This window comes from Vicugna pacos, chromosome 29 (genome assembly GCF_048564905.1).
Source record: "Vicugna pacos chromosome 29, VicPac4, whole genome shotgun sequence".
NCBI classification, from domain to species: Eukaryota; Metazoa; Chordata; class Mammalia; order Artiodactyla; family Camelidae; genus Vicugna; species Vicugna pacos.
Window position 1 is genome coordinate 7155728 of NC_133015.1, and position 71557 is coordinate 7227284.

A 71557-nucleotide genomic window follows, 5' to 3' on the forward strand; every position below is an offset into this window, starting at 1 on the left:
GAGGGAGGCCAGAGGGGTCAGAGCAAGAGAAGGAGATTTGTAGAAAGGTGGGGAGTGGAGAAGGATGGGAGAAGAGAGATATTTGAGGAGGACACATTGCTGGCCCTGAGAATGGAGGAAGGAATTGTGAGCCAAGGAATGCAGGCAGCCTCTAGAAGCCGAAAAAGACAACGGGAGAATTGGATTCTCCCCGAGAGCCTGCAGAAGGAACACAGCCATACCAACACATTGGTTTTAGGACTTCTGACCTCCAGGACTGTAAGATGATAAATTTGTGTTGTTTCGTGTAAAGTCATGCTATTTGTGGAGCTTGGTTATGTTGCCGAAAGATCGGCTCCTGTCCCTGACAAGCCAAGTAACAGAGAGGCAGGGTCTTAGAGTTTAGAAGAAAAGAGGCAGCTTTATTACTTTGCCAGGCAAAGGGGACTCACAGCGGGCTAGTGCCTTCAAAACTGTGAACCCGTCTTAGGGTTGGGGCTCAGTGATTATATAGTGAACAAACTGGGGAGTAAGACGGGATATCAATCAGCAAGGGTCGCTGGTGAAGCTTCTTCCTAAATCTTGGTGAGTCTGTCTGGCATCATGGGACCATCCGGTGGTCTGGAGGGTCATCAGCCCACGACCTTCTTTATCTGAGCAAACTTATTATGTGCCGGGAGGGACTTCAGAGGGTCTGGTCATTCTCCTGAGGTTGTCATCCGGTGACTCCCTTCCTAGGGGAATGACTCAGAATCCAAACAGGATTGTAAATTTCGGTTGGCAGCGTGAGGTAAAGCAAACAGGAAAATTACTAACTCTAACTCCAATTGCAACAATGGGCCTGGGGCTGGGGGCAGTGTCAGGTCAGTTAGATTTGCTGACCGTTTTGAAAGCAAATGGCAAATATGAGGCCAGGAATTAGTTAGCCTAAGCATGGCCATTTTATTATTTCTCCTTCAGTTATACCAACAATAGGAAACCAGTACATATAACAAAGGATCTGATCCAGATCTGGGGCAGGTCCTAGAACCTCTTTTGAGAGCAGAAAGATGAGGTGGAAGAAACCAAGTAAGTTTGAGGAAAGGGGAGAAAACATCCCAACTAAGAGGCTGATCCACGAGCCTGAGCAGGAGGACAGCTGGTAAGTACAATTATTTAAGAGATCAGTGGGGAGATGGGGAAGGAGAGTGATTTTCAATACTGGGGACAGGGATGTAGGGGCTAAGTAATTTTTATCAGCCATCCTGCGAAATGGGGATAATAATAGTATGTATGTTACTCCAAAAGGTAAAGACCCCTGAAAGTTAAGTTTACAGTCAGGAGACAGTGTGCTGTGTAGTGAAAGATTTAAAAGATTTATTTAGAAAAGGAAAAGTACACCTCCAAGAACGGGAGGCAGGCTGATCCAGAGGAAAACGTTGCATTGTGCATATATACGTCTTCTTTAACCATTCCTGTGGATGGACACGTAAGCTATTTCCCTGTGTTGGCTATTATAAATAGTGCTGCTGTGAAGTTGGGATTCATGTATCTTTCCAAATTAGAGCTTTTGTCTTTCCAGATGTATGCCCAAGAGTGGGATTGCTGGATTATATGCAACTCTGTTTTTAGACTTTTAAGGAACCTCCATACTGAAGCCATTGATTCTTAAATTCAAGAATACCAGAAGTCTTTGATAATTGGATTTTAGTCCTGGCTATTCCACTATTCGGGCAAATCATTTGACTTCTATGAACCGGTTTTCTTATCTTAAAAAGAGAGAGAGAGAGAGAGAGACAAAGAGGCTAGGATATAGTGAGATATCTTTACTTCCAGCTCTCAAATCTAAAGTTTCTCCAGAGACACAAGAAAAGTCTGAGATGAAATTTTTAAACAGATTTATTCAGGAGCAAATCTTGAAGTAATGATACCTGTTTCCCAATCCCACTTTTCCCCTTTTCTCAGTGAATACTGATTTGGAAATAGTCAAAGTTATACAGAGGGCACTGGATACTGTTACAGTTCCTATCATTAGCACAGCTTTGATCATCTCTCATCCACTCTGAGTCATGTCTGGTGTCACATTAGTGGAATGGCATCCATTTGCACACCACCTAGAATAGCCTCTCCTTTCTCAGTACCTTTGAAGTGGCTCATCAAGCACGTGAAACTCCCTACATCCCAGTGGAATCACCTCAAATAGTGTTTTAAATGAGTCAGGGTTTTCGGAACGGAGGAACCCTATGCGGCTCAGAACAGACTCGCGACCTCAAGAGCTAGAGACTTTTTTTCCTACCAGAATTAAAAAAAAAAAAAAGAAAGAAATCTTTACTTTTAAAAAAGCCTGACCGCCTTGCAAGGAGCATTTACTTTAAACTAGACAATCAAGTAACACTGGTGTAGGACGAGTCAGGAATTGAACCAGTGTCGTTCTCCTTCACTTGATTCTTGCCAATACTTGTGCCAAACTGTGTTGTTTCCTAGAATTATGGAGTTACATTAATTAAAAAAAAAAAATCCTTGTGAGGCCGTCAGGATTCCGTTTGCGGCACAGAGGGATCCTAAGCACTCAATCTTCCAGAAAGGCAGTTGGGTATTTTCCTAAAGACTGAGCAACAGCATTTCTGCCCGGGACGAAAAAAGAACAAACCAACAGCCCATTCTTCCGGCAGCCTCACCACGCGGCCAGATCGCGCCTATTCAGCGCTCCCTACTCGCAAAGCAGCCAGACCGCTTTAACCCCACGCCCCGCCTCCACCTGCAGGCCCCGCCCCGGCTCCGCCCCACTTCCGGCAGGCGTCGCGCGCGTCCTCGCCCCCGCCCTCCGGCCCCGCCCTCCGGCCGCTCGAGGCGCAGAGAGATGGCGGAGTTGGACATTGGGCAGCACTGCCAGGTGGAGCACTGCCGGCAGCGAGGTGACGCCGGGGCCCTTAGCCCGCGCCGCGGGAGACCCGGGTCTCGCTCTGCCTCCACGGTAGCGCGAGGAGGGAAGGCCTTGGGGCGAGGCGGAGTGCGAGGAGGCGGGGCGGGCGTGTCCCTCGTGGCTAGACAGTGGGCTGTATTGGTGCTTTTTTTTGTTGCCCTTGAGGCTTTGCAAGAGGCTTATGGTCTCCTTGAAAGGGACATGCGTTTCCTGAAAACATACCTTGCAGTGTTAACTTTGGTTTTCGAGGGCTCCTTGCCAAGAACTCGCTCACTCCTTTCTGATCAGCGCGGGGAGGGAGGACGCTTTGGTCTGGGAGTCGGGAGAGTTCCCCTCTGGTCCTGCCACTGCGACCTTGGGCAAGCCACTTGTCTTTACCAAACTTTTTGTTTCCTTAGCGGTTACTTAGCTGTTACGGAGTTGGGTGAGATCAGTTTTTAACCTGGTTTTCGCGGGCTGCTCAGGAGAGGAGCTTCTAGCGAGAAGGCCCTTAGCTTTTCCTCCAGTTGGATCATTAGGCTCACTCAGCCCTGTCATCCTTTGATTCTGATTATCAACGATTCAGCGAACATTTATTGGGCGCCTCTTGTGATGCTGGGGCCATAAAAGTGTATAAAATAAAGCTTTTTCCACAGAAAAGCTTACAGGATAGTTAACTGCATTTTAGACCATCAGTAAGGTGATGTTTTCTCTCCGCTGCACGAGAGACCTTGTGATACACGTAACGCAGTCTAATTGCCATCGTCGTGTGGCACAGGTCTTAGGAACGTCTGGAACAGGCAGGTTCCGGAAGCACTAGAATGTGTGTGTATGTGTGTGTGTAGGTATATATTATGTATATGTGTGTGTATCTATCTATCTATCTGTCTACAAAGCTCTACTGTTAAGTAACTTGCCTAGCATTGCTAAATTAGTAAACAAGGGAAGCAAAATTGAAACCCAGGATTGTCCCTTCAAATGCAGAATTATTGCAATATACAGCCTTGAGATACAACACCTAGTAAATATAGGAAACAAACAAACAAGCAAAACCCCTACAGGACTACTTTTTTTTTTTTTTTTTTTTTTTTAGCATCCTGCTACAAGTAACGTCTATCTCCTGATAATCTAGTTACTTTCAGAGTGTTTGAGATTGTGATGGCTTTTGTTTTAACCACGGCTGGCTACACTAGGATATTGTTCAAAAGGGAAAGTTCTCCTATAGACATGGTTCAGTACTTTTAAGATTCTTTTTACGTAAGGAAACTGTATCAGAATCAGATACTGACCAGAACATATAACATTTTCCCTCAATTTTAGATTTTCTTCCATTTGTATGTGATGGTTGTTCAGGAATATTTTGGTAAGTTAAGTTTTTATACAGAATTTGGGATTAATTTTAGTGTTTATGAGATTTATTTCTGAAAAATAGAATGATTTTTAAATGGTTTTTACTTTAGTCATTGATACTCGATATTTGTTACAGTAATCATTTGGGGGGAAAAAACCAAAGAGACTAGTCATAGGCTCTGATTACTTGTGCACATATGTGGTTCGTCTTTAAACTTCCAGAAATGGGATTATGTGTGTGATTTTTATATAAAAGTTGTATTTATGTCTTTTAATCACAAGGAGAGAACATATCCACAATATAAAGAATATGGTAAAAAAAAAAAATCCAGTTTTCCCAACCTATACATTTCTTAAATTGGATATCACATGTCTTTTGCAGATAAATCACATGCAAAGTAAAACCTAGGACCAAACAAGAACTTTGGAAAATGTATTTTCAAGTAAACTTTCAAGTATCAGGCAGTTAACTTATTAAATAAAGCACTGAAAGAATAAATTCTTTTCAGGAGGTGGTTCAGAAAGGTTTATTAGAAATAAATAAAAATAGTGCATATTTTAAAATCATTGAGAAGTAGAGCACCCCTTTGACATTTTAGTACTGATTATTTTCGAGAAATAAAAGAAATCAAAAGATTCTTTGTATTTTTACACACCTTCAAGCACTCAAAGTAAAGGTAACTGAGAGTGGTGAATTGTTTTTACTCATATTGAAGTTAAATAATTGGGTTTTAAAACTTGAGACTATTGATGCTCTCTCATATATCATTTCAATTTATTCTTACACGCAGAGTTGTTACTGTAGCGTGAGTATAATTACTCTTAAGAATACTAACCATTAAAATATCTCAAATTACTTCAATTATTTTAAGTTTATTATTTGATTGCTTTTAAATAAACACTGTTTTAAAATTATTTAAGCCTTGAACACAGGAGCAGGGAGTCACATGGCTGTCCTGAGGTATGTCAATAGTTCTTCTGATAAAACATGTTTATATTTATGTATTTTTGCTCAGAATTTGATTCAATTTAAAACCAGTGTACCACAGAGTAAAATAGAGCATACTAAACTGATTATGTATAGAGGATCTTACTTTATATTGTTTTTCTCAGTTTGTTTTCAAGATAAATAGGTCTACTTATATTTATAAATTGTTATTCTTATCATTCTTATTCCTTTATAGTTCAGTTCTATTTAAGTAGCCGACTTAGAGCTTGAGGCTCTGTATTTGTAAATGTATCATGAAATTAGCATCCTGGTCATCTGCTCCTTCCAATTTTGCTTCACTGTTGTGTTCATTTTCACTGGTACCTGGTGTTAGGATTCTGTGGTAATAAATTGTTCTGACTCAGCTAGCCCTAGATCCCCAGGAACAAATCTGTAGTCCAACAAAATCCTCACCTTAATTCTGACCAAATCAAGAGATTAAAAAGGGCTGTTGGAGAGAAGCCAAAATGTCATCTTTACTGCTGATAAAGGGTCAACCAAGTGAAGAAGCTTAGTGTAGAGCCAAGTAAGTGGGTCTGCAAAGGAAATCCTGAACTGTTCACCAGTCACAGCAGTGCTGCACCAGTTTAGCTTCCTCTCTGAGGGCAGTTCATTCAGTTCCAAGAGAAGAAAAAGGGAAAGCTGAGCCCACTGTGCCTAATGGGATTTTTTCAAATTTGTTCTCAGAGAAGTTGCTCCACCTCCCTGGGGTCAGAGATCAGCAGGATAAATAAATAAATTCACTCCATTTGAAAAGAAGCATTTGCCTCATGTTTTTCAGTTGATATTTATTCCTGTTCCCCATTTATCAGACACTGTACCAAGGATTTTTATGTCTGTTCTCTCAGCTATAGAAAATTAAGGTTAAATGAGCTTCAGTCAAAATCTGACCCTTTGAAGTTTAGGTGATTTATTTGCGGGAAATAAAGATGAACATATTATGCAGGATTAATTGGAAAGAAATACTCCTATATAGTCACATAATAAACATATTGGTGTTTCTTACACAGCTGGTAAATCTTCCCTGTGCTTTCCTTTTTCTTATGATATCATTTGATTTTTTGTGAATGTCTCTCATAGAATGTTTCTCAATTAGATCTTCTTAATTAAGAAGTGAAATGAAAATCATCTACCTTTAGACCATTGGAACAAATTTGGAAAAATAGTTAAGAAGTTAATTCCAACAAGATGTAACTATCACTTATATAGAGGAATGCCCTTTGGTTATAGATTTCAAGCAATTACAGTTGACTCTTGAACAACATGGCTTTGAACTGTGTGGGTCCACTTATATGTGAATTTTTTTTCACCAAATATGTACTCCAGTACTATGCCATGCATTAAATCTGCAGATATGGAACTGTGGCTGTAAAGGGCTGACTGTGAAGTTATAGTTCAACTGCATGGAAGATTTGTACCCCAACCTCTGAGTTGTTCAAGGATCAACTGAGTTTATTCAACTCTAGAAACCTACTTACTTAATACTCCATAGCCTGAGTAATCTGGATTTTTTTTAATCGTATAAAATCTCTTTTTCCTCTGATGTAATATTTGCTGATAATACAATATTAAATACAGAATGAAGAATAGTATATCATTGTGAAAACTGTCTTTAACCTTCTGTATCATGGATAAACATAATTTTAAGTATTCTTTTACATATATTTAAGCCTCTAAGATTAGTGTAGAGAGTAGATATGACTTGTCATTTGAAGGGGTGATGAGCTGGTTACCTAGGCATATGATTATGGGGGCATCTTTGTGCAGTACATTCCAAAGTAGAAGACTAAAATTATGAAGAGTAACTGAACAGTCATTTTAACTTGACTTAGAAGATAAATACACCACAGCAGGAAAACTATGAAAATGTAGAGCAGTCAGCACAGTGGTCATTTCTCACACAAACATTTATTATAATCTGTGTAGGAATGTGTAAGTAACTCATAAGTTTAAGCAACGTTATGAATATTCAGAATAGATTTGTTGAGTTGCTTTAAACGTGATATACAGAGCCGTGTCCCCCTTTTTACGTTTTCAGGTGACTGTAATCAATGAGAGACTGAAGTCAGATACACACACATCTTACCCATGCTCCTTCAGGGACTGTGCTGGAAGAGAGCTCGTGCCAGTGGTGTGTCCTTTTTGTGAGAAGAATTTTTGCCTGAGGTGATCAATGAAATCATTCAAGCTGTCTGTTTAAGTCATATGCAAATACATGAACTAATGTCACTCTTCCGTTGCCCACAGACACCGTCATCAGTCAGATCATGAATGTGAAAAACTGGAAATCCCTAAGCCTCGCATGGCTGCCACTCAGAAACTTGTGAAAGACATTATTGGCAAGTATCTGGAAGGCTTGTTCTGTTTTTCCTCCCTGCTGTGTACTCTGAGTTCCAGAACTCCTGCCCCTTGTGGCAGCTTGCCCGTTGTGGAAGGTATTGTTAATGGTCCTGACACTTACAAATTGCTTTCGGTTTTGATGACATTCTTGTGGCAGTATTTCTCACAGGGCTTACCTAGCCAATAACAATTTGGAAATTCTATGGAAATACCCTAATAATGTTCTCTTGCTGGATCACATACCAGCTGGTTAACCATCATGGCAGGAAATAGTATTTATGGGGCTGAAGTGGCAGTTTACACTCTTCAGAGACTAGAGCTTAAGCTTAGTGAGCTGTCCCACGAATGCTGGTGGTAATCTGAGGTATGAGGAAAGAATGTATGACTTAGACCCGTCTCTCTGCCAACATGGTAGTTCAGCTACATTTTCACTGTATATGAAGGATAGTACTTTTATTAAAACCTCCTATAACCAAATCTTAAAGTTCTCTGTAGAAGTGTAAGTGATTGCTTTGGATTAAATAAGTTTAAGTTGGAAATAAGCACCTAACAATGAGTTTTTTGGTGTGGAAATTGCGTAGGGCCACTCAATGCTATGTTTCCATTGATCGTGTGAATATAATGCCTACAAACTGAGTGCAGTTTCTGTGTATCTCTATTATGTGTAGTTCATGTATGTTTAGGGCCATATTTTATAAAAAAACTCTGAAAAATAAAGTTCTTATGTGTGTATCTGCTTATACTTATTTCTTAGATTCCAAGACAGGAGAGACAGCAAGTAAACGGCGGAAAGGTGCAAAAAATAGTGAAACGGCTGCAAAGGTGGCATTGATGAAATTAAAGATGCATGCGGATGGAGATAAATCATTGCCACAGGTTGGTCTTAGAGATTTTGAAAAACAAAAAATTTCCAAATAGAATTGGAGCCCCTTTTTACTCTGCTCTCGCATCAAGTAACAGCTAACCTCAGCCTAATACGTATCATTCCTAACATTCCATGGGGTAAGTCTGCACAAAAATACATAGTTCTGTGAATTTTTCCCAACTTATAGAAGTGGCAGTGAACCATATGTATTCTTCTTCAACTTTTTTTTTTCACTTTTCTCTTTTTAACATCCATGTTGATATGTTTAGTCTATTTCATTCTTTTTGTTGGCTCACATTTTTCCATAGTAAAAATATATTGCAGTTTATTCTCTTAATGAACACAATTCAGATATTTTCCCAAGTTGTTTGCTGTTATAAACTGACAGTGAACATCCTTGTGTACATGTGGGAACATTTCCCTAGAGCAGTTTCATTAAAATTCCATATTATCAACTACATTTTATATAAGAACCCAGCACATGAATATATATACATACATTACTTAATACAGTTTTAGTAAGTGACACTTAGCCTTAAAAGTATATGTATATACTGATATGTTTTATTCTGTTGTTTTTAATTGTTGATTTTATAACCCCTGAAGGATTGAGACCCATCAGATTGAAAAATGCTACTCTCGGGAACATTCCTAGAAATAGAAAAACTGGATCATGGGGTTTGCCCATCTTCCGCTGTCCTGGATGTTGTCAGCTGCTTTTTTTTATTGCCAGTAGTGGTACTGATGTATCTCCTTCCTGTCGTGTCTGAGAGTTTCAGTGTTTCTGGCCAACGCTGGGTATTATTCATCGTTACCCGTCTGGTAGATGTGAAATGATACCTCACTGAGGTTTTAAAGTTGAATTTCCCCGTGATTAGTGAGGCTCAGCTCCTTTGCATGTATTTACTGGCTATTTGACTTTCTTTTGTGAATTGATTGTTCATATCTTTTGCCCATTTTTTTCTGTTGGAAGTTTTGGAACTTTTTAATAGGTTTTAAGAGTCTGTATATTCTGAATTCTAATCTTTTTTTTTTTTTTGATTAAATGTATCACACATACCTTCTCTCTGTCTTTACTTTGGTTTTGATCTTTTTAGTGATCCAGACTTTTAAAATTTTAATGCACTGAAGTTTATTAATGATTTCCTAAAGATTATACTTTAAAATATTTCACAAATAAGTTATTTTCTTACATTTTCCTTTAAAAGTTTAAAAGTTTTATTTTGCTTTGCATTTTGTTTTGCTCTTTATTTCCATCTCAAATTTAATTATAAGTAAGTAGTGGTCAAGATTTCTTTCTCCTTTACCTCCTAGCGGATTACCTATTATCATAACATAAGATATTGAAGGGCTCATCCTTGTAATGACACCTCGGTCTCACACCAGGTTGTCCTGTGCTTTTGGGGTCTGAGGATCTCAGTTCAGTTCCTTTGGTCTGTTCATTTCTCTTTGCATCAATATCAAACTGTCTTAATTATCTATCATAGCTTTATAAGAAGTAGGACAAGTCTGTCTGCCTCATTCTTTGGTTTCAATTCTGTCTATTCTTGGTCATTTATTCTTCTGTAAAAATTTTAGGATCATTTTGTCTTGTCCTGTGAAATAGCGATTTTCATAGGAATTGTGCTGAATTTTAAGCTCGAGACAGTTGACATCTTTAAAATATTAGTCTTCCCATTTATGTCTGTGGTCTATCTTTCCACTTTTATCTAGGTCTTCTTTTATGTCTTTAAGTAACATTCTGTAATGCTTACCACACATATTTATGTATCTTTCCTTAGGCTTCTTCTTAGGCTGTACATAATATCTGCTGCCATTGTAAATGACAATTTTTTTAATTAACATTTCCCTAAAAAAAAACATTTTCCTAATTGGTTATTGCTGGTAGTTGCATAATATCCTTCTGTCCAGTTTCCCATCGTTTATAGATTTTTCTGGAATATTTTCTGTGTAGTGACATCTTCTGTAAATGATGGTTTTGTGTTTTTTGTGTTTTTTTCAAATTTTCTTTTCTCTTACTCTTCTACCTTCTCATTATTATTATTTGTGTTGGTGCATTGGCTTAAATCTCCACAACAGTGTTGAGTAATCTGAGTGACTGCAGGCATCTTCATCATGTTTCTGACTTTTAATGCAAAAGATTCTAAAGTTTCTTCATTAAATCTTGTATTTGCTGAAGCTTCTTGATAGTAACCTTCATTGGGTTAACAGTATTTCTAGTTGTAATTTGTTAGGAATTTGTATCAAGAATGAGTATTAAATTTTGCTCCAAGTTTTTTTTTCCTCCATCAGGTATGATAATTATGTTGAATTTTTTTTCCTTATACTGTGATAAATTCCATTGATCAGTTTTTCTGTTGTTGAATCACCCACATATTCTGGGATAAACTACTTGACTCTGGTATATAATCCTTTTAAAATGTACTGCTAAACCGATTTACTAATATATTATTTTGTGTTTTTTCTTGTTATTAGTTAGCAAGATTATACTTATAAAATTAGTTGAGTAGCTTTCCCTCTTTTGTTCTTTGAAATGGATATTCTTTGTTCTTGGAAGTTTGGCAATAGTTGTTATAATCTTTGGACTTGTTGCCTTTTTTGAGGGGAGAATTTTGAATACTATGTCAGTGTGTTAAATAGTTCTTGTTTTATTTGGATGATGTATTTATTCTGAAATACATTTTGGTAAATAATATTTTTCTTAATTTTTGTTCAGTGTAGATTCTTTAGTTTATTCTTATAAAGTTGTTCCAGTCATTCTCTTACATTCCTAAATCTCTACTGTGTCTTTAGTAAATCTTTCTTAATATTTTTCATTTGTACTCTTCTTTGCGATAGTCTTGCTAGAGGTTTGTGTTTATTTTTTTAATTTATATTTTAGTTTTTTCAAAGAACTGTTTTGGTTTTATTGACCTCTCTATTATTTCCTTGCTTTCTGCTTCACTAACTTTGCTCTTATATTATTGTTTCCTTTTTTCTACTTTGTTTAGATTTTTTTTTTGCCCCAGCTTCTCACAGTGAATGAACTTACTTATTTCCAACCTACTTATTTGGTTGTAATTTTTTTAAACTTTACTTTGATACAGTTTCAAACACAGAAAAGTTACAAGAATAGTCAAAAATCTTTTTCATATCAATTACCCAAATGTACCAATGATTTATATTTTGTCCTATTTCTTTTATCATTTGCAAAGTCTGTGCTTGTGCGTGTGCGTGCACACTTAGTAATTTTGGGTCTGCTTGATCTATCAGTTTCTGAAAGATGATACTGAAATCTCCCACTGTAACTATAGTTTTGTCAGTTTTTTTCTTGTAATTGTAACAGTTTTGCTGAGTTATATATTATCAGTGCATTGAATTTCTTTATTGTTATATCTTCTTTATGAATTTTGCCTTAAATCCTATTTTGAATTATAATAATATTGTTTTACTAGCTTTCTTTTGGTGAATACTTAACTATTATGTCTTTTTTTATCCCTCTATCTTCAAGTTTTCTGTGTTGTTTTGTTTTAGGGTGTTTCTTATAAGCAGCAGATAGCTGGACTTTGTTTTTTTAATCCCATTTGATAGTATCTCTCTTTTATAGGTGAGTTGAACCCATTTCTGTTTATTATGATCACTGATGCATTTGAACATATTTCTTCCATCTCATGTTTTTTGTTATTATACATGTTTGATTATTTCTCTTCCATGTCATCTTTTGTACTGATTGAATTTTCTACATTTTTTTATTCTGCTGACTTAGAAACTATTGATTATAGTCTTCTTTTAGCGATTATCCTTAACATTTTTCCTTTTTGTAGTCTTATTCAATGTTTTTGAAATTGCAGATACTACCTACTTTTAACAAGGGTAACTTTTAAAAGCTGTGTAAAGGAAAAAATTAAACACCCTCCTGTGCCCGTGTCCATCCCACCAAAGCAGTGGTTCTCAACTGAGGGTGGTTTTACCCCCTAGGGGACATCTGACAATGTCTGGAGACACTTGGGTGTCACAGCTAGTCATGGGAGGGCTACTGGTGTCTAGTGGGAAGAGGCTAGAGATGCTGCTAGACATCCCACGGTGCACAGGACAGCACCCACAAAAAAGAATTTTATGGCCCCAAATGTTCATAGTGGCACAGTTGTGAAGGCCTGCCCTGAAGTGTCTAATAATATTATTTGCATTGCTTTGCAATTTTTTTATTACTTAAAACATAATAGTAAAAACTCCTATAGCACGTACTTTGTTCCAGGCCCTCTTCCAACACATTTAATCTTCACAACACACTTGTGAAATATGTACTGTTTTCTCTGCCTAATTATTGAGAAACTGAGGCACAAAACGGTGAAGTAACTTGCTGGTAACACCGAGCTAGTAAGTGGAGAACTGTGCATTGAAACCAGGCAGACAGGCTCAGAAACCAAGTTCTCAACACACTGAACACTTTTTCCCTTGCATCCCCTGCAGTAATATTGATGTGATTATACATATATATACTTGCATATTATATATATTTATATTTATATATGTGCACGCAGAGATGTGTGTGTATATGTGTGTTTAACTTTATATAAATAAAAGTGTCTTCTTGCATATGGATGAGAGGGCATAAAGAGTGTTTTGGGGTCATTCTTTTATAAAAATGGCATCGTATTCATTTAGCCTATCAACACTTTGTTTGAATACCTGCTATGTGTCAAGCCCTGGGGATACTGCAGTAAACAAAGTCCCTGCCCACATGGAGTTCATATCCCAGTGGGAGTGAGATAGCTATTAAACATAATACAATTAATGTTGGATAGTGATTAAGGCTATAAGTAAAAATAAAGCAGGTTTCAGGTAGATTGTATGTCCTTTTATCTCTATGCATTCTTCTCATTAGTGCCTAACAGATATCGCCCCAAGGGAGCTGGTATGGCTGTAAATCACTTTCTTTAAAAGGCCGACAACATTCCGTGATGTAGATCTGTTGTGACCGACGTCGCCATTTTCCTGCTGATGAACATTCACTTTGTTTCCAGTTTTGGCTACTGCGTTAAGTTGCCTGGGTCTGCTTTTCTGTTTCTGTGAAATAAATTCCCTGGAGTATGTCTGCTGGGTCAAAGGGTATGTGTCTTTTAAATCTTAATAGATGTTGCCAAGCTGCTTTACAAAGGAGTTGTAACAATTTACATTTCTACCATCAATAATTATAATAGCCAACTTTTATTGAATGATTATAGTATGCCAAGCAGAGTTGTGGCTCTGGATTTTTTTATCTCCCTTAATAGTCACAAGTCTCCTGTGATATATTATCATCCTCGTTTCACAGCTGGGTGATCTGAAGTGTCCTTAAGATCGCTCACATGGTCAGAGCCAGCCATCCTGTGCCTCTTGTGGCCGTACGTGAGAGTACCCCCCTTTCCCTGGTTTCCAGTAGCTGTTTATCATCTTTTTTAATGAATTCCAGCTTAATGTCTGTAAAAGGTTATCTCCTAATTGCTTTACTTTGCATTTCTTTGACCACTGTTCAGTTTGAGCATCTTTTAATATGTTCATTGGTCTTGTGTAATTGCTCTTCCCTGGATTGTCTATGCATATCCTTTGATCATATTTCTTTGGGGGTGTTATTTTCATTTTTATTTCATTTTTATTTTGTTTGGTCAGCTTGTGGAAACTCTAGGAGTAGAATAGATATTAATCCTTTATCATCAATCCGCTTTGGAAACTTTTTTTCAATATCTATCAAATATCTTGATTTTCCTTATGTATCTCCTTGACATGCCAGTGTTCTGAATTTTTCTCAGGTCTGTCTTTTCTTGCATTTCTGTTTTGGTTTTCTTAGGGTTTTAATTTTTTCATGTTTTTAATCGATCTGGAATTTGTTTTTAGCGTATCTTACCAAATACCACAGCCATGATAAATTTAAAGTTTATTTTTACTAGATCTGGTTTTGGATTTCCTATTTTATTCCACTCACCTATTTTTTTTTTTTACTCATATGTTAATACCAAATTGATTTGATGCAGTAATTTTATAGAATGTTCTAATATAGGATAATGTAAGTCCACTCATATTTTTCCTAATTTTTTCTTAGTTTTTTTTTCTTTATTCTTCCATATGAACCTTATGATTATTATATACAGATTTTTAAAAAATCTATCTTGGAATTTTCATGGTTCTCATAATGCGACAAGGTTGTAAGTGACAGACTCCAGCAGATACTGTTAAAGAATGTAGAAAGATACTGAAAGGTAACAATGGAGAAACTGAGACAAATCATTAGAAAAAGCAGGAGAGAACACAGCATGGTCGTAAACAGAAATGTGGCTTCTCCCGTCTTTCAGAGTTTCCCACAAGGACGTAAGCCGTGAAAAATAGTGCCTGTAGGGTGAGAATTCTGCCAGTCGTGAGAAGCCTGATTTACCATTCTCAGGAGGATTTTATACCCTGTTGGCCTCTTCCTCTTTGTCCTGGGGATTCTGGCTCCCTCCCTAACCACCAGGTGCCCCACAGTGATGCAAAAACGTCCTCAATACATTGTCAAGTGATTTTCTGTGAAGTTAGGTGAAGTAAAATTCAATTTCCCAGCAGCATCTATTAGCAAGTCCTGACTGAGGATCATTTCTAAAGGATTCTCTAAATTTGCATTATATGATATATATTAATTTTGAAAAAAATGATATTTTTATCATATCATCTTCCTATCTAAGAACTTTATATGTCTTTTGTTTAGATCATGTTTTATTGCCTTCTGTAACATTTTGTATTTTTCTTCATAGAAGTCTTATTCTTTGCTTATTTTCATCTTTTTTTGTGTCAACAAAATATTTCCCTTTACCTCTATTTCCAGATACTTACTGTTAATACTGAGGAAAAAGGTCTTGATTTCTGTATGTTCATCTTACTCAATCATGTCACCAAATTCTTTTATTTTAGAAGTTGATTTTTTTTGCCTTTGATTTCCTAAGTATACAGTCACATCCCACTGACAAACAGCTTTAGATTTTATTTTTCAGTAATTATACCAGTTATTCCATTTTCTTAGCTACATTATCTGTAATCTCCAATATAATGTTTTATAATAATGGTGCTAACAGGCATGTCCTTACATTTAACATTTTTACCATAAATAATTAAGTCCAGTTTTTCTCTCAAAATCTGAAATTACTTGAATAAAACAAGGAGGTTGACACACTTTCTGCAGTTGAATATCTCCTGTCTCATCATCTTTGTTCACACATGATTATTTTTAAGTCGACTGCTATTTAAGTTTACCAATATATATTTTTAAAATTATTATTTTTTAATGAAAATTACCTTTATTATTTATAGACTTTTGGGGAGGAGGTAATAAGGCTTACTTATTTTAATGGAGGTACTGGGGATTGAACCCAGGACCCTGTGTATGTTAGGCATACACTCTACCACTGCGCTATACCCTCCCCCCTACCAATATATTTTTTGAGTTTCTTTTTCCCTTAGGACTCACTTTTATTTTGGCTAAAGTACTTTCTTTAGTAGTTCATTCATTAAGAGTCTTTGTTGGTAAACTCTTTCAGTCTCTTTTATCTGATACTACCCTTATTTTCCTCACTTGAGCTAAATTTTCTATATTAGACTCTCTCAACTCTTTTAATATACTGTTTATTGGCCCTTTTTCATCTATTGTTGGAGAAACTTCTGTTGTCAGCCTTATTCTTGTTGCTTTATGGGTAACCTGTCTTTTTTTTTTTCCTATAGCTTTTAAGATTTTATCTATCATATTTTCCAGTTGCTGTACAATGTTTCTAGGTATGGATTCGTTTTAATTACCCAGTTTGGCCCTTGAGGTACATTTTATATTGTGATTTAGCTCTTACTTTTGGAAGATTTTTGTCATTTTCTTTCTGAATATTGCTTCCCTTCCTTCTCTTCTGAAACTCTTTTTGTTTACACATATTTTGGGGATTTATAATTTCTCTCTTTATGTCTGTGCTGCATTCTAGATGACGTCTTCAAATCCATCTTCCAATCAATTAAACCTTTTTGTTGAAGATTATAGAAATTGGTTGTGTTTGAATTTCTTATTTCAGAAACAGTATTTTAGAATTTTTGTATTTCTAGTTGGATCTTCATAGCTTGTCGTTTCATTTCAGCATGTTTTGGTTTTGTAACTTCTTGTTCCTTTTTTATGGATATTATTCTTTAATTCATCTCACTGTACACCCTAAATAACTTTTTAAAATGTCATTTTCAAGTTTGGTTAGTTTCATCTGTCCATAACAAGTTAACTTTGGATTTGTGTTGAAGTTTCGGTGTACAGATTCTGCATGTTCATCTGGAGCAGGAGGCGCTTTCTGTGTCTCTCTCGCTGTTCTCACTCCCCTCTCCCTGTCTAGCAGTCTCGCGTTTTCTTCCACAGGCCCACGTACCCACAACCTCCATTACAAATCCACGTTTGAGATTGGCAGTTTGTCCTTCTGCCCTACAGAGCTTTTTAGATGATTACAGCTCCGTTTATTGAGCTGGAAGGCTTTGGCTTTGTTCATTGTCAGAGGTTATATCTGTGCTTTTCTATATCTATTTCTATATCTGTGCTCCCTAAATAGTGTTTTCTATAAGCAATGGCCTGAGTCAACACTCAGCAGTACCTTCTTAAGCCTCCTTTCCTGGAGCGCATGTCGCATATCAGCCCCCGCTTCCAGGCAGTGGGTGGGACCCAGGTGCTCCACCACCTCGGGGCACTGTTACCTTCCCATCCACCCACAGGCTGAGCTCCGGACCACCGCTTCCTCGCCTGGAGCCCAGAGGCCTGTCGCTCAGCCTACCTGCTATCCCTTTGCGTTTGTTTCATTTTTGATCCTCAGACATTTTTACCTTTTTTATTTTTAGGTGCCTGTATATCTTTTAAATTTTTCCCATTTATGCTCTTGTTACTGTATTTTTGGAGCAGGGACTGTGAGGTTATAGAGTTGGCTCAAAGCTTGAATTTCCAATGGTTTCTTGTTTTCAATACTTGTTATCTGTAATAATGCACTCCACCGGTCTTTAACAAATCTAAACTCCTTAGTACTAAGATGAAAATTGTGTTGAATCTATTATTTCTTAAAATTATTGTGATCTTTCTCTACAACTTAGGGATGCTCCAGTTATGCCAAGATGTTTATTGTAGCAGGAATTGGTCTGTAAAGGCAGCATTTTTAAAAAACAATTTTAGGAAGCAGAGATCAGAAGCCAAACACCTTTGCTCCTTTTTTGTTTCCTACATTAGTCAATTTAGCAAGAAAATGCAATATAAAGGAAGCATATAGGATATAGAATCAGGAACCGTCTCTGAATCTTTCTCTTGTGTTGATATGGTCCTTGTCTAATTTTTTTTTTTAAGTTTCTTTGTTTTCAAAAACCTTGCTGCCTCTAAATATGTAGTAAGGTCTTTCAGGAGAAAAGAAGACATATGTATCAAGAATCTTTAAATTGCAAGTGACAGAAACTAACTTACTCAAAATAATTTTTTCCCTCATATAATGGGCAGTGATACACTCATCTGGTCTCAGGGGATCACTGAATTTCAGGACTTAAATGCTGCTGAAAGAGGCCATCTATTTCCTTGACTTCTCTGTGTGTTAGACTCATTCTTTTTCATTTGGGGACATTTTTCCGCATTGGTTCAGAAGTGGCTGAGACACATGAGGGATAGCTGCAGACAACTCCTGGTTTAATTCAGCAAGACTTAAAAAAAACTCTGAAAAGATATTGTTCCTCCCTGCCCCCAGCTTTTGAATGTAAAATCCCAGGAGAAGACCTTGATTGGCCTAATGTAGGTCACACGCCTGTTTTTGCCCAAATGATCCTGCAGGATCTTAGGTCCTCTGCACATGCATTTAGGTGGCCGTGACTGATCGGTCTTCCCACTAAATGCTGTATCATTAGAGGGTAGTCCTTCTCTGACCAGGAGAAGAGAGGAAGGTATGTCACCAGTTAAAAACAGATGTCTATTTCATGTACATCATCTGTACATTAACTTCTTATTTTTCCAGGCAGAAAGAATTTACTTTCAGGTTTTCTTCCCTAAGGGGAGTAAGGAGAAGAGCAGGCCAATGTTCTTTTGCCAGCGATGGAGCATCGGGAAGGTCATAGACGCCGCGGCCTCGTTAGCCAGCCTTAGAAATGACAATAACAAGTCAACGGCTCAGGTAACAACAGGTTGTAGCTTTCCCCTAGAAGTTTTAGAACACTCCATAAGCATGTGTATCTATTACAGTATCCGTTACTCCTCTCTTCACAGAAATTGAGGTTATGTCACGTTACCTCAGGAGAAGCCTTGCCCTTGGATCATATTTTGGAGACCTGGATCACTAAGGAGGATTGTCCTTTACATAATGGTGGAAATATCATCTTGGAATATCTTAATGATGAAGAACAGTTTTTAAAAAACGTTGATTCCTACTTGGAATAGTCGTTCAAGGATTTGAGCCAGGACTCATGAAGAAAATTCAATGTTAATTTCTTTTACTACAAATGCTATATATTTTTTATTTGTAAAAGTTGCTTTTTATTTCCATTATGTCATAATTTATCAGTGTTTTATTAAATTGAATTTGAGTGTTTTAAAGTTTAACTATGAACTGATGTTTAATTATTAGCAAATTCTTGTATCTAATTAGCCTCTTTTAGGTTATGCTGGAGTAACAGCAACAAAGGTGTGTTTCTCATTTGATTAATGTCAGCTGTTGACTGGCCATGACTCTGCTCCATGTCATCTTTACTCCAGAATGTAAGCTGAAGCCATGACCCCCTTTGGGGACATTGCCTTTCTCATGGCAAAGGAAGAAAGAGATGACTCTTAGAAGATACGGGTTTCACTTCTGTTTTAAACAAGTCACATGACCAAGCCTAGCATCCTAAGGCCAGGATGGATGGCCTTAGTATCTGCCTGCATCATGGTGTGTAAGTGATGTGTGTACATGATTCATAGAAACTTAGAGGTCGTCTCATAAACTCTTCTAAGTTTGTGAATGAGGAATCTCAGGCGTGGGAAGGGGAAACGATTTTCTTGTCATCTCAGCACTCTGGGGCACATCTCTGATAAAAACCCCCTCCAGTGGTATTCACCTTTTTTGTCTATGAATATTTTACAAATGAGAAGGAAAATGGGATAGCTCAATTTCATTACAGGCTCTTTGTAAATACCAAAGCAAAACACATGCCAAAAGGAATGACCTTTTACCAACCAACACATTAAAATGAGTGCTCCAGTCTGATGTATGCCATCTGTACTCAACAAAGTATTGCTATAGAGAAGGGACACAAATTATTTAATTGCTGTTTGTCCCTCTTCTGTTTTGTGATAGACAAGGATAGTGGCTTTAGGCTTAGTTAAAGGAATAAACTCAGAATGTTCATTTCATCTCTGATACTTTCTTCATATTTTCATACAAAGAATGGGGGTAACTTCTGACTTCTGTCAGTTACTTATGCATTCATTTATTAACCTACTTATGCAAGTAGCTAATAAATGGAAGGACTGGATTCTGACTGCCATGGTGGATACAGTGAAGAGCCATATACATGCTTAAAACTATAACGCAAAGCAGTGTGGCAACTGCCAAATGAGTAGATTCTAAGTGTAGCTATGTTCCAGTAGCTCTTACATCAGAAACTCTTAAGACCAGAAGTAGAAATAGTCCTTAAATATATTCCCAGAAATAAAAATAAAACCAGAAAGTTTTAATACCAACTAATACCCGAGCATCTGTCATAATAACTTGCACACAGATGAGTAACACACGTCTCATGAATTGAACTGAAGCTAAATATGCCAGAAAAAATACGAATGGGGGTTGAGAAGAGGGGAGGTCAGGATGGCAGAGACCGAGTACACCTAAGGAGAATGAACAAGAGTTTTGTGATTAGAGACGAAGCAGGGAAGGGCTTATGTCATCAGGCATCTGGTCCCAGACAGCGGAGCAGACTAGCCTGGAAGAGATATGGGTACCAGCCTTCTTGGGGGCTCTTGGGACCAGGGGCTCCAGCACGAGCAGTCACCAAAAGAACACTATCGCGGGCAAGAGGGGAAGTCCCTCTAGCGTCTGATTTCCAAATTACACTGAAATCAGACAACTTTCTCAGGCTTTTAGGGTCCTCAGTTGAGTCTACTTAATACAATTGTAGAGTTTGATGGAACCGCCCCACCTTAGTATCATTACACCTGCTTGCAGACAACTGAAATTGTAAATAGAAAACCCACAAAGAGAAAAAAGTTTTAAATTCAGACAAATAATTGTAACTACACCTGGATATAAATGAACTTCAGTTTAGTGTAATCAGCCAGTAAATACACACGAGTGATAGATTGTCAGATTTTTCCCAGATGTGTCAGGTTTTCAGGCAGTTTTCAGGAGAAAACTTGGAGAAACTGGAGAAGGTACGACTACAGACAGAGGAATCGGTGGAAAACCAAGTGTACATTCCTCACCTCTTTGACCTGGGTGACAAAAATTGTGAATTCAGATATCTGGTCACACAACTGTCAAGACAGCTTTGGTTTCAGAAAGTTCTTTTGTCCGTTTTGTTTTTCTCTTTTAAACTAGGGAATTTCCCTGTGGGAATTTAACTGAGAGAGCACAGAAACATTTATTCCTCGCCCTATTTTCAGCATTGTTGCAGTGCATCTTGTTTTCCTTAATATAATATATAGAGATAAAATTTATGGAATATGAAGTCTATTGCATTTAAAAAGTTAACCTACATAAATCAAATTTTTTAAAACTTACAAGAATGTCCAATAAAAATTGCTTGGCAATTTTTGAGGAACCAGTATTTTATGACCTAAAATGCTTAATATGTAACTGTCATTGTTGCATTTGACACAGATTGTGTCATGGCTACAGGAAGGAAAGGCTGAAATGGTTATAGATTCAGAGACCATTAGATCTGTGGACTCAGTATTAGATAATTACAGTGGATTTTTGTTTTGTTTTGTTTTGTTTTGTTTTGTTTTGTTTTGTGCTTAGCATCAGAACCACCTCCTCTTGTTCGGGAAATGAAAAGGGTTTGTGAGTCTGGGCAGAAGTGCAAAAGGCCTGATACTTTTCCTTGTTCCTGGCAGCTAAGCCACAGGCATATGACCTAAGTTGGGTCCATTGAATATCCTTGCCTCTAACTGTGAAGAGAAAATAATGTTACAAGAAAGGAATAAGAGATTAGAATTAGTCCCAGTGGCCTTCCATTGCCCCATTGTGTCAGGGGCCAAGTGTCTAGCAGCCGTGGCCCCTTAACTAGGCTGTATCTTTGGCCTTGGATCCAGCTATCTGCTTGCCCAAGGTTGCCAAGCTATCTGGTAACCACCCAGGAAGCTGTTTTTCTACCTAAGGACACCAAAAACAGTTTCAGATTTTGCCTTGCATATGCCATCACTGCTTAGAGTAGTGGGAAAACTCTTACTAGCCTAAGGATGCTGCGAGGCCAGTTCATGGGCTCTGCAGTTTCCTGATTAATGATAAGGGGCCACTCAACTGCGCTCCAAGAGGGACGAGACATCTGGCTAGATTACGGTGGTGTCCCCAGCTCCTGGCTCAGGGCCCCAGCACACGTGTTCACTAAGTTCGTATTTCCTTTTGACCCGAATGAGTAAAAGAGTTAACACCCACCTGCAGGTCTCCTCAGTATCTATTTAAAATTTTTGGATCCTATCTGCTTCGAATGCAGGTGTTCCTTAGGAAGAAAGACGTCAAAAAAGATGACACTCAGGCTTTTAATTAAGGTAAATAAGAGGCTATTTTTCCAGTAGCAGAAATGAGGAAGTCAAGGGGAAAGAGGTTAGGTTTCTGCTGTGATGAATTGAAGCTGCCATGGCTTTTACATTTCGTAACTGTGGGTTAGACCGGTTGTGTCACTTGGTAGATAGCTTTGTATTTGTTAGAAAAGTATGAGTCCCTCCTACTGGACTTTGCTTCCACAAAAACAGCTGTTACAAAACAACCTCAGACCGTCACCGGAACACCTGTACGAAGAACGTTCTTTAGTTTTTGGATTTTTTTTTTAATGTTTTGCATGGGTGATTTATTTAAGCTTTCAGAATGATCAGAGAACTTTTAATTGTCCTGCTTTTGTCGTTTGTGACTCTTGGAGAAGCAAGGAAATCATTTCTCAGTTTCCTGAACAGAGAAAAGACTGAAATATTTTTTTTTTCACAAAGACTGAAGAAACCATTGTTGTCAGGTCAAATTACAGAGAGAAACAGCCAAACTCCAGCTTCCTCTTTGTGCAACTCGAAGATCCCAAAACCCTGCAAGTGGTGAATGTGACCAGGACCTTCTCGGATGTTACAGACTTTACCATAAACCTGGTGACAGATGAAGACGGAGAGACAAATCTCACCGTTCAACTATGGGAATCTGAAGGTAGGCGGGAACGACTCATTGAAGTAAAGAATGTCAAAGTCAGAGTACTCAGACCAAGACCAGGCGGTCTTTTCCAGGCATCAAACCATATTGATAGGAATATCCTAATGCTTTTTCTACCAATGATACTGTTAAATAAATGTGCATTTGGTTGCAAGACTGAATTACAGGTGTTTCAAACAGTGTGGAAGAGACCTTTGCCAATAATTCTCGTGACAATTACACAGTTTTTTCTCATGCCGTTTTGTGGATTTCTTTTGACGCAGATTTCGGCATTGCCTGAGGCACAGGCTTTTGGATTTGTAATGACCTGCACGTGCCCAGGAGGGGGTGGGGGCTATCTCTTTGCTCTGCTACTAGAAGGAGATGTCACTTTGGCCATTTTGATGACTTGCATGTCAACGCTATTGGCCCTGATAATGATGCCTGCCAATTCGTACATGTACAGCGGGCTGTTAGGGTTATCAGGTTCCCTTCATAGTCCTGTCTTTAAAATTATGTCAACCCTCCTTTTCATACTCACGCCCATATCCGTGGGAATAGCCATCAAACGCAGGCTGCCTGAAAAAGCAGCCTTCCTGGAGAGAATGGTTAGGACTCGGAGTTTGATTTTAATGTTTCTAGGGGTTTACTTGACGTTCAGAACGGGACTGAGCTTTCTTAAGGCAGTTAACCTAGAAGTGCTTCTACTGAGTGTCTTCGTTCCTGTTTGGTTTGTTGTTTAGGTTCTTTTTTGCTAAAATCTCGATGCTGCCTCTTGCTGTTCGTAAAACTGTTGCGATCGAAAGCGGGGCAGTGGATGGTTTCTTAGCCCTTGCCATTGTTCAGCTTTCCTTCTCGCAGACCCAAGCCGACTTAGCTTCTGTGGCTCCCTTTACGGTGGCCATGTGTTCTGGATGTGAAATGTTACTGATCCTCTGTTCTACAAGGCTAAGAGAAGACGGATCCCTATCCTAGAAGAGAAAAGGCAAAAAAATCTCCCTGTCTAACAATCAAAGCTTTACTGAATTTTCCTACTCTGAATGAGGTACCATGCGAGATTCAAAGAATATTAAAATGATGCCTGTTCTCTTATGATATGATTGAAAACTTGACATTACGGGAGAAATAAATAAATATGTATATTTAGAATAAAATTGTATGTGTTAAACACCCAGTGAGTGATACAGAGAGTTAAATGTACAGGAATTCAGAAGAAGGAGCTCACTTTTCAACTGTGTTGGCTTGGAAATATTTTATAGAGTTAGATTTGAATATGATACTTTAGTATGGTCTCCTGAACAGGAGCGAGCAATTTAATAAAAAAGTCCTCCTGCAGTGATTACGATGTATCCCAAGGGTTTGTTGAAGGGACGTTGACGCAATAGGCATTCAGTAGATGCTCACACTATGAATGAATATGTAAATTTCTATCTGGGTCTCTTGTTGGCCCATCAGAATCAATGTGTCTTAAACTAAATGTAGCGTCTCTACTCTCATAACTGTACTTCTTGTCCTCCACAACTTCCACTGAAGACATTACCATTTACCTGAAGCACAGGTCATCTCTTCCCCCTCTTCTCCTCTCTTCCCTCTTTTTCCATTATAGTCAAGCTATTTCCTACAGACAATTTCCTATAGTATCTTTTTATCAGCCTCCTCTCCCTTCCCGGTACTACCACTCTGTTCTGCTCTGTAGAGGCTGCTTCCCTAGACCTTTCTTACCTGGCTTTTGGCCTCTCTGTTCACTCTTTAATCACTGTCAGATTATTCTTTCTAAAAATCTAATTTTGATCATGTGCTTTCCCTGCAACAAAGCCTTTTTGCCTCTTGAATGAAGTCTCTATTCCTTGGTGAGTCATTTACAACGCTCTCCTCTCTGACTTCATGCTAGCTTTCCAGTTTATCTCCTCTCCCACTTCTTTACACACAGTCTTTGCTCCAATCAACAGGATAACTTGGTTATTTATGGACATGCCTTTGTTCACGCTGTTCTTGCAACCTGAGGGACCCAGCTCAGCTCTGTCTAGATTTTGACCACTCTCACAGACCTGGTTCAAATACCACCCTTGCCATGAAGCTTTGACTAATCCCCCTTAGCTTCCAGGGACTGAAAATTTCTCTAAATTCTCATCACAATTTTTTATGCTCATAGAACTTAGCCCACCTGGCTTGCTTTACAGCTATCTGTGTTCCTATTGTATCATTTCTATTTTGCTAGGAACTCTTGAACATGAGAATTATAAACATAATAGAATATGTAAACAACATAATCATATAAATAATATAATCATATAAACAATAGAACATGATAATATAAACAATATTCATTTGGATGCTCCCCCTAATGTCTAGCATATTTCCTACATGCTTATTTAAATAAAACATTGAGCACAGGGCCTAAATGAGTAGTGTGCTCATTTTTATACCACTGTTGAGCTTTCAAAGGTAATTTTTAGCATCTACTTCCAGTTTCCAGTTCCCACAGTCTTCTCCAGAGAGAGTGTGAGCATCATGAATGAGAAATATCATTCTAAATGATTCTGCTTCCCAGGTTTCCCAGGCCTGTAGTTGGAGGCAATTTACTTAATGTCCCTATAGTCCCCTGTCCTCATCTACAAATTGGAGATAATAGTGTAAACTCCATCAAATTGTTGTGGGAATTAAATCAGGTCATATTTACTATGTCCTTAGAACATAATCCTGGCCCCATAGTACATGTTCTGTAAGTGTTCGCTGCTATAATTATTTTATCAGAGTTTAAACTTTGGACCCTGATCTATCTGCTGTTGGTTTGAAATACCAATCTGATAACTCTGTATGGAGCCCAAAACTTTGAACATTTTCCTGTCAGTGTTATTCACCATCTTACCCATAGGATTTTTGTTGAGTTTGCCCAAGCTGATAAGACAACCTAAATTCTTTTTTTTTTTAATTTCACCAAATCCAGTATATGAATACCAAGATTTACAAAGCCCTAGTTTGGCATGGTGATGGATGGTTATTATTCACTTTGTAAAATGATAATTGTCTATATGAAATGCTTTACTACTGACTCCTTAAACAGAAATCTCCACTTAGGGGTTTAAAATATAATTAAGCTTGCATAAATTTGACTTACGTACATTTTCATGAACATATTTTACTGATTGAAAGACAAGAAACCGCCTTTCCAGTTGTACTTTATCGTTAACCTTATGGTCTTGCTCAAGACACTGCTCTGTGCTTCAGTTTTCAAATCTGTAAAATGAAGAGACTCAACTGAGTTTAAGATCCCGCTCAACTCCTCATGCCTGTAGTTCCAGCATAAAACCCCAGGACATAACACCACGGTCTGGGTGGTGGGTTCAGGTTAATGAGAGTAACCACACACAGGTACAGCTTTCTAGTTAAAGTGACAACCAACATAGGAGTTTCTTGAAGGCAGGGATCACATATTATTCTTTAAATTTCCTACAGGGTTTAGCCAATACCTTTAACTGAATCGGTGCCCATAAAACATTGAATTAATTAATGATTAATGTTTATGAAAGTCAATATCATATACTCTGAGGCCAGATTATGCTTGGGTCTGCAGTTCCAGCTCGTCACCAGCTGGGTGACATTGGTCAGGTTACTTCTCTCTACACCTAAATTCATGTGGGGAAAGCAAGGATAATGACAGCACCTACTTCATGGTACTGTTGTGAAGATTAAATGAGTTAATGTTAGTAAGGTCCTCAGAATAATGCCTGACACATAGTAAGCTCTATAATAATTATGGTTACTCTATGCATCTTTGATCTTGCACCTTAAAAGCAGGTGGATGTATATGAATGGAACTCAGAATACATTTTATTTATCTTATAGATGTACCATGGAAGGCTGCAATTTTTACATAGTAAAATTTGTCTAATTTAAATGGGGATGCTGTTATTCAAGCTATTTATTTACTTATTCTTTAAGAATGAGAGGCATTAAAGCAGTCTGCCTAACTGCTTGAGTTCATACCAACCATTTGTCCAACAAGAATCAGTATCAAGACTGCAAAGAACAAAGAGCTTTCTTTGAGGTCTTAAGAACTGCAATTCAGAGGGGAGAGTATAGCTCAGTGGTAGAGCACGTGCTCAGCATGCATGAGGTCCTGGGTTCAGTCCCTAGTCCCTCCATTGAAATAAATCAATGAAACTAATTACACCCCCCCCCAAAATAAAGTTAAAAAAATACAAAAAAAAAGAATTGCAATTTAGGAGACACAGATTTGGGTAAAACTGAAACAGTGTCCCAGGGAAGAGAAAGAGTCAGGGGCTTATTCAGACAAAATCCACAAGTTTGTTCCAGAATTGTCATTGATCCCGATGGAAATATTTGTCCTTATGGGGCAGGTTGTCGTGAGTTATTTTAGGGTAAGTGTCCCATAAGTGTCTTGAGTTTCTGGAACACTGGGCAGGTGTTCTGGATGCATGTGTTAAGAGAATAAGTGGTCAAAAGGTCAGATTTCATCTAGGCTAAGACATGCATAAATCACACTTCTTCAATGGCCTCCCAGCTTCATTTTAGAGACTCTTAGCAACACCAGCATCATTTTGATTTTCCTTTCACACACTTTACACAGCCATGATTGGTCAGACAAGAGATCCAGAGGTAGAGTAGCCTTCTATTGCTAGCCAGTTTTTTGTTTTTTTGTAATAAAGTTTCTTTCCAACTCTTAAGAGAGATGATTCTATGGTACATTGTTCCAAAATTAAAAACTCTATCTGCAATATCAGCCTATGTTACGTCAAAACCTAAAATTGCATAGGGTATCCTGAAGATTCCACCCATGAGGACCAGTGCTTTGTGTTTGTAAATTTCTGTCATTTTTAAATCAAAGTCCACAAAACAATGAACTATTAACTAAGAAAGTCTTGGTATGCGGAGTCTGAATTTTACTATTATTATTATTAGTTTTTTTTTTTTTTTTTTAGTGAAAGGAGTTGCCATTTAAAATAAGTCAGCTCCAGAGACTAAATAGAGTTAAAAGATACCCAACATTGCTGGGGAAGGAATCACCATGGTGGTTGCTCTTTATTATGCAAAGACAAGGCAGTTAGACAAATCTACCACTCATGCAGGTGATAACCAGAGTACTCAGTGGCTTAACAAAGGCCATCCTTCCAGAACAGCCTCCATGAACAGTCATGTCTGGGGAGGTGTCAGGGGCACTGGGTCTCACCTCACTTCCATCTTGAGGTTTAGCATAATTGAAACCTCTCTCATGGATGGAAGTCAGCTCGTAGGAAAGGATATCAAAGGCCCTCAAGAGTGTACTCACCATTGTATCAGGGAAGTCTGGAATGGTGACATGGACACCACACCAGGGAGCAGATTTTGTCCTAGTATAGTGTGTGGCTGAGGCTGGAACCTGACCCCTCCGTAACCCCCAACCAAAGGATCTGAACTTTGTGGTTGGGAACAATGGCTGCAGATGTGACTGTAGCTTTTAAAACTGTCCCTCTGGAAAGCCAAGAGCAATGCACCAGGAACCGAGGTCTTTGCAGCCACCGAAACCACTCACAACCAGTCTGCAGCACTGCCAAAACCAGATCTGAGCACTAGACCGCCCAGTGCACTAGAGGATTCTTCATTTTACTTTCAGTTACGCGTTTGAAAGCAGAACGACCTCCTTGGACTGAAAAAACTCCGAGTTACTGAAGGACAATTATAGGGTGGCAGCTGAGGCCCCTAGAAAAAGATTGTACTTCTTGCTCATTTGAGGTAGGAAGCTTGAAATGGTTTTAATTGGAAGGAATGAGATATTTGATCTTCTATCTGTCTTACTTCAATTTGCTTACACTGATTTTAGCAGGTTTGCCTGATTTTAGCAGCTTTGCCAAAGAAGTGGGACCATGTTTATTTAGAGGTTTAAGGAGGACTCTGATGACATTTCTGCAAATGCCTGGAAATTTCTATTTGGTTAAAAATCAACACTTGTCACCATGTAATTGGCAAGATTTTTATTTTAAAGTGACAGACAATGAAGAACCAAAAAGCTAATTTCTGACTTTTTATAAATCAAGAAATCAAAAGCATCTTTTGCTAGAAAAATCAAGGTGTTCAAATCAGAAACTCAATGGTATCATTCTTTAGAAGAATGGAGACAAAGTTCTGGCTGATTGTGAGGTCTGAGAACTGGCCCTACAGTTGATGTCATCGATCCTAGAGAAGGCTTTCATTTGTAACACACTGGTGACGACACCCCATCTTCTGAGCAAATTAAGAGAAGCAATCACTGCAAATACGAGGAGCCAAATAACCTGATTCCTTGGGCCTGCTGTGGTTGGGACATCTTTTGTCTGTGCAATGCCTTTTGGATTATAATAGTAAGACTATATACACTATGATGCCAGACGTGTTATTTCAAGAAGAGTACACATTTTAAGGACCATAGACTAGTCCTTGTATCTCATGCGATGCAGCCTCATCGTGCCATGTGTTCTCTCAGTGTGGACTTTGGAGCCAGTGTGTTCTGCTCTCTGCTCTTGCTGTGTGGCCTGAGGACAAATAACTTCTTTAAGCCTCAGTTTCCTTGTCCATATGATGAAACCGATCATACCTTCTCATGGAACTGTAGCAATGTTTTAAGTACAATGATGCCTATGAAAACACAAGTGCCTGAAACGTGGTAAGTCCTCAATAAATGGCAACCAAATGAATAGGGCAGTTGGTTCGAGGTAACAAATATCTATCTGTCTGTCTATCTATCTATCTATCTATCACAGGTTCACTGTAGTGTACATTGCTGGGGAGGAAGAAAACTTTCCTCTAGGAAACCTTCCAGGTTTTATGGCTGGTGTAAGAATTAAATTGATATGTGACAGATTAACAGGAGAAAATGAAATTTAATTTTGTATATATGAAACTCTTATACCCATGAAAGTCAGAGACCCCACATGCATAAAGAAGATCAGAGGCAGAAAATTAAAAAGAGGACTATATGCCATCCTGAGCTAAGGAATGGGATAAGGGCCTGGGGCTTCCAAGGCCAGGAGGGTCACTCCATGAACAAGAAGAAAAGTAGATGTTTGGTAATTATTCACTCTACCATACAGACGGGGTCCCTTAAATAAAATTTATCTCCAGTAATAACTCACATTTTCTGAGAAAAATCCCCAATTTAAAGCCAAGTAGTTCAGGTTGGAACAGTAGTTTCTCTTACACTCACGGGGTCTCAACTCCCTTTAGCTCAAAATAATCCTCACGCAAAAAGTGGAACATTTGCGGACGGCTCCCTTAAGAATCCCTATATCATGTATATATGTAGCGTAGGTTTACGCAGCATGGGTTTAGCAAATGAAAGGGAGGGAGAAAGAAAGGTAAATAAGAAAATGAGGAGAAGACAAAAGGGACAGACAAATTAGAGGAGAGGAATTTTTTTTAAAAATTATAGAAGAATGCACAGCTGGGATAAAGAGATTAGAAGAACCAGAGGCTGAAAAAAAAGAGGCCGGAACCCAAAGGTCTGGGCAGGGCGGGGCAGGTCAGGAAGCAATCCCCAGCGCGGGCAGCCTGGGGCCGGGGTCGGGGTGGTGCTCTGTCGCCGGGCGGGGTCAGGAGAAGCCACGCCCCGTGGGCGGGCCGCAGGGGCGGGACTTCCTGTCGGAGGCTTTACCCTTCAGCCTCCTCTCACTCTTCTGCGGAAGAGCACAGCCTGGGATCCGGCCGGTGCCGTTGTGACTCCCACGCCCTCCAACCCGAGGTGAGACCTGCCTTCTGCGACCCCGCACCGACCCTCGGGTAGGCTCGGCGGGCGCTGTGGGCGCGGGGCGGCCCCGGGCGGCCCTCCGGGATGGGTCGGGGTGGGTGGGCGCGGTCGGCGGGGCGGGGTCGGCGCCCGGGGACCCAGGCCGCAGTTGGGGCGCTTCCCCCCCTGCAGTGCTGTCCTGAGCCGCCCGCCCGGTGGCACCAGAACCGGCCCCTACGTTGTGCAGGGGTCTCGCCCGCGCGATCTCGCAGAACCTTTGCGGCAGCTTATGTAGGATAATTTCCTCTTTTTCATTTTACCGACTCCAAAGAAGCTCAGAAAGACCTGGCATATTTCCAGGGGCACGTAGTCCCTGTGTGAGCCCCCGATCCCGCGCTGTCCGCAGTCGTGCTGCTGGGGACAGGTGACAGGAAGGTGGCATGGCTCCCACCGCAGTGACCAGGACAGAAACAGTTGGAAATGTTGCAGATGTTTGTCTTTGAGATAGTGAAGGTGGACAAAATATGCTCCCTTCCTTAAGGACATGATACTCAAAGCTGGTTGGGAATATAAGGCGTGCACACAAATGACCAAAGTGGAAGGAAGATAGTTCTGAGGCCCTGAGAGAAATGTACAAAGTTTTATAGGGTCTTTCAGGCTTAAATACCCTCCGAGCTGCTCTGGGCATGTTCCCTCCTAAGGAGTGTCATTCAAACCTAGGGCTAGATTGTACCTACTCAGATGACTTACATATTTCTATCTGCTCGCCGTACCTCTCCTCTGAGCTCAGGATCCATATATTCAGCTGCCTAATTGACATCTCCTTGTGGTTTCACAAAGGCTCCTCCTCATCCTCTACTAGTTAAACTCTTGATCTCCCCACCTCCTGTCCAAATCCCAAATTTGACTCCTTTCTGTTGCTTCCTATTTTAGTCAATGTCACCATTATCCATTCAGTTGCCAAACTGGGAAATCTGGCATCATTAAACTCTTCCTCTCCCTCTTACCCCAAACCCAATCTAATACTAACCTCCCCTCAACGTTACCCCCCAAAGCAAACAGCCCACTCTCCACTCTTCCCTCCACCCTCCAGTCCATTCTGTTCAATAGCCGGGATGTCACGATAATCTCATGGCTCTTGAATTGAAACCTTACCTCTAAGGCCCTGCATGGGATGATCCCTCTATCTCCCCAGCCTCATCCCTCCCCGTTTGCCTTGATCTTTGAACTGTCACAATTGGGCCTTTCAGTTACTCTGCACATACCAGGAGTCCTGCAGTTGATTTAGTTAATACCATTCACTTGTCCATCAGAGCTTGGTTGAATGATGTCCCTAGGGAAACCAGGTCTAATATCTAAAACCAGGTCAGAGGTCCCCTGTTACATGCTTCTCAATGCACTTTCCTACTTAGCCTTTATTAAATGTGTGATTTTGCAGGTAGTCTGTGATCTTTTTTTTTATTAGTATCTGTCTCCCCATTGGAGAGTAAATGTCAACCTGGCGTGTCTTTCTTCACCATGATGCAGTGCACATATAATAGGTATTTGGCACACAGCTCTCGAATGGTTAAACAAATTATGACTTCTGGGTGGAGACCCCTTGGACGAAAGGGTGGCTTTTGAAATGAGCCTGGAAGAATTGGTAGGAGTGATAATATATCAGCGCTGTTAGAACAGGGAGGGATGAGGGGCCTAAGCAAAGTTTCTGGCTAGAAAGCAGATTCATTGTGAGAACACCTAATTCTGTTAAGCCCTAGAAGAGAGAAATGGGAGTGAGTAAGAATGAAACAAACAAACAAAAAAGAGTTTGGAAACAATTCTTGAAATGCTCTAAGCAGTTACTTCAATAGCTCGAAAAGTGGCTGCCTTTTTAAATGATTTAAACGCTTATATCAGGAAGAAGTGACTGGCAGAAACAGCTCCAGGTATCTGTCCTTTGCCCTCCCTTTCCTTTCCCCCTTTCCCCTTCCCTCCCCCTTCCTATACTTTGGGCGCCGTGATTGTGATTTGCAACCCGGTCTTCAAGGGGAATCTCCGCGTCAGTTATTCTCAGCTATAAAAGGACAAAATTAGAGTTGCTTTATAAATGATGCCACATTTTTCTGGAGTCTGACAGCTTAAAAAGTGTCACTGTCTTAGGTACAGATTTTAGAGTGTGGTCAAGCCAGTGTTGAGTTATTTCAGTCTTCTCTTCAGAAGTCAGTGGAAAACTGGACAGTTCAGAGGACAAAAATAGCTTGTTTTTTTTTTCCCTCTCTGAAACTTGGAGGAATAAATTCCTTTTTTGCTTAATTTTTTTTTTTTGAAGTCCCGGAATTTTCTTGCCTCGGAATGTTCTGATAGAAAGATCAGGGGACTTTAGATCCAGAATTGAGTTTGAATTCTGAGTGTTCTCTGCTCAAATCGCTGGGCTTTAAGTTCTTCATCTTTACAACCTCATTAAAAATAAAGTCACACGTATAAACACCGAACTACCTGACCTTCAGTTAGTACCTGTGCTTCTGCTCCTTCCCTTCAGAGCTTCTTTAATTTCCATCCATGATCGTTTGAATCCACAGATGGCCAAAACTGCAGGTACTGAGGGCTGTGTTACCCGTGTTCTCTCTCTAATTTTTACTTTATTCTTAATCCAAACATGCACCCATCTTTTAAAATATTTCTCATGTCCTTTCGCCTCCATTCTCCAAACTATTGTTTTTTAAAATGTGATATCGTATGGGCACTTTGGGAGACACTTTTATACAGTCCTTTTTGTTATGGAAATATTTCTACAAAGAAGTAAAGTAATTTAGTTAAAAAATGTTTCTTCATGGACCTATGAGTGAATATTGAAAACAGTTGAACTCTAGAATGAGAAAGGGTGAATCCTGAGTGAGTGTTTTGCAAATTGAGATGATTTTGTGAAGTAACTATTGTATAATTAAGACTTTGAGAGATTGGTAACTGCTTTGGCTTTATATGCGTTAAATCCATTCAACAGATGGCCGATCCTTGGCAGGAATGCATGGATTATGCAGTAACCCTCGCGAGAAAAGCAGGAGAGGTATGAACTGACATCTTGTCAGCCATGATGTGATGGATGTGGACAGTGTGTGGTTGCCTTGTTACATAAAACATGTATTTTAATTAATCTGTATTTTTTTCCACTTTGCCAAACTTTAATGGAGTGAATACTTCCATTTTATGTCATTAAACTTTTTGTGATGACAGTTGTGAATCTAAAATAGGATGTAAGACTCTGTGATTTAATACTGAGATCATAACCACTATGGGTTTATTTATATACATGATGGTCAGAAATATTTAAGAATATCATTTAAGAGGGGTTGAATGTTTCAAACCATTTCTTTAGTTCCTCTTTTATTTTGATTTACAATGACTTATGCTTTTTCTCTTTGCTCACCAAAACTCTTTTTAGGTGATTCGTGAAGCTCTAAAAAATGAGAGGAATATTATGATTAAAAGTTCCCCAGTTGATTTGGTAACTGCTACTGACCAAAAAGTTGAAAAAATGCTTATCTCTTCCATAAAGGATAAGTATCCATCTCACAGGTATTTCCTATTTCAATTTCATGTGATAAAAATGAAACGTAGGTTGGAGTCAATATACTAGATAAAAGTTTTGACCTTAGACTCACAAATTGAGTGTACTTAATTTAAGCTGAACAGGAATGTATTTGGAGGGTGTCAGGCAGCTCAGGAGCCCCAAGAGCAGGACTCAGGCAGGAACCAGGGAGAAAACCAGGAGAGCTAGTTAGGGTTAGGGTTAGGGTTGAGGTTAGGGTTGGTGTTAGGGTTAGGGTTCGGATTAAGGTTGGGGTTAGGATTAGGGTAGGGTTTAGGCCTAAGGTTGGGGTTAAGGTTAGAATTAGGGTTGGGGTTAGAGTTGGGGTTAAAGTAGGGTTGGGGTTAGGGTTGGAGTTAGGGTTACAGTTGGGGTTAAGGTTAGGGTTGGGGTTAGAGTTGGGGTTAAGATTAGGATTAGGGTTATGGTTAGGGTTGGGGTTAGTGTTAGGATTAGGGTTGGGGTTAGGGTTAGGGTTGGGGTTAGGGTTAGGGTTGGGGTTAGGAGCCATTGCTTCAGATGCTACCTGTAGCCTCAGTCCTGACTCTCTTGAGTTTTGGGTTAGGGTTAGGGTTTAGAGTTAGGGTTAGGTTTGAGGTTACGGTTAGGGTTAGGGTTTAGTGTTATGGTTGGGGTTAGGGTTAGGGGTTATGGTTAGGGTTAGAGGTTAGGGTAGTGTTAGGGCTTGGGTTAGGGTTAGGGTAGAGGTTGGGTTTAGGGTTTAGGGTTGGGGTTAGGGTTTAGTGTTAGGGTGGGGTTAGGGTTAGAGGTTACGGTTAGGGTTAGGGCTAGGGTTAGGGTTTGGGTTGGGGTTAGAGTTGTGGTTAAATTAGGGTTCGGGTGAGTGTTAGGGTTGGGGTTAGGTTAGGGTTGGGGTTAGGGTTAGGGTTTAGGGTTAGGTTGGGGTTAGGGTTAGGGGTTACGGTTAGGGGTTAGGGTAGGGTTATGGGTAGGGTTTGGGTTTGGGTTGGGTTAGAGTTGTGGTTAAATTAGGGTTCGGGTGAGTGTTAGGGTTGGGGTTAGGTTAGGGTTGGGGTTAGGGTTAGGGTTTAGGGTTAGGTTGGGGTTAGGGTTAGGGGTTACGGTTAGGGGTTAGGGTAGGGTTAGGGGTAGGGTTTGGGTTTGGGTTGGGTTAGAGTTGTGGTTAAATTAGGGTTCGGGTGAGTGTTTGGTTAGGGTTGGGGTTAGGAGCCATTGCTTCAGATGCTACCTGTAGCCTCAGTCCTGACTCTCTGAGTTTTGGGGTAGGGTTAGGGTTAGGTTTGGTGTTGAGGTTAGGGTTTAGCGTTAGGGTTTGGGTTAGGGTTTAGGGTTAGGGTTAGGGTTAGGTTTTGGGTTAGGAGTCATTGCTTCAGATCCTGATGGTAACCTCAGTCCTGACTCTCTGAGCTTTGGGTATCTTTGCCCCATTGGGCTCCAGATTACAAATCCTGGGCAAGAGTATTTGCTTGCTGAGCTCAAGTTGTTGGCCTAAGCTTAAGCTTGCAGGGAGCAGTGAACAGGAAATATTTGGATTCCTTTATAGTAAGAGGAGTGTTTGGATGCTGGGAAGTTAATGTGACAAATGTCTGTCATAGGCAAAATCTAGAAGTTCAGTTTTTTTCTCTATATTGCAAACCTTTTTAGGTGCTAAAGTCATGGTAACTTTAAGGAGTTTGAGAGAAAATACTGAAATCAGGGCTCTCTTATGGGCACAGAAATATAGCAGAAACATTGTCATCACTTCAAAGTCTTCACATTGTCATCCTCTACTTCCTGGTCATGCCATTGGTATGTTAGCCACTGAGAAGAAAAAAAAAATGTTTAAAGCAGCTAAATATGCTTCCTCTCAATAAAAAGGTTTACAGCTAAGAGAGAAAGAGATAAAAGAAAAAGTCATGACAATGATTATTAGGACCGTACAGTATTGAATAAAGGGTATAAATTTTAAAAGTAGGAAAAGAAAGAAGAAATCCAATGAACTCAGACACCGTTTCTATAATTTATCTGAGATTTACTGTGAATCGTGTTTCAGGAAGGCATGTAGACACAGTAATTTTGATGGGTGATTTGATTTCTCATTGAGTTATTAATGTTCTCTATCTTGTCTGTAACAAATCACCCTACCTAAAAACTTAGCAGCTCTAGACAACAAACATTTTAGAGTTTTCTAGGGTCAGGAATATGGGAGATGCCGGGCTGCATGGTTCTGACCAGGGTCTCATAGACTTATAGTCAAAACGTCAGTTATCTTGAGGCTCATCTGGGGCTGAAGGATCCATGTCTTTCAGTAGTTGTTGGTGACTTCAGTTCCTCATGGGTTGTCTGCAGGCAGCTTCCCTCAACTCCTCACCGTGTGGGTCCCTCCACAGAGCAGCTCATAACGTGGTGGCCGGCTTCCCCCATTTGGCCATAGGGAAGGGGAGGCAGGGAGAAATAGAGTGAATACGATGGAAACCACAGTGCCATTTGATGTGCGAGTCCACAGCTTGCACGTTGTCACTTCCACTGTGTTCTGTTGGTTAGAAACGAGTCACTTAGTCCAAATTCACACTCAAGGCAGCAGGTGTTAGGCGCTACCTGTTGAGGAGAGTAGTTTGAGAGAATTCGTGGACTTAATTTTAAGACCACCACATTTCCTTCATAGGCTCTCATCTGCAATAAATGGCCTTTCTGCATGTTAGCCTTTACGTATCCTGGTATTGCATTTGAGAATTTCGAAGTCTGTTATTTTTCACATAACTTTGCTCTGGGGGAAATAAAGCTTTCTCACTTTCAGCAGTCTGAAAAAAAAAGAAACAACAATAGAAAAGTGTAGTGTATAGACTTTTGTTATGTTTTCTAGTAGATTCTGTATAGATTAAGGTTTGAAAACTGTTGAAAGCAATGTAAAGATTCGGCGTTGTCATTTTTGCTTTCAGCTTCATCGGCGAGGAATCTGTGGCTGCTGGGGAGAAAAGCATCTTAACTGACAACCCGACGTGGATCATCGACCCTATTGATGGAACAACTAATTTCGTACACGGGTATTTTTATAATTTTCATATTGTAATTACTGTTTGTATATTAACTGAATAGGCCATTAAACATGTTCACAAATATATCTTTAGAGAATTGTGTAATTTGTAGAGTAAAACATTATGCAGAATTTTCATCAGCTGTGGAGGAGGTGATGAAATATTAATGTTGTAAACTTGTCTTATGCAGTGAAGTGCCCTGGTCACCATTCTTTTCCTCACTGTTGAAACCATATAAAAATGTGTGCAAGTAGCTTTGCTGCTTTGAGGTCAATTAAGGAACTCACTCACTCAGTACTGGAGTGTTATCTGTATAGAAGGGGTTCAATCCAGGAGAAAAAACGTTAAAAAGAGCATGAGTTTTTAAGATGTGTGACCTTGGGCAAATTACTTTATCTTCCTAAACCTCAATTTTTTTTTATTCTGTAAAATGGACACATTAATGGTACCTGCCTCATAGAATTGCTTGTTGATGGGACTCAATGAGTTGTACATTTATGTAAGAACTTAGTATAGTGCCTGGCACAAAGTAAGTATATAACACACACACACATATATTCTATATATTATATAAAATACATAGTATTCTATAGAATACTACTCTGTAGAATAGTGTATATATAGAATATATATACAAAGTAGGTATATTATTCAATATATATAGAAGAAAGCCTGATGGAATTGCCAGTGAGGGTTCAAATGAGTAGCCTGGTTTGGTGGCATTACACATAGTTGTTGTATTTGAAGTTGCCATGTAGTGTTACATATCTTTACTAATAGACTTGTTAAAGTCATAAAGGTAAGATCTAGAGTCTGTATGTGATGGAATGTTCACATGGAAAGATGCTCATAAAATAATGTAACATAGTGATTATAGTATAGTGTCGAGTATGATCCCATTTTTGTTAAAATTTGTTTTTATTTTCTGAAAAAAAATGTTACATAGTTACTGTATTCATGGCATTGGGCATTCCGAAGGTATAAAATGGCATGCAGTGTTAAGTGTCCATCCCACCTCCGACCCCAGCTTCTCAGGACCCATCTCTGGAGGTGTTCACTGTTACTGGTTTCTTGTGGATCCTCTCAGAGATGTCTCCTGTCTGTAGAAGCATCCTGTGTGTATGCATCTGTCTGTGCTACCCTCTCCCGCCCCCACCATTTATACAGAGGGTTGTACTGTGCACACACTTCTGGGGGAGGAGAGATGAGACTGTTCATTTGAAAAAATTTGTAAGCAATGTATTATGAAAAGAAGTGTTTATTGAAAATAAGTTGTCTCTTGGTAAACTTGTTTCTTTTTATTTTCTTTCTTTTTTTTTTTAGATTTCCTTTCGTAGCTGTTTCAATTGGCTTTGTTGTAAATAAAAAGGTATGTCATTTAAATTTATGGTGGGTGAAATGCCTTGCTCTCATTTTCTGAGAAAAAGTAAATGTGTCTCCATAATAAATTTAGGTTTATCTCTATCCTCAATTTATGTAGCTACATTATTTCAAAATAAGCTATAGAACTGTTAAACTTATCCTGATGCTTTTTCCAATGAAGAAAATGTAATGTTTTCTGAGAAGACTGGATAAGGAAAAAATGCACATGAGTAACTGAAATACCGTTCAGTATTTAATCCCCACTGTATACGTGATGGAGTCCAATGTGATAGGAGTTGATGTAGAATGGGAAATACTGAGTGGAAGAGCTGGGATTTGAGCTGGGAATGCTTTAATAGGTGTCAGTGAAGGGAAGACCAGGAAGTGGTTGGGGACAAAGCATGACTAGAAAATGCAGGGAATGATCAGGCACCCACATACTTGCTACATCTAAAACCCCGTAGAGTACAGTCTATATGTGTTGCATTTCTGTGCGTTTGGCTATTTGATTAGTCAGAAAATGAATGATGTTTACTAGCATCTTACATCCCTGTCTTCAGGGAGCTTGTGATATATCTGATGAGCATGTACACAAGAGAGTTAAGAAATCTCTGAAAATAAAAATACAGATAGCACACTTGAAATCTTAGGCACAGGATTGTGTGAATCAGTTGTCCTTCAAAAGGAGATGAGTGAGCATTTCTCGTATAATCAGCCCTGGGCTGTTGAACTCCCAGCTCAGTGCAAAAGTTAGATGTGTGAACAGGTAAAGGTAATATACGGTGGAACTATGGGGGAAAAAATGTACTGTGACAACATGAAGAGGGTGTAACCAGTTCTGCCAAGAGTGTTTGGGGAAATCTCTACGGTAAGTAGAAAGGGTCTTAGAATTTGGTCATATGAGTTGGGTCTTGGCAAATTAGGGGTTTGCCAGATAAAGAAGAAAAGGAAAGCATTTTCATCAGAAAGAACAGTTTGGGGAAGAGCATGATGTGTTGGGGGAATGGTGAGATGTTCACGGTGAGTGACTCAGAGTGGCAGGAGCAGAACTGATGAGGTGAGGTAGATGTTGTCTTGTTGTGACGTGCCGTGGTGTGTCCATGCTGGAGCATTTAGATTTTGTTTTTAGGTGGTAGGAAACGAGTGCAGATTTTTAAGTTCAGAGTAGTGGATAATTCCACTACGAGAGATTATGCCAGAAGGATGAGTGATTCTGGACTCAGATAGGGGTGGTGAGAATAGCTGAGGAAATGGCCCAAATCAGGAAGTGTTTTCAAGATGAAATTTGCAGGAAGTGGCTAATGGGGGAGGAGTGAGGTGTGATCAGGTCGAGAGTGAGTTTGACCTTTTTGGCTGTTTTCCACAAGGTGAGGTCGTGAAGCCTAGCCCCTTACCCGGGTGGACGGGGTCAGTGGGAGCCACAGTTCTAGTGGTAGCTGAATTTGTGGACTAGAAAGAACAAACCTGTATGAATAGAGAGAGCTAAAAGGTAAATGGAAGAAAAGGAAGAATGAAAAACCCCTGAGTGCACAACTTTTAAGGGTTAGGCAGAGAAGAAGGACATAAGAAAAAGTGACATGAAGGTAGATGAGTTAGTGAGCAAGGGGGATGAAGAGAACACGGCCAGGTACACGGAGTATGGGGCTAACTGAGGATGCTCAGCAGTCTCTAGATCTGCAGAGAAGGCTTTGTCAGCAAGAGTTCATTGATGATCTCTTTGCAGGGAGTTTCAGGAGAACGCGTGCTCAGGGCAGAAGCCTAATTGTGATGTGCTGGGAGAACAGGAGATGCAAAGTGTAAACTACTCTGGCAGTGAAGAGGAAAGGAGAATGTATCATTTCAAAGGTTTTGTACGGGAGAAGAAATTTGATGAGAAGTTACCAGAATCGAAATCCAAGAGAGGAGGGATCAGCTGATGGAGCAGTTTTGCAAAGACGTAACACAGGAGGAAGGGCTCACCTTAGAAAACAGGAAAGATCTTTCTTCATCTGAGGCAGGAAAGAGAGAGGTCAAGGTGGGTGCCCTTAAGCTGACAAATGATTGGGACAGTGGCAAAGATTTGGGTCTGATGACCTCTTTCCTCTGATTAAGCTGTGAATTAGCACTTTACATATCCCCCAGTGTAGCCGTTTGAAAACATTATTAGTATACCACAGTTACTTTCTTAGAAAAAGTATTGGTTGAATGAAGAAAAATACTCAAGCTTGGTAAAGGAAACTTTTCCTTCTGCAGATGGAATTTGGAATTGTATACAGTTGCATGGAGGATAAGATGTATACTGGCAGGAAAGGAAGAGGTGCCTTTTGCAACGGTCAAAAACTCCAGGTTTCACACCAAGAAGGTAGGTTTCGCCTCTGATTTTTGGTGTTACGTACTCGTATGTTATTTTTTTTTAAATGTTAACCTCTGGAATTCACCAAGTGCTAACTGATTCATAAAGCGTGTCTATTTTCCCTGTACTTTTTAACTGTGATGGTGGTTTTGGATGTGGTGGTGGAAACAGGGGAGGCAAGGGCAGTTGAACAGAGGACACTGGAGGCTTGAGGCTCCTTAGGGGCTGGAGTGGGAGATGAGTTAGAACCGCTCCCTGCCCTCACCACATCCCAGAGTTACTGTTTCAGCCACTGCATCTCAGATTCTTCGTAGAGTTCCTCTGCTCTGATGCCACTGGGACCATTAATTAGGAAATTGAGAAGGAAAAGTCCCTTCAAGTTGAGAATCATTAAAAATGAGGCATATGCATTTTTTAATGAGTTTTACTGGCCTTTTAAGTCTTCTTTTTCTGCGACAGCTCACTGCGGTTTTGAGGCACCTTCTTCCCTAAGCCATGTCCAACATCCTCCAGTTTCCACGTCAGATTCTTTTAAGCGCAGCAAAAACTTAAAGATACTTGGGAAATGATCTAGGTTCAGAATCCTCCTACGCTTTTATAATTTTTCTCCTCAAACCCTTAATTTGACAGCAGACTTTTAGTTTATTTCCTTCCCATTGAATCCTAACACGCCAGGGACTGGTAGATGCATCCTAATATTTGAGATGTTAACGTGAAAAAATGTGCATCTTAGAGTTGAAGGAATGCGGGAGCTTTCATGGGAACAACTCTTTCCCTTTTTCTAGTTATTTTTTTCACTTTCCTTAAACAAGTTAAGTGATCATTAGCAGAGTACAGCAGTTATGAGCATATTTGAACAAGCTGGTGAGCCCTCATCTCAGCTGTGGGAGGAGGTGAAGTGTGGGGCATGCTGGAGGGGAGCCTGTTAGCCAAGAGCGTTGAGTGTGTCTTGAGCTTCCATCATGATCTTTCAAAGAGAGAGTGGAATGCATTGGATGATCTGTCAAGTTAGTAAATGGAAATCAGATGAAAGAGCTACCATTTAATTTTAGTATTTGTTTTATTTTAAATCTATATATAAATTATTTATTATTATCTAAATTCCACTTTTTAAAGATACATAAGGCATTTGATTTGTTGGTTTCCCACTAAAGGCATATCGTGCAGGCAAATTGGTTATATCCTACACTTTTAGGGGGGTGGTCTTAAAAAAAAATCAAAGAGATAATAAATTGATCAGTATTTTAATATTTAAAGCCTTAGAAAGAAATAAATATGATACAACTAGGAAGAGGGAAGTAAATGTCCTTTTTTTTTTCTTAACAGTTACAAGGGTCAAATGTTTGACCAGAATTCTTACTAACAAACTAGTGATTATTTAAAACCTGTTTTTTTTAGATGTTACCAAATCACTCTTGATGACAGAGTTGGGCTCTTCCAGAACACCAGAGACTCTGAGAATTATTCTTTCTAATATGGAAAGGCTCCTTTGCCTTCCCATCCATGGGTAAGCTTTTTTCATTTTTCTCCCTAAAGTTTCCAGATAACTTAATATTCTGAGGACTGACTTTTCTTTAGAAATGAAATTTTTTATTAATAGACATGGGATCAGTGCCATATTTCTTATTCTATAATGTCATTTAAAACTTTTTATTTGAAGATAGTCTAATATATAACAAAATTTGAAGAATAAAATACTACAAGAAACAGTAGAATACAGTCTACTCAGATTTACCCATTGTTGACATTTTGTCTCGTTTGCTTTATCCTTCTATCATGCCTTCTCTCTGTCTCTATTTGTGTGTGTGTATTTGTACATATAGCTCCTTTTTTCCTCTGAACTATTTCATGGTAATTTCCTTGGATAATGGCTCTTTTAACCCTAAATACTTCAGTTCGTTTTTTCCTAAGAATAGGGATATTCTCTTCCATAATCATCATACAATTATTGACTTCATAAATTTATCTAATCTACCATCCATATGTATTCAGTTTTGGCAGTTGGCCTAGTAACGTTCTTTTTTTAAAAAATTGTTCCTGAAGTGTAGTTGACTGACAATGTTAGTTTCAGGTGTACAGTTAGTTGCCACGTCTCTTTCACCACCTTGAATCTGGAACATGTCCACAGCCTAAGCAATTACCCACTTTCTGAAGTTTTCAAATTGTTTGCACAGAGGTGTGCAAGGTAGAGTCCTGTGATTTATTCCTGGCCTCTCTGTATCAGTAGTTATCTTCCTCTTAGCATTTTGTATTTTGTATATTTGTGCTTTCTTCTTTTTAGAAATCTCGATTCAGTTACTTTGCAAGGGTTTTTATTTTTGTCTGTTTTTTCAAAGAACCACGATTTTGATGATTAATTTGATCTCCTGCTCTTCTCCTCTCTGCTTTAGTCTTTTCATCATTGTGCTTTCTTTTGGTATATTTTGTTGTTTCCTTTTTTTTCCCCCTTTTAAAATAGGAAGTTTGTTATTATGCTTTGATTTTTATTGATATAAGTATTTAGGCTATGAATTTTTATCTGATTACTGCTCTAAATGTATCCCATAGATTCTGATTGTTTTCATCGTAATTATTTTTCAGAAAAATCTATAACTTCTGTTTATATTTCCCTGTTTACCCAAGAGTTGTGTTCTTAAATTTCCACAAGGAAATGCTTTTTTTTTCTTTTTGAACTTCATTTTTAATTTGTAGTTTTTTTTACCTTGTAATAAATATATTTAATGGGACTTTACATTTTCTTTGTGTCCAGTATGTGATTAATTTTTGTGAAACTTCCATATGCACTGAAAAGAAAGTACATTCTGTATCATACTTTGATGTTTGGACTTCAAGTCTGCTTTGACTTAAGAATTGCAGTCCCTGCTTTCTCATTATTTCCATTTGCCTGGTAAATCTTTTCCACTCTTGTTTGTAGTCCTTTTGAATCACTGCATTTTAAATACATCTCTTTTTTTTTTATTCAACTACAGTTGATTTACAATGTTGTATTAGTTTCTGGTGTACAACAAAGTGATTCAGTTATATATATATATACATACATATTCTTTTCCATTATGGTTTATTACAGGATAATAAATATAGTTCTCTGTGCTATACAGTATGACCTTGTTGTTTATCTATTTAATACATAGTAGTTTGTACTTGCTAACCTCAGACTCCCAATTTATCCCTCCCTCACCCCCTTTCCCTTTTGTTAACCATAAGTTGGTTTTCTGTATCTGTTTCTGTTTTGCAAATAAATTTGTGTCATATTTTAGATTCTACATATAAGTGATATTATATGGTATTTGTCTCTCTCTGCCTGACTTACTTCATTTAGTATGATAATCTCTAGGTCCATCCATGTTGCTGCAAATGGCATTGTTCATTCTATTTTATGGCTGAGTCAAATTCCTTTGAATAAATATACCACGACTTCTTTAACCAGTCATTTGTCAATGGACATTTAGGTTGCTTCCCTGTCTTGACTATTGTAAATAGTGCTACTGTGAACATTGGGGTGCATGTATCTTTTCAAATTAGAGTTTCCTCCAGATATATGCCCGGTGGGTTTTCTGGACCATATGGTAACTCTATTTTTAGTTTTTTAAGGAACCTCCATACTGTCCTCCATAGTGGCTGAATCAGTTTACCTTCCCACCAACAGTGTGTTTTCTTCATACCCTTTCCAGCATTTATTGTTTATGGAGTTTTTCATGATGGCCATTCTGACCAGTGTAAGGGCATTGTAGTTTTGATTTGCATTTCTCTGATAATTAGTGATGTTGAGCATCTTTTCATGTGCCAGGTGGCCATCTTGTGTGTCTTCTTTGGAGAAATGTCTGTTTATGTCTTACGCCCATTTTTTAATTTTTTTTTAATTAGTCATGTAAGCTGTATATTTTAGAAATTAACCCCTTGTTGGTTGGCTTATTTGCAGATATTTTCTTCCAGTCTATAGGTTGTCTTTTTGTTTTGTTTATGGTTCCTTTTGCTGTGCAAAGGCTTATAAGTTTCATTAGGTCCCATTTGTTTACTTTTGCTTTCATTTCTGTTGCCTTGGGAGACTGACCTAGGAAAACATTGCTAAGATTTATGTTAAAGAATGTTTTGCCTATGTTCTTTTCTAAGAGTTTTATGGTGTCATGTTTTATAAGTCTTTAAGCCATTTTGAGTTTATTTTTGTGTATGGTGTGAGGCAGTGTTCTAACTTCATTGATTTACATGTGGCTGTCCAGCTCTTCCAACACTATATAGTGTGCCTCTTGATTTGAGTTGTTGGGTTTCCTCATGATTAGACTTGGGTTATGCATTTTGGGTGGGAATGTGAGAGAAGTAATTTTGTGTTCTTCTCAGTGCATTGTATTAGGGGGCACATCATACCATTTTGCCCCTTATTGGATGCTAACTTTGATCACTTTGGAATGGTGATCTTGCTGTCTTTCCCGCTGTAATTATTTTGTATCTTATCTTTGACATGTAAATATCAATCATTCATCCACTCACTTTAACATTTATGTATGATTCTTTCCTGAATCATTTATTATTATAATGCCTAATAAAATAACATCCATACTTATGTTATCTTGGTATTTTTCCAAGGAAAAAATATTGTGAGATGGCAGACCTGGAATAATCTTCCCAGGCAGGCTTTCCCAAGCAGAGCCCAGCTGTGCTGTTACCCTTTGATCACATATATTGATGTACGTGCAGTTGGGAATGACCAGTAGCACATTTTAACCCTCCTACAAACTACTTGTATTGTGGGGCTGTAGTCCCTGGGTTTAGACCAAAATGAATATACCTGCGTGCCATAATAGTAGAATTTCATTTTCTTCTTTTTTTTTTTTCCTCTGAAAATATCATTGGTTTAATGTTTACCCCATTCAATGATTCCTTTTTAAAGATTAACTTTTTTCATTGATATATGTGCATCATGATAATTAGAATTTATTATTTTTATTTTAAAATTAGATATGATCTTTTTTAAAAACATTCTCTAGATTGGTTCAGATTATCTTAAAATACAGTGAAATAAGGAGTGCCTTATTTGAAAGAATTATTTTTTCCAGTGTTATTTTTTTAAATGTTATTTGTTAGGATCCGAGGTGTTGGAACTGCAGCTCTTAACATGTGCCTCGTGGCAGCTGGATATGCAGATGCGTATTATGAGATGGGAATTCACTGCTGGGACGTAGCCGGTGCTGGCATTATTGTTACTGAGGCTGGTGGAGTCCTCATGGATGTAACAGGTAAATTTATGGGACAGTGAAGCATTTTTCTTTCCATATCTGTTGGACTTTCCTCCATATATGCCTTTTTTTCTTTTAATGTTTAATATGTATTATACTTCAACTCTTGAAGGGAAAACAAGCCATGTAATTTTCTGTAAAATAAAAATAATGAACCTTGGGAGATAGAGACAAGGATAAGAAGCTAATGGTAGTGCGGGATTAATGGCTAAGACTTCAGATGTGAGTATCAGGAACTCAAGAGGCTGTAGAAAAAGTCTAGAAGGTCACCGAATCTGAGAACTATACCAAGAGCTCTTTGAATGGTGACCATGATGGATGGTCCATCTTCCATCATCACTTTCTGCCCTGGGCCTACTTCCTTTGCACTGATGGTGAAATTTTTTTAATTAAAGAGTGTACCTGGGTTGAAATAATTCATCGATGGTCTGGGAGAAAGGCAGCAAAGAAGTAGGGAAACGGGAAGGAAAGTGGTATGAAAATTCATTAGAGTCAAGTTTTCTGTCTATTGAATCCCAAACATTAAAGAGGTAATAAGAATAATGAAAGAAGAAATAGAACACATAAAAGATGAAATAGACAAAAGATGACACACTTTCAGACTAGTATGATTGAGATTCCCCCGTCCCCCAAAGCTGGTATTTACTAAAAGAAGATGCTTAGAGACTGATTTATGTGTTACCAAAGCTTAAGCATTTATGGTTATGTGACAACGTAGATTTTTTGAAAAGATAAATCAAGAGTATGAAAATGTTATGATTGACCATAGTACATATTGCTGTGCTAATTTTATAGGAATTATTTTTGTGCAAGATGTTACCATTTCCCATATTTGATTTTAGGTGGACCATTTGATATGATGTCACGAAGAATAATTGCTTCAAGTAATAAAACATTAGCAGAAAGGATAGCCAAAGAAATTCAGATAATACCTCTTCAAAGAGATGATGAAGATTGATTATAACAGCTTCACATATTCAATCACAGTTGCATCTCTCCAGATTTGCTGATGGTGTTACAAAATTCAGGACATCTGTTTCACTTTTATGATATGATTGATTTAAATTATTTGCAAAGTCTAGATTAAAAAAATTGCTACTTGTTTTGTATTTTACTAAGAGTAGGTATGCAAGAATGGATGAAATGTCTATTTCATTGTTCTACAAATTTTTGCGTGTGAGAATGTACTTTAGGAAAAATACCCAGTTGACGAGATAAGTTGACTATCAACTGAAATAGTCAATTAGCAGTTTAGAGTTTCTAAGTATTTATGAGCCTCTGAAATTTTGACTTAGCTATTTATGTGCATATGCATTCTTAATTAGAAAGTTACCTTTTGGAAACAATTTTTCCTTTAGTTCCAAAAGCCATGTTTAATTAAATTTGTAAGAAGTATATTAGTACTTCCTAGACCAAAGTTTCTTCCTTTGCAGAGAACCTAGTTTTATTCATCAGTGTACGTGTAGCACCAAGTATGGCACCTGTCAAATAGTAGGCAATCCAAAACTAAGCATTGAAAGAATGAGTATTTTGAAGGAATTGCTACCTTCAGTTCCTAGTTGCTGCATAAAGTAATGCGCTCATCATTCAGTAATTTTACTTCACGTTTGGAAGTAAAAACTATCTAGTCATTTTATATTTCACATTACCATTCCTTTTAACGTTTCATATTACCGTGGCATTTCAATTACTGCACCTTTGATACCGGTTATTATTGTGGGCATTTCTGGAGTTTATATATTTTTTAAAATACTGCATTACAGTTATTTGTTTGAATTTCCTTAGAATCCCTATATAAAGGAGAAGAAATGGTTTCAAAAAGGCACCTTCATCAGGAATCTGATGTAACTTGATACTGTATGACACTTTACCGAATTCAATATTCATGTTTTAAGATGTTGAGACTAGTCCAGTTGAGCACTGGAAACCTGGCCCCTGGCGGATACATTGCATTGTTAATATTGCACTGTTTGTTTCTTCCCCAAACTCCTTATTTAATTCTATTTCCACTGGATTCTATTCAGCCTTTTAACTATTCCTTAATCATCTTTGGCTTATCAAACTCAAAAAGAAAATTGTTTGGTTCATCAATATTTTTAAAAGATTAATTTATTGCTTGGTCTTGTCTCTTGGCATGTGAACAGACTATTAAAGTTTTATAGGCTCATGTGAGCCTTAAATTTCATGAAACAGAAAGTGCTTCTATAAAGTTTCCAAGACGGGTTATTTTATTGTTGTGCGCATCTAATACAGTAAAGACTTATGAACCTAAGATTTGAGTATTATAATGACTTGCATCTCATATATTATTCTAAGACAGGTTGTTCTGCAGTTAAATTTATTGTAATTAGGAAGACTATCATGAATATAATTTTAAATAAAAAGTGTAACTGATCCACTGCTTTTAGGGGATTTGTGTTGTTGTAACTATTTGAGACTTGCAGTTGTGATTAAATATAGGCTCTTGGTTTTGCCTGTAGTTTTCTCAACTTTTCTAAAGACCTTTAAAATCATTTCCAAACAGGAATCTTTTTGTCATCTCTTTTATTCTAAATGCAATTGGACATTTTGTGACTGAAATTTACTTAGACATTGAAAAAGTATGATAAGTAAATTATCCAACAATAATTTGAAAATCTCTTTGTATCAGGCCTTGGTTAGACTTAGCATGTATAATATACGTTATAGTCAGGGTTTATAATTTTCCTGCACATGTACACACACACGTATAAAATATGCACACTTGTACACTCCTCCGCCGTTTTTAAACAAAAAAATGAGCTCACTCTATTCTATACTTATTTGTGAAGCATTCTTTGGCTTTGATTTGAGTTATTAGCTGTTCCCCGAAATGGTTTACAATGTCTAATGTGTAGCTCAGTAGTTTGCCTGTGAAATATATCATTTTGAGTCAGTTGTCCTTAATTTCAAGATCTAATCTAGAGACTAAGATACCATAAAGAAAGAAAAAAAAATCATTTCAAACTGTTCCCATTTGCTTCAAGTTCATAACCCTCTATCTTTACCCTGCCTCATTTAGAAAAATATTTGTATCTAATTAATATATGCACATAGTTCAAAATTTTAAATAATATACAGAGTTCAAAAAGAAAAGCAGCATTTTCCGATCCCATTCCCACCCTTTCCCTGAGGCCACCTCCCCAAACTCTTTAAGTAGTTTCTTCTATTTATGTCCATCTTTAAAGAAAACATATTCTGTTACATCTTTATTAACTTTATTCGTTACTGATCATGTTCCTATTACGGAAGATGAGGATTCTGTACTCTTGACTCACCCCATGGCTTACTTTTACCTCCTCCTTTCCATCCATCCAGTACGGTGGCATCTATTTTTGTTGTTAAGTTTATGTTCAGTTTTTGACTTAGGACTTTTATTCACTGTTTAGCTAACCAGTAGTTGCTATGACTGCATTTTCTTTCCTGTGCAATGTACTAGTACTTTTTTCTTTTCCTCCTGAAGACACATCTTTGGGGGCCCTGTGCCCTTCCCTTTCAGTCTGATCGGTTACTGGCTGGATGTGCCGCGTGGTCGTTCTGGGGCTTCTCTTTGCTTCTAGAAGATCATAGGGAAGAGTATCTTCCTGACCTTGGTAGACAAGGAATTGGTAAATAGGACACGCATAAAAAGAACTACACATAAAGGAAGATTGATCAGTTGGGCCATGTTAATATTAGGGACTTCTATCATCAAAATACAGCAGAGAGTCAGAGGACAGCCCACAGAGTCTGTACTACACACTTCTGATAAATATATCCAGAGTATGTAAATAAATCCTACGTGTCAGTTTCAGCAAACCCCCGATGATACCAAGGGTTCATAAGGATAGAGGTCTGGCTGCCTCTATCACCCCAAAGGTTCTGCCCTTTTTGAAGTCACCTGAGGTCCTCATTTACAGAAGCCAGATCTTTTCTGCCGTTAAGTTACCTGACCGCTCTGCAGTTCCTTCCCCTTGCCTGTTCTCTGTGTTTTCAAAATCACACTTGGCAGATTCTCCCATCTGTGCGCTTCTTGTCAGTCTCCTGTGCCGACCTTTCTCCCTCTGGCGCTGATGCTGTGCCACAGGGTGCCGTCCTTGGTCCCCGTCTAGCAAGTCGCTCAGGAACTTCATTCCCGTCCATGACTTCGACTGTTGCATCCATCTTACCGACTCCCAAATCTTGACTTAGGGGCTATGTTTCCTTGTGAGTTCAACCCTGATTCGTCTCCAGCTCCTTGCTGGACGGCCCCTTCTCAATGCTCTCTACTTTTGTCAGCTCAATGTGTCTCGAACCAAGCTAATGAATTTTCTGCTCAGAATATTCTGCTACTGCCTCATATGCATTCCCTCCCTACGCCACCCTCTCAAATTAGACTCTTCTGTTTACTGTTTCCTTCCCCCAGTCTCCCACGTCTGATTTGTCAAAACTAAGTTTTTCATAATACGGCCTCACCTGAGATTCCCGTCAAATACTTCAATCAAATGCTCTTTACTGGATTCCTCTGGGACTTTTTAGATGATATTCTTTCTGCTCAGTATTATCAGAGTAATAATACTGATCACTTTCTATGACTGTAAAGACATCTTGAATTTACAGGGCTTCTCCTTCCACTGGAAACTGCTCCCAACACCTGGGCTGTGCCTACTGTAACTGTCTGTAGGTGACATGGTTCTGCCCCCTTGATTAGCTCATGAGATGACATCTGACCCAAGCAGAACAAATGAAATTTCTAGGGAATTGGGCACTTTGAACCCAATTAGGAATGGGAATAGGACAGAAATGACTGAGAATAGTTTATGTCATGAAGTTATGAAATCAGCACTGAATAAGAAGTCACGTGCTTCTAAGCGAGTGGCTGGCCCTCAGGCTGAGCTGGGTGTCTGCATGAAATCCCACGAGTCTTCCAGTTTAAGAGGAACAGAGATAGGCCACAGGTAACATGTTCTCATTTCTAATATTCCATATATGTTCATATCCCTTAGGCTGTTTATTCCTGTAAATAACTCAACAAAATTTTTTCCTTATAAATATCATTAATATTTAGCATTTGTTGAGCACAATGTACCACCAGTTATACTTTTCTCCTATTTTATTACCACTTTTCATTCATGATCATATTTAATTCTCAAAATAACCCCAGGAGAAATTATTACTCTCATCTTACTGAGGCACAGAGATGTCATTTAATTAGTCCAGTTTCCCTGCTCAAGATGATACGACTGAATGGTAAAACTTACATAAAGATATGGCTGAGTCTGTCGTCTGAGCCCACCACCCAGTGGTCCTCACCCTGGCTGCACATCAGAATCACCTGAGACTCGAGTCTCACCTGAGCGAATCTGTTTTACTAGATCTGGAGAGTGGCCTGGCCATCTGTATTTAAAAAAATGTCCCAAGTGATTCTTGGGGTAGCCAGAATTGTGAGCCATTTGCTCCACTGTACTGCTTCCCAGAAGTAACCCATTTCTTAGAAGTAACCGACTCACCCACCCACACGCTCCCCCAGCTCCACAAACCTCAGAGGGTTTCATGGTGTAATTTGATGTCTTAAAATTGAAATGTCACTTTGGGGGTTGGGGGGAGGCATCCTTTTGCCACCAGGTGAACCTGATTTGAAAATTACTGTACCAGTCTTTTTTATTTCCACAAATTAACACTAGATGGCAAACTACACATAGGAAATGGAGAGCAACCTTCAGAAATCGTATAAAAATTTAAAAATTTTTTAAAAAGAATAATAATAATACTTAGTTAATAGGGTTATTATAAGGAGGAGGGGAGGGTACAGGGCATAACCATTAAAAGAATGACATAGCAATTGAGGATAGGATACAAACTGGGTTAAAATTTGACAACCCAAAATGGCAGAAAATTCAACTCCCAGTAGACCTTGAGGCCCAAGATAGTGGGAGATTTGACTTCCAGTAGACCTTGATCTTCATTTTACACTCATTGTAATACATTAGCACGGAAAGTGGCACTCCCACAGGCACCATGACAGTTCTGAGGGTGACCATAAAAGGTGAAAAAGTGGGCGGTGGCCCCATTCCTGGGACTCTCCACCCCTTCCCCAAAGTGGTTGGAAGAATCCTCCCACTTATTAGCACATGGAATTACCAAGTCCCTAAAAATTAACAACCCCTCACCTCGTGGTCACATTCTCTTTCCTTCTGGGACAGTCCTCACTCTGTCTGTGGAGTGGGCATCTCTGAATGAATCTGCCTTCACTCTACTACTGCTCGCTCTTGAATCCTTTCCTGCATGAAGCCAGGGACCCTCACTTGACAGGGCACAACCCAGGATCTCGCCTGAGACCTCGGGCAGGGCCCTGCTCATGCTCCCCGTTTTCCTGCAACAGAACCACCCCCATGATTTTCATAAAGTCTGGGTGACAGCCGAGGTCCCTTGGCTTATGCTAGTCAGGATTCCCCTGCATTCGTTTTGTTGTTGTTGAATAACTGTCAGCCTGTAATCACCTCTCTTCATTTTTTTCCTTTTGGTCTGTTTCACTCTAACTTGCATAATAGGAGCAGACGCTGGCAATTCTTCTTTAAAATACAAACAGAAAGGGGAAGCTGAGAGAGCTACCCTGCAATCTGCTTCTGCACCTACTCATTTTTCTTGCTGGCTCCAGCCCCGAAAGCTACCGAGTAATTACCTGGGCAGTGCTGCACCCCGAGCAAACGTGTGTTCACGCCAGAAGCACTTCGAATGGCAGGACTATTCTTCCAATATTTACCACTCTGCCCTGGGCAGCTTGGGCCAGAAGGCTACTAATGACTTTCAAACACACAAGGGTTAGTAGATTTGAATGACATCTAATCAGACTGTTAAGGCACTTGGTGAGTGGCCAATACTGGTATAGGGAGTATAATGATGGAAGAAATAACTAGCATAAAATTAAAAAAAAACACCATGTGAATCCACCCCTTTACAAAGGCATTAGGTCCCACTCACACACAGCAGGTTCAGAGCACATGTCATCCTCTCTCCACTCCCAAAGAATTCACGGCTCTTTAAGGAAATCCATTCAGCCCAGCGTGAATGTTGCATTGGCTTATTCCTGTATCCTCTAGGTGTAAAATTTCGGAGAGGTGGCAAGCGAGAATCTGTTTCAAGATTTTAACTCTTCTAAAGAATGGGATCTTGTTCATTTTAGACTTGGTTTCCTTCGCTTGCTCTTTAAGAAAATGGAAAGGACAGATAACTCAAGATAATTCAACTGAGCCAACCAGTAAGGGGTTACTTCCCTTTTCTTTTTGGATGCTCACGGGGGTTGGAGAGTATGTTGGTGAGAAATGCTTTGAAGTTGATTAGTCCCTGAGTCTATCTAATATTGGCTTGTTGATTTCATTATCATTAAGCATTTAACCAAGTTATTCTGGAGAACCAACTGCGGCAGGCTATAGGTGCTGGGTTGGGGTTGGGCAAACAGGCATAGCTCAGGGAGCACACATGTCAGTTGGAGAGGACAGGCAATTAAAAAAAAAATGCCATGATGAGAAGCAAAACAGAGCCACGAGGTTCAGAGTTCCTGCGTGGTCTGGTCAGGGACGCTCTCTGAGATACGGAGTCCCTCTCTCTATCTGTGTGATCTTGGCAAACTTCTTAGCTTCTCAGTTTCCTCCTAGAGTTTTGGAGAGGATTCAGTTAAAGAATAATTGCAAAATCACTAAGTATGTACTCTGGCACATAGGAAAACACATCATCAATGATCATTATCTAATATTATTTTAAGCTCCTCGATGACAGAATTTTGAATCATTTTTTTTACTCACTGCTCTATCCCCAGTACCTAGAGTTGCATTTGACACATATTTATTGTTGGCTGAATGACTTTAATGATGAAGAGAATCATAATGGGAAAAAATGACAACAGCGGAGATAAAATTAACTACAAAAAGGATCCATTGACTGCTTGATGGAGCCTTAATAAATTGAACATAACGAAACATTGCTTCTTAGGGAGAAGCTAAGCCAAAAAGCAGAGTTGTTGCTCAGAAATTGGAATAGTAACTAATCCTCAAATGAAGAAATCAAATACTCTTCTTCTCTCTTTGTCCACTGGAGGGAGTAGATTACTTCCCGCAAGTCAGCCTTTCCCCAAGCACATCTGACCCTGATACCTTTTAAAATGATAAGTTAATGGAACAATTAGAGCTGATGCCACAGTCTGATTCAAGTAGATAGTTACTAAAAGGGTATCAAGTCAAATCATTTGGTAGCTAAAAAGAAATGATCAAAATCAGACGAAAAAAATTAAAGGAAATCATTTCTTATTTCATTAAATGCAAAGAGACCAAAATATTTTATAACAGGATACATATCTGCTCATTTTTTAATCCTTAGGCACCCAAATTTTGATGCTCTAAAAATCATTATGGAAATGTCATTACTTGATGGTCTTATAAATCAAAGTTTGCCAATGTTCTGTCTCTCTTTCTTTTTTTTTTCTTGCACATTCCCTTGCATGCTTCATGCAGATACTTTGTGAATCATAATATTTTGCTTTTTGTTAAAACTTCTTTCTCTCTCATATTCACAGATGGAGTCTGTAAACTAGGAAATAGTCACTGTGAAATCAGTGTTGAACATCTGTTGAGATGGAGCAATAATCTTCTGACGGAGCCTGGTAATCCTCCAGCCCCGGGGTGCTCGTGGTGAGCGCTGCCTGCACACAAGGTGCAGGTCAAAGTCCCAGGGTCCCTCCTCAGGTGACTGTGCTCTGACTTTCTGGAACTCTCAGATATGACACTGTTAAACAAAGATTATTGTATTATACTAAAATTATTTTATTACAGAAGATTATTTTATTATACTAAGAACAATTTTAGAAATGCCTTTGGTATTTTATGATATATGTTTAAATAGAATGTTGCCTGGAATTTTTTGTGTTGTTTAGAATTTCAGTAACTCAACGTTATAAACAAAAGTCATTCTATGATTCATCCCGAAATTCTAAGTAGAGAGACTTCATTGGAGTTGGCTCTCTCATCAAGGGGTTTGAGGACTGCAGAGAGAGCAGAAGGCAGCCTGTCTTACAAAGCTTGTAGTTTGAAGAGAGAATGGAATGTTTTGCTTCCCCAAACCCAAAGAGGTGCAGGTACCAAGACAATCCTCATAAGGCTTGGTGCTGCCTGAGAAATAGAGAATGGATGTGTTTCCCCTTAATTAGATGTCTGCTTGGGGGCTTACTGAGCTGTCCTGGTCTCCTTAAGCAGGAGGAATTTTATTGGAATGACCTGGCACCCCAGGGACTGTCTGGTAAGGTGGGGAGTCAGGGCTGTTTGGGGTTTCTGGGAGATGAGGATGGTGGATTCCATGTGTCCTTGCCTGGAGACTGCTGCAGAGGGGAGATGAGATTCGCAGCTATAGAGTTGCCTGGAAACCAAGCAAGGGAAGCAAAGAGGCACAGGCAAAGGAAGGCCACAGGAGTGTGCTAGCTGGAGGCTATCAGCAGACATGACCCAACTTAAGAGCCAACTATCAATGTCAAGGAAAGCTTCAAAGTCTTGAGTCCAGCTTGCGCAAGGCAGATTGGAGCCATTGTTCATCCCAAATGACAACGATCCAAGTCAGCAGCTGTAACTGACCAGGGAGGCACTGGCAAACTCTTCGTTAAGTAAGGAGATATTTATTCTTCTCAAGACACTGGAGGATCTAGCAAAGAGAAGAGGGAAAAGGAAAAGTTTCATAAAGAGCAAACCACGCCCCCTCTCCCAAAGGAAAACTTCAGAACTGTACAGTCGGATCTTGCCAACGCGGGGATCATGGGGGAAAACTTTGAATTAAATTTGTGATTTAATTTTTTTTAAATCGACAAAAATGAATCTTGGGAAATGAAACAAGACTTCTGTGATAACCAAAATTAACTGGAGGTTATAAAATGTGGCCAGTGATCACAAAGGGTCTCAATACCCACTAAGAAAGGAGAGTTTCAACAATGTCCAGAGGCAGTTACTAGAAAAAATCAGTATCACTTCACGTTCAAACTCTAGCAATTGTCTTCTTAAGAAATATCAGCCACATATAGTCTAAACAAATTGTAGGGAAAAAAAAAATAAAAGGAGATGGAGTTACTCCAGTGCAGTAGGACCCTGAGGATGGCGAGCCATGAAGACACATGGTGTCTCATGCACCACTTGCAGGGTCACACTATTCCCAGCTATGGTTTATCTTTCTTTCTGAATCTTGAGTATGTATGTGGGGCTTTGTGTGTGTAGATAAATACATTTGTATTAGATAATAATCTGTGCTAGTTTTCTGTGGCCATTGAAGCAAATTATCACCAACTGTGGGACTTAAAACATTAGAATTTGTTTTCTCACAGTTCTGGTGGCCAGAAGTCTGAATCCACGTCACTGGACCCAAAAAAATTTTTAAGAGGCATGTCATCCCTTGGGAGGCTCTTGGGGGGAACCCGTTCCTGGCCTCTTCCAGTTTCTAGGGGAATCCTGGGACTTCTGCTGGTGTTCCTCAGCTTGGGGCCACATCACTCTAATCTCTGCCTCTGTCTTCATGTCACCTTCTCCTCTGTGTATGAAAATCTCCCTCTGCCTCTCTCTTACAAGGACACTTGTGATGACATTTAGCACCCACTCGGATAAGCCAGGAGAGTCTCCCCGTCTCTACATCCTAAATCATGTCGGCAGAGACCTTTTTTCCTGAATCCTGAGTGTGTGTGTGTGTGTGTGTGAGTGTGCGTGTGTGTGTGTGTGTGTGTGTGCGTGTGTGTGTAGGTAAATGTCATCTGCTCTTCAGTTAGTGTTCAGCTGACTGAGTCTTCCTGAGGATCGAGACCCCCATCTCAGAAGTGGAGAAGGATGGCCCTCCACTGTCACACTGTTGCTGATGACCTCTAACCGTCCGTGTCCCTCTACGTCCATCGCCCTGTGGTGGTGTTGATACAGAAAAAAATGGAGCATGAGAAGATGGCCATGTCCCAGGTCCCAGGCGAGTCCCTGGAATGTGCCCCATCAAGTGAGTGTCCTTGGCTTTGTGGAGGAAAGAATACATGAGTGAGTCATAGTTGAGTGAAAGTCGACTTATTCAAAGAGAGGCACGCCCTATAGACTGAGTGCGGCCAGCTCAGAAGGTGAGGGAGTGAGAGGCCACGAGGTGCGGGGTTGTCAGTTTTTATGGGCTCTGTAACTTCATATGCTAACAAGTGGGAGGATTAATCCAACTGCTTTGGGGAAGGGGTGGGGATTCCCAGGAATTGGGCCACTGCCCACTTTTTGACCTTTTATGGTCAGCCTCGGAACTGTCGTGGTGCCCGTGGGGGTGACATTTAGCATGCCAATTCATTACAATGAACATATAATGAAGCTCAAGGTCTACTGGAAGGCAAATCCCCCCATCTTGGGCCTCAAGGTCTCCTGGGAGTTGAATTTTCCACCATCTTGCTGCTAATCATTGTGTCATTCCTTTAATGACTGTGCCCTGCTCCCTTCCCTCCTGTCTCACTATCACTTGTGCGGTGACCTTGAAGTCACAACTCACTGCTTACTCGAATCAGCAACCAAGTTTCTTCAATTCTCAGTTGTGGGAACCCCAACGTACACAGCAGCACAGAGCCCAGTCCCACGGGTCCCTTCATGGTGTGAGTGCTGTCTCTGAGTGCTGGACCCTTGACCCCTGAGGCGCACTGGTGCCAGAAAGTCTGCTGTGATGGGACTTCAGGAGCCCCCGCCCCTGAAGCTGACACGCTTCTCTGGTAAACAATCCCTCTTATCTCAGACACAGGGATGGTTGCTATCAGGCAGCTGGTTCACTGGCCTCAACCGGAGAGCAGCTGCTCATCTGTCAGGCCCTGGGAAAATGACTGAACTGGTTAAGCCTGCAAAGTCAATAGTCAGGCCCTCCGTAGCTCGCCCTTGGAATTATTACAGTGGCTGAAGACTCAGCCCCCCGTGGTAGGTAACTGTGGAGTGAGTTCAGTCATAAACATTCTAGGCGTTAAGGAAGAAAAGGGCCGGCCCACACCAACACTTTTCCCTGGTGAGCTTGGACTCACCCTGCTTCTGAAGCTCCCGGGTGAGAGTGGATCTGACTAAAACTTTGACACTGAATTCACAGACTCTGCTGCTGCAGGTCTTCATTCCTTCACCCCCTTCCCTTGTGGGCTTACATTCCAGCAAAGTTTCACTGTCCTTGTAGACGTGAAATCTGCTACTGAACAGATCCAGTCTGGCTGCTCACCGCTCAGCACATCAACACTCTGGAGAGGGACGTGTTGGCAGAAGGGACAGTCGCTCCTAAGCAGAATGCTGGCAGTCTGGGAAGCGGGTGGACTCAGTTTCCCCCTAAACCGTCTCTGAAGATTCTGCCCCCCCCTCCATGAAGGTTTTAAAGGGAAAAGGGGAAGTAATCTCAGAACAGGAAGTCAGAGCTGTTGCCAGCCCCACTGCTGCATGCAATCCTGTCCTGCGGGCTTGTCAACTTCTTGTGATTTGTACTTAGATCCTATCTTGTTCACACAGTTAGTTCGTGAGAGTACTCAGGGGGAAGCTAGGGAAGAAATCTGGTCATCTGTTAGATACTTTTTTTTTCACGTTAATTATTAATTCTCCATTTCTACTTTGATCTAGGAAAGAACCAACCTGTTGGGCAAAGTATCATGTGATCTAAAGATCTGAAAGGTGTGCTTGGGCCAGAGATGCCTGAGTTAAGTTTAGTTACTATATAGTTTGGCTAAAGTGAGAAGACAGAAGGGGTTTCCTGCAAAGAGCTGCTTACAACAGTATGATGTAATGTGCAGTTGTGACAAAGATGAAGAAATATACATTTTATAATGAAAAAAACTACAAAGTGGCCATATTGGATCTGAGTAATCCTTGGGTGACGTACTTCTTAGGGAGGATTTGGGGCCAGCACACTGATGTTTTTGCCGACTTGTTTACATGGTTCCTAGTTTATTCCCTTAGCCCAACCCAACCCCATTTACTTTGCGACTTGGTGTGGTTAGGGAGCTTGGGCCTTGCGTGGAAGTGAAGTTACATGCCCTCGTCCAACCTGCTGTAGACAGTAATCTCTAACTCTAGAAATGTCACCAACTCTTTTTTGTTTAGTTCCCCTGGGAATATATATGATACAGTAAATTAAAGACAAGGATCTCCTGAAAGGGAAAACAATCATGGCTACAGGAAGGGCTTAGAATCCCTTGAGAGAAAAGAGTAAAATGAATGTATGATTGCTTTAATTTTACATAGACGTCATAGTAATCGTAGGCATAAAGGTTGAGTAATGAAATTATTGTGAGACAAAACAGGAAACGATCGATGACATGGTGATGCATGGGTTGGTAAAAGTACTTACCAGAGATGAAGTATGGGAGTAGAGAAAGAGTTTATTGGGGTACACTGTCACAGACAACAGTGGGACACACAGACCAGAGGTGCCTGTGTGAGGACCGAGGGCCGATTGTGGCGGTCTTTTATAAGACTGGGTCACAAGGTGCCTGATCGGCTTGTGCACAAGGCTCTGATTGGTTGCAGGTGAGGTAAGAGGTTGAGGGTCCATGGAGGGCGGTGGGGTTTATTCCTCTGATAAGGTGGGCTGAAACAAGCCAGCCTACGCTATTGTGAGATTAGGCCCTACCTAGGGCTATTAGTTTGTTAGGGGAAATGCGCCCAGTAGAGAATGTACTTTATCCAGTGAGGGACCCCAGGCAGACATCTGAGAGCCCGGGAGTAGGGTCTGAAGCAGGTCAGTTGGCTCCACAGAAATCATAATATGTATTTTTTAAAATATTAAAAATTAACATTAAAATATCAATTAATAAAAATTAATATTAATTAATAAAATTAATATTAGAATGTTTATTTTATTTTTAAAATAATAAAAACATTACACTTTCACTGCAAAGGTAAGGATAATACATATGAGGAAAAACACATGGAAAATTTTTGATGTCTCAAATTAATATTCAGAAACCCAGATGAATTGAGTCTCATTCTACTTACCTTATAAACAAATAATAAATGTATAATAGTGTTAAGAGATTTTTTTTTTTAATATTCTACTCTGGAGACATCTGGTTGAAACCCCAGAGCAGCCGGAGCAGGTGAGGCAGGGCGTGCGTGGTGACAATGGATTTGCTGCATAACACTTGGGTCTAAGAAATGTCACATTCTCTTATTCAAAATCAAATCAAATCTGGTTGTAAGCTTTATATCCCCAACTCAGTCAGATGTGGGGGAATTCCTTCCATTTTCTGAGGGTGAAGAAGGGAGTGTTTCCACAGCTAATGACGTCGGGGATGGACACTTCTGACCACAGTTACAGTCCTCCTTGTCCGAGCCCTGCGGGGGCAGCCGTGGCCCCTCCACGCTGAGCGGAGGTGGAAGAGCCTGGCCGAGTCCGCTCTGCCTCCAAGCCTGCTCTCCTCTCCAGCCTTCGTGCCCTTGTGGGCGCCCCCATGAGAGGTCAGCCTTTCTACTCAGCAGGAAGCTCTGGGCTTCCGCTGCTCCTAAGAGCCAGCCCCTTCATCTCTCTCCGCCCATCAACCTCCTCCTGCCCTGCTTTTAGGGGTTCACTCTAGGGCATCTTCCAGGCCAGGCTGTTAAGCACAAAGTGCTCTTGCAAATATATTCTCCTTTTCAGTAGGTTGCCTTTTTGTCTTATTGGTGGTTTCCTTCACTGCATTTGACTGCTGTATACCTGAAGCTAATACAATATTGTAAGTCAACTATATTTCATTAAAATAAAAAAAGACCTTAGGGAGGATAGATCTCAAGTGGTAGAATGTATGCTTAGCATGCACAAAGTCCTGGGTTCAATCTCCAGTACCCCTTCTAAAAATAAATCAGTAAACCTAATTACCTCTCCCCCGACAAAAGAAAGACATCTTATTTCTCCCCAACAACAGAAGCCTCCAAGATGAAACTGCTTGGATAAAATGTTAAAGAAGAGAGAGAGAGAAAAAAATCTCACTCTGTCCTGAATCTTAACACAATAGGAAGAATAAGATAGAATTTGACATCTCTGTTAACTATTTTCTGATGTATTTGACTAAAGCCCTTTGCCTCACTGTATAGCTTTTCTTCAAGCCAGACTCAGAAATGTAGGCAGAAAGTCCTGTTTCGAGGAGCCAGATGGGCAGGATAAGCACCATGAGCTGGACTTGGGCCCAGAGTGCATCTGAATGGACTTGAGAGAACCTTGCTTTCTCGAGACAATGAAACCCTCCAGGGGTCTAGACTGGGACCAGGATCTGGATTCTCACTGGCAAAGTATGTGCCCCTATGGAATGTGCCCTAAAGCAACCAAGGAAGTTTCGATTCTGGTCCCTCTTACCTTTGTGGTGTTAAGTCTACATTTTAGCCAACATTACATGTATGTCTACTCTGTATAGAAAACAATGAGGGAGTCCTTGAGTAGATCACTGCCCTCTGAATCAAAGGAACTGGTTTATTTAACAGACTCATTTTGTTGATAATATTTTCAAAGCAGAGATTTTAAGTTTGAATCAAAAGTCATCCATATTAGTTAATGCTCAGAAATCACTATGAATTTAAAAAGTAAGCTAGAGATTATCTAAGGATATGTAACTGTGTTAGTTTCCATTTCAAGCATTAATACATTGAACTAAACTGGTAGCACCAAATTCCGGTTCTTAAATTTTCCTTAAAAAATTAAGCATATTTGTAATCAGAATCTGAAAATTTGCAAATGTATTAATTCTGAGAATTAGGACTTAATTCTCAGACTAACTTGAGGATCACTGGGAATTTGGGCCAATAAAACTACGCTGGGGTATGTTTATTTAAAAAAATTGTTTTTTCAAGATATGAAAAAATTTCTTATTTTTTCTTTTCTTCCCTTTAAAAAATTAAGATAAATCGACATATAACATTGTAAGTTTAAGATGTACAACGAGTTGATTTGATACACTTATATATTGCAATATGATTGCCATTGTAGCATTAGCTAAGGCGTCTATCATATCAAATGATTACTTCCTTTTTGTGGTGAGAACATTAGAGATTCTAGTCTCCTAGCAACTCTCAAGTATGTAATACCGTATTGTTGACTATAATCATTATAGTGCATTAGATCTCCAGAACTTACTCATCTTATAACTGGAAGTTCGTACCCTTTGACCAACATCTCCCCAGATCCCCCATCTCCCAGCCGGTAACCACCCTTCTACTCTCTGTTTCTAGGAGTTTAGGTTTTGTAGATTTCACATATAAGTGAGACCATGCAATATTTGTCTTTCTCTGTCTGATTTATCTCACTTAGCATAACACACACTGGGCACCAGTCCATGTTGTCACAAATGACAGGATTTCCTTCCTTCTCAAGGCTGCACAGGACAGCCCCCCTGCTCCCCAACAAAGAGTTATCCAGTCCAAATGTCCATAGTTCTGCCGTCGCCAACCCTTGGTGTTTACCAATCCAGACAAGATGATTTCCTTGATTTTAAGACAGCAGTTGCTGGGGCAGAGCAGCTGTGTGGCTGTGGCAACTCCAGTAAGGGGTGAAGTCAGCAGGTGCCAAGAGACTCCTCTCTCTGGCCAGAAGGCAGACCTTTGTGCCATGATTTGAGGATATGGGAGGGACTGAGGTTAAAGGAATGAAAATTTGAGATGGTCATAGCCTTTTGAGAGCACCTATAAAGCAAGCTGGGAAATTTCTGAATCAGATAATAGTAGGAGCCTTGTATTATTTTTTTTTAAAAATTTTAAACCAGTTTGTTTCTATCTCAGCCTTATCTCAGAAGAGCCCTCAGTTTTATTTTGTGAAATAACCTCCAGGAAACAACTGTTAGTTCAGGGTTTTTTTCCCAGCGTATTAAAGAGAAGAGAACACATAGCAACAAAAGAGACATTTCCATCTTTTTCTTGAATGGAAGCCCCTCTTCAGACTATTGTTGAAAAAATACATTCAGACCTCTTACTTCATACAAGCAAATAACATCTCAAGAAATTCCACTTCTAAACATTCATTTGTCAAAATCATTTTGTTTTTTAATCCTGATTCAATATAATTCAATCAAAATATATTTATGAACATGGTCATTAATAATATTAATGTGTTTAAAGACAAGTGGGAACATGCCAGCAACAGATCATTTTTCATCTTAAAGAAGCTTAATTGGTGCAAGACAAGGGATAATCAAGAGTGAATTGCATGTGCTCCTAAAGGGGTTCCAAGATTTTCTCGGGGCTTATTTGTCAATCTAAACATTTTGTGACATGGCTGAGAAAATTAGGAACCAAACAAATTAAAAATGCATAGTTTTGATTTGAAAATTCTTCCTAGAGTTTGCTTCTTTTTTCTTGTTTTGGAAATGAGTCTTCAGTCATATAAACTATAAGACATCTTCTCTTCAGTTACGCATTTATTTTATTCACTGCCGGAAGAGGAATTTGGAAACAGTAAAATGAAAGTCATGGATCTACTGATTTAACATTTGTTTCCTTTCAACTGAAAGAAACAATTAGAGTGGAAGAAAAGTTTTTCTCCTGTGCTAAGTGTTTTACTTTCTCACAAATGAAATGTAGATTTGGACCCCAAAAAGGACACTTACACTGAATAAAAGTATCATACTGTACTGAGAAGGAAAAAGAAAATTTGTCTCAGGAAACTATTTACATTATATGTAAATTGAAAACACTTATTGTAGATATTGTGTAGTTTATTTCCCCAAAGCCTGCAGTCTTCTTAAAACAAAGATTTTAACCTACTTTTAGTAATTATAGACTGATGAACATAAGGCTTGCCTATAATTCATGCTGAATAATTACTTGTTGAATTGCACATTTAACATGATAAGCCAATATTTTCCTGAATATGTTCTGTTGAGAATTAGGCTCTCCAAATAGATGCTCATGAAATGTAGCTCCATGGTCCAAGAAATTTGCAAAACTACCTAGTATATTATGTTGGAAATTTCAAATTGATTCACTCAAATTACACTGTGAAAAGACACGTGGTTAGAATGTCAGCTTAGTTTAACCTGGTATATCTTAAGTTAATTTGAAAATAGAGTAATACTTTAATATAACACAAATTAATATTTCAAAGAACCAACAGAAAATCTGGTAAAAATAAGTTATTGGGAGAGTTCGTCTCCTAGTCCCAGCCCCGAGTGTAACTTTTAGGACTGTGATTCAGACTCAACTGAAAATGTGAAATAATTTATGAAGCCTGCTCCAGCGATCCCTCCACCCCAAACCTCCTGCTCCAGCCCTGTTCCTGCTAAGGCAGAGGCCGCCACTGCCAGCACGCCTGTGCACACATCAACGAAGGAGCAGAGCCAGCTCAGAAGTAAGGTTCCAATTCCTCAGGCCCAGGCCATGGTCCCAACCAGGGCAGAGACAGCCTTAATGCTGGGGAGAAGCCCAGTTCCCTCAGGCCTCCCGCTCCACCTCCAATAGGGTGGCGCCTGACATTGAGCCTAGAAGACCTGGCTCACACCTGACCCCTTCCAACACCAGAACCTCCTGGCTGCCAGCAAATGCTAGGGGGAGATGCAGCCCACTCTCACTTCAGATCAAGCTCTCCCACCAAAGCGACCAGGCAGGCCCAGGCAGACGGCACAGGGATGCTCCCACACAAGGACATGCCATCAAGACCAGGATAAGTAACTGTTTCATCAGATTTCATAGGGACAAATAGAGAAAGTCAAACAAAATGAGAAGCTAGGACTATGTTTCAAAGAATGAGAGAAAACCCCAGAAAACACCCTAATGAAACAGAGATAAATAATTTACACGCTAAAGAGTTCAAAGCACTAGTAACAAAAATGCTAACTGAACACGGGAAAAGAATAGATGAACACAATGAGAACTTCCACAGAGAACTAGAAAACATAAAAAATGAACCAGTCAGAGCCGAAGAACACAATAACTGAGATGAAAAATACACGGGAGGGAATTAACAACAGATTAGGTGATGCAGAACAACGGATAAGTGACTTGAAAGATAAAATAGTGGAATCACTCAATCAAAAAAGTGTAACAATGAGGTATGATATCATTTCTATGTGGAATCTAAAACATGACACAAATGAATTTATTTATGAAACAGAGACATACAAAACAAATTTATGGTTACCAGGGGAAAGGGACTGGGGAAGGATAAATTGGGAGTTTGGGATTCGCAAATACTAAATACTATATATAAAATAGATAAACAACAAGGTTCTACTGTATAGCACAGGGAACTATATTCAATGTTTTGTAATAGCCTATAGTGAAAAAGAATCTGAAAAAAATATATATATATGTATAACTGAATCATTACGCTGAACACCAGAAACTAATGCAGCACTGTGAATTGACTGTACTTCAATTTAAGCAAAAGATACTGTCTAAAAATAAAGTTAAATTGAACCCACTTGGCACTATCAAATCGAGCACCCAAGCACGTCTCAGCCCCTTAGGCAGAGGCTTACCATTTCACTTGGGGGGGCAGGGGAGTATTCATTTAGAAAACAGAATGTGTCCCCTCCTGGTTTTTACCCACCTCTTAGTCTAAGGGCTGAATGCTTTACACCTAGGATTCTTCAGGTGTCTTCAATGAAGAAAACAACAAGTGTGTTCAAAGGTCTTTCTAGGTAGAGCTTGGGTTTGGATCAAGTCAGGTATCTAGGTCTGTGGTTGCCTGTCCTGGGGCGGGTGGGGAGTGGGGGGAGGTCCCCGGAAGAACAGGGCCAGGTCTGAACTTGTGTGTGATGAGAAGACAGTCACTGCAGTGGCGCCCCCTGCCTGCCGTGGCAAGAAGTTCATGCTCTTGATTCTCTCCTCATTAAACAGTTCCCCATGGATTCCACTCCTTGTGGGTTGTGTGCAGATTTATGGGACAAGGTACAACTGGCCAGTTTGTCTATCATTCCTTATCAAATATTCCTCGCTCTGTTCCCTCTCTGTTTGACCTGGGTATTTTGGTTTTTTTTTTTTTTCACCTCTTCTCAGACTGTCTAGTACAGATAATTCTAAGATGTCATTAGGGTCACCTAATGTTTCACAAATATTATCCTAAGCATCTTCAAGCTTAAAACATGGTACAATTTGAATTACTAGCAAAACAGTAATTACTCATAGCTGGGATTTGGGGCTTCCTACATGGATTGTGGTGCCCTCATCTGGACACCTGAGCAAATCACATCAGACATCAACCCAACACATTCCATGGCCCACCCCTCCCACTCCCCACCCCACACCACTCCCAGCCCAAGCAAAAATGGCCCTGTCCTTAAAAACCTGATGCTCTGGGTTAAGAGACAGCACATACACGGGTAAGTTTCGGCATTTTAAAAGACGATGTTAGAGTTGCATAGAATTTTTTGCAAAGCAGTAACCGTGAACAGATTTCTGGAAGTGTGTTATGAAGGTTCAATAATTGTTGGAGGACAACTAAGAAATAAACCTTCAAATTGGGTTTATCCTGTAAAAGTCTGGAATAAATGGCTTCTGAAAATTAACCATATTGTGTCTCATTTGTTAGTCATGTCTCTGAATGCAAAGCCGTGGCTTTAAATGACCCCAGTATTTTGCTGATAAATTTTAAAAGGACTGGACCGTGCAAAAACATTTATGACATTTTGTAAAAGAAGGTCTGGGTTCAAGTTTGGCTTCTCCCAGTTACTGCCTAGCTGCCTTAGTCTCTCTGAAATTTTGTTTTGTTCATCTCTAAAAAAAATATATCCTTCTTCACATAAGAGGATATTTCAAAAGCACTTTGTGACAGTAAGAAAATGCTAGTTCGCGCCCACAGGGAATTTTTCAATGTCTAGGGCCGACTTTTACTTTTTAATCATGACTTAAAGAAACATATTTCATTCTAAAACTTCTTGAGTAAGTTGGGCTTTGTGAGTGAGCTGTCATGGCTTAGAACTGTCCACTCAGACTTGAAGTTAGCACTTCCCTGGGTCTGCCGTCTCCGGCATGGTCTCCTTAATCTGATGGAGGCGTAGTTTAAAGAAGGCAGACTCTGTAAGAGGTACAAACGATCAGGTATAAAAATAAGCTACAAGGATGTGCTGTACAACATGGAGAATGCAGCCAATATTTTATAATAACTATAAATGGAGTAGAACCTTCAAAGACTGTGAATTACTATATTGTATACCTGTAACATAAAAGTGTACATCGACTATACTTCAATTAAAAATATGATAGTGTAAAATAAATACATAAATAAATTAAAATTGTTAAAAATTAAAAAAATAGAAGGCAGAAGTCAAGGGGAGGGTGTAGCTCAGTGATAGAGTGTGTGCCTAGCGTGCACAAGGTCCTGGGTTCAATCCCTAGTACCTCCTGTAAAAAAAAAAAAATATATATATATATATATATATATATACATATATATATATATATACATATATATATGTAAACCTAATTACCTCCCCTCCAAAGAGCAACAACAAAAAGCTAAGAAAAAAAAAGGAAAAAGCTAAACAAAGAAGGAGGAACTCTAGCCTTTGTGCCCTTTTGGTGCTAAGTCCATACCAGAGAAGAAACGGAGACAAAACTGATGTCACCCGCTCCCTTCAGAACATCACCGAATCAGACTGCTTCTTGCTCTAGATGTCAGCTCCTGCGGCCCCAGGGTTTAATGCTGTGCGCCTCCCTTTGGCCTCATCAGTGTTTAATCTGGCCGCAGTCCAGAACCACACAACAAACCACGATGGCTAAAACCTGTCTGACAACCATCTTGGTTTCAACCCAAAGCCTCTTATGTTCAATCAAAATTTTAAACACCAGTAAGTTTTAGAATCTTTGCTACAATAATAGTAGAGGAAAAAAATTACTTAATGCAATTCCATTTTTTTGCCAGTAGGTATATGATAACTAACATATCCACCCAACTTTTGGAACTTAGTTGTAGACCCGTATGTCATGTAGAATATTTTCCCATTTCTGAAGGACTTGCATACACACTATCATGGTTTGATTCTTTCAGGAAGTGTAGGAGATGATTACTCCGTTTTAGAGATTTGCAACTGAGAACAATTGAGTTGCTTACGCTCTCACAGCCACTAAAGGTAGACTGAGACTAAAACAAATCCAAATTCTGCCACATTTCCATCAAACTTCAAGGGGCGTCGAAATGAGAATAAAAGGTTCTCAGAGAAGACATATGATCCACTTATGAAGTGGGATCAAATGACTTGTGCTGGGGAGGGTGGCCAGGACACCCCCTTCCCCTGCAACTTGGCTCTTCCGTCACAGTAAAACCCTGAAGACATGCAGCCTAGTGTCAGTTTGCCCAGGAGGATTACTTTATTGCATTTTTTGTTTTTCGGGGAGGGAGGTAATTAGGTCTATTTGCTTATTTAAATGGAAGTACCAGGGATTGAACCCAGGACCCCATGTGCGCTAAGCACACGCTCTACCACTGAGCTATCCCCTCCCGTCTCCATCGTGGTGGACTAGCACTGCTTTCTTCAGGAAGAAGCCCAACAGACGGGTAAGAGGATGGGCTTTAATGTCACGGTGCTCTTGTCCTGGCTCTGCCACCTGCTAGCTCATGCGCTAGAGGAAAAGCCACCTAAACCCTCAAAGTCTGTGTTTCTGAAAAACACTAAGAAGATCAAATGGGATAATGATCTTAATTAAACCTGACCCAAGGTCGGCTGTAGAGCACTTGAGGGACACGGGCGAACTGGAAGATGGGGTGGAAAGAAGTCTTCAACGTCGGGCAGGGATCGCTGATGGTCTGGGTTTGCAATGTCGTATCCCTCCGTCTGAACACAAGCCTCGATGCGTTTTGTTTGGCTGATGGAGAGATGGCCCACCTAGTATCTACCATGTAAAACAACTTTTCTGAGGCCAATAAAATAAAGCCAGGAATTCCTTGACTCTGATTGCAAGGTGATGTGCATTTAAATTTTTTTTCAATTTGCTAGTTTAGGATTTCATTCCAGCATCTTCTCATAAGTTTGGAGGAATGGTGGGTCTCAGCACAGGTACAGTGTGAGAGAGAGAAAAAATAGGAGAAAACAGTGGGATAATTATTGACAAATTGGTTGTTTCTTCATTACTTGCATTTGGTCTTCTTTGTTGGAAGTCTTTGTGTCATTGTACCAGGAGACATGGTTGCAGCCGCAGGTAAATACAGCTGAGGGCGTGGCGAGAAAAGATTTTGCTGGGAAAATATTTTTTATGATTTTTTTTTCTTCTCAAAATGAATTCAAGAAAAAGATTGTGACTTGGCTGGGAATGAGCATGGAGGGAAGGAAAGCATAAATATATAAACAGAGGGCATCATTTTTCCACATAGTGATGCCTGAAGCTTACATTCCTACAAAGAACTGTTTATGCTACACAAGGAGTCCTTTCCACTTGGGAATGATGGTTCAGTATTTCAGAAATTAAACTGCTTCCTCCTGGACCAGATGGTAGAGATGTATCACCTCATGCCACAGACAAATTATAACCCTTTAAAAGACCTTGTGACCTGAACGTCTCCTCGGGGCAGGTATCGGTGGTGTTGCAATACTCACCCAGACTTTTCTTTAACGCTCAGAAACAGAGCATCAGATGCTGGAAATTTTCTACAAAGAGTATGTCCTATATTATCAGGCAAGACTTATCTTTTGGGGGCCTGAGGAAAGGGTAGGTCAAAGACCCCCATCTTTCTTTTATTATATTGTAGAAAGCAAGCCAGTTGGTAAGAGAGAGAAGCCACCCGGCAAAGCAGGTGAGGAAAGAGCTCCTTCTCACTCTATCATCGCTGGCCCGGTTGGAACCAGATCTCTTACCATCCTGGCCGAGGAGAAGGAAGTTGCGTCCTAGATCCACAGATGAGAAGGAGAGGACACGAGGTCTGCTCTGGCTCATCCCATAGCTGGGTCAGTGGAGTTCCCAAGACACCACTCTACAGGGGGCATAAAACATCACTGGGGACATTATGGGATGGAGACCATTTCATCACTGGAATTCCTTCCAGGGAAAGAGCTGTTAAGGGTTGAGGGGGATACTTTGGTAAGCTGCTTGGAATGGGGGGTGGTGTGGGTGGGTGGGGGGAAAGACTCCAAGGGGAAATGCTCAAGGAACAAGATACGGTTGCCAACCTGCCTTCTACGGAGAAGTGACTCGCTGAGTAGGGCACACAAGTTTGGAGCTGGAGTAAAATTGTAAGGACATTAGAGATGGGTTAGGGTTAGTGTTAGGGTTAGGGTTAGGGTTAGGAGGCTCCATATGCCACCAAAGGTCCTCTTCCTCTGTCTTCCCCAGTAACCATTCACTTAGCCTCTATCCGCTTAAATGCCAAAGATCCCTTGGCCGTGTGACCCCTGGGGGCAGGTGAGTCTCGGGTGGCCATGGCTGCCGTGGCTGGGGCAGGCTCAGTGTGCTGCAGGGAAGGTGAAGGAAGGGACCTCCAGCAACTGGGGACCTGGTTTTCCCAACGTCCACTGTTACCCCTCTTAGAGCTTCAAGTAGCTCAAAACCCAAGCTGCAGGATGAGTTGGCAGAACCCTTCTTCCAGCCACTGTGCACCCTCTCGGGTACGGGCGGGAGAGGCTCCCTCCCCTCTCCCCCATACTCCATCCATCCCCATGTGTGAGGAGGGCTGAGAGGGGCGCACCCTCAGTGTCCTTACTGCTGGGCTGGCCGGTCCTCCTCTCTCTCCTCTCTGGGGGAGGAATCTAGCATCCCGCCCCCCCTTTTCAGAACACTGGGTAGAGTAGCAGACGCAGGTCACAGAAACCAGTTCTCTACCCGCCAATAGTGCTGTTCATGCAGTGCTGCTGTCCATCTGGCCTAGAGGGAACTCGGGTAATTGTGTTCCGGGTGCTCCAGTGGCCTCTCACCCACCTGGCTTCTCAGACTCCCCCGGCTGAGTGGCCCGTGCTGACTCCCCAGGCCTCCTGCTGGGCAGATCCTCAGCTGTGGGTACCGGGGTGTGGCTTTCAGGGCTCAGGACTGAGAGCAGAGAACAGGGAATGTTTATCTGATTAGGCCAGGATGAGATTTAAAAACCAAATATAAATGATGTTAGCATAAACCATTTTTCTTATAATAAATGTCTTATTTTATCCTTTGGCTAATAAAAGCCTTGCTGTAGAAAACCAAATGGAAAATATAATCCTATTTTGGGGGAAAAAAAAAACCCAACTTAACGTTTTTAACCCAGAGGTCAGCTAAGACCTCCCTGTAGTTTGAGAAAACAAAGATTTTAATTGATTCCAGACTAAAGTAAACTAACTGCTACTTCTATAGCTTTCTTTCAGAAAGCTAATCTAATCTTACAATAATGTGTAACGGGGCTCAGATCAATTTCCATCTATATAGCCATGTTGAATTCGGGGCACCACACTTTAAGAAAATCTTTGAAAATTTGAGGCATATTCAGAGATGTCAAAAACGTCACGGGATAGGAAACCATGTTAAAGAAGGCTCAGGAATGAATTACCTTCTTCCTAAAAAAATAACAGACTTCAAGAAGTATTAGCTATGAACATTGGGGTGCAGGTGTCATCCTGAAGTAGGGTTCCTTCTGGATACAAGCCCAGGAGTGGGATTCCTGGGTCATATGGTAAGTCTATTCCTAGTCTTTTGAGGAATCTCCACACTGTTTTCCACAGTGGCTGCACCAAACTGCATTCCCACCAGCAGTGTAGGAGGGTTCCCCTTTCTCCACAGCCTCTCCAGCATTTGTCATTTGTGAATTTTTGAATGACGGC

At 39.8% G+C, this 71557-nt stretch overlaps 3 protein-coding genes across 6 annotated transcripts; all 3 read left to right on the plus strand.

The window, feature by feature from the left end:
* Positions 1-2784: 2784 nt before the first annotated feature.
* ZFAND1 (zinc finger AN1-type containing 1) lies at positions 2785-19753 on the plus strand. The gene is made up of 8 exons (XM_006202370.4): positions 2785-2873; positions 4181-4223; positions 5132-5171; positions 7237-7364; positions 7446-7537; positions 8293-8414; positions 18384-18539; positions 18632-19753. The coding sequence occupies exons 1-8, from the start codon at positions 2819-2821 to the stop codon at positions 18800-18802; spliced, it is 807 nt and encodes a 268-aa protein (XP_006202432.1). The 5' UTR covers positions 2785-2818; the 3' UTR covers positions 18803-19753.
* A 2368-nt stretch (positions 19754-22121) lies between these two features.
* On the plus strand, positions 22122-25207 carry SLC10A5 (solute carrier family 10 member 5). Its single transcript, XM_031692310.2, is given in 4 exon segments — positions 22122-22523; positions 22526-23454; positions 23456-23661; positions 23664-25207. Coding segments are annotated over 4 exon segments (1308 nt in total). The 5' UTR covers positions 22122-22424; the 3' UTR covers positions 23738-25207.
* On the plus strand, positions 22656-48309 carry IMPA1 (inositol monophosphatase 1). Of its 4 annotated transcripts, none has more exons than XM_072951771.1 (9): positions 22656-22748; positions 33410-33472; positions 33848-33981; positions 36895-36999; positions 38314-38359; positions 40585-40693; positions 42083-42191; positions 45764-45915; positions 46758-48309. In XM_072951771.1, the coding sequence occupies exons 1-9, from the start codon at positions 22701-22703 to the stop codon at positions 46871-46873; spliced, it is 882 nt and encodes a 293-aa protein (XP_072807872.1). In that variant the 5' UTR covers positions 22656-22700; the 3' UTR covers positions 46874-48309. The 4 variants fall into 4 exon arrangements, with proteins under 4 accessions (XP_072807872.1, XP_072807875.1, XP_072807874.1 ...); XM_072951774.1 differs by lacking the exon at positions 22656-22748 and adding an exon at positions 26849-29370; XM_072951773.1 differs by lacking the exon at positions 22656-22748 and adding an exon at positions 30283-30482.
* The last annotated feature ends 23248 nt before the right edge of the window (positions 48310-71557 follow it).

Excerpts from the sequence above, each read along its gene's own strand:
- IMPA1 (XM_072951771.1), top strand. The coding sequence starts at position 22,701 with ATGAAGACGGAGAGACAAATCTCACCGTTCAACTATGGGAATCTGAAG. Across the intron at positions 33,473-33,847 it reads TCGCGAGAAAAGCAGGAGAG|GTGATTCGTGAAGCTCTAAA; the intron begins GTATGAACTGAC and ends AACTCTTTTTAG. Across the intron at positions 42,192-45,763 it reads CTTTGCCTTCCCATCCATGG|GATCCGAGGTGTTGGAACTG; the intron begins GTAAGCTTTTTT and ends GTTATTTGTTAG.
- ZFAND1 (XM_006202370.4), top strand. The coding sequence starts at position 2,819 with ATGGCGGAGTTGGACATTGGGCAGCACTGCCAGGTGGAGCACTGCCGG. Across the intron at positions 2,874-4,180 it reads GGAGCACTGCCGGCAGCGAG|ATTTTCTTCCATTTGTATGT; the intron begins GTGACGCCGGGG and ends CCTCAATTTTAG. Across the intron at positions 5,172-7,236 it reads AGTCACATGGCTGTCCTGAG|GTGACTGTAATCAATGAGAG; the intron begins GTATGTCAATAG and ends TTACGTTTTCAG.